Source organism: Salarias fasciatus, chromosome 10, assembly GCF_902148845.1.
Source record: "Salarias fasciatus chromosome 10, fSalaFa1.1, whole genome shotgun sequence".
Lineage (NCBI taxonomy): Eukaryota > Metazoa > Chordata > Actinopteri > Blenniiformes > Blenniidae > Salarias > Salarias fasciatus.
In genome coordinates, this window is record NC_043754.1 from 11,035,178 (window position 1) to 11,104,523 (window position 69,346).

Below are 69,346 nucleotides of genomic sequence, written 5' to 3' on the forward strand. Positions count from 1 at the left end.
ACAAGTACGACAAAGAGATAATATAATTCACAATTTCAATAATGTTGTGTGTTTAAATACTGTGCATGAAGTTAATTGGTGACCCTAAATTGCCCCTAGGTGTGAATGTGAGAGTGTGCGGTTTTCTAGGTGTTTGACCTTTGATGGATTGATGACATGTAATCTGCTTCTTTCTTTTCTGCCCTACCCCCCCTGCTGATCGAGGTTTTGGCTCCCTGCCCCCAGTTCGAACCGGGTGTTGTTTTTAGGTACTTCCAGAAGGGGGCAGTAATGTATGGCCCTCAGAAGCAACCATCGCGGTGAAGTAGTAGAAGAAGAGCTCTCGTGGCCCCGCCCTTTATTGCTTTTTTTCTTCTGGTTTGTTTATGACGCTCCACTGCCTCCGCTACTTTGACAGCTAAATCAAGTGTTGTCAAACAACAACAACTAACTAACAAACGCTGCGTTTACGTTTGACAGTGATATGACAGCACGAGGGCTTTAACAGAGGCAGCGCTAGCATTGGTTGCAGCTTGACTGGCGGTGTTACATTAGTTAGCCTCTCTGCTGGCTAGCATATTGTATCGTTATGGCGTGAGGTTGAACGCTAGCAGCTTGACGGCGAGCTTTTTTGATTTTACAGTCAATATCATACACGAAGAGGGGAGCATATGTGTTTAACAGCTTAACTCCTCGCAGGTTAGGCTTTTTCACAGCTGCCTGCCGACTGAGTTGGACTAGCTACTAAGCTAATTTGACGTTAGCATGGCGTCTGATACAAGTGACACCGAGGAATTTTATGATGCTCCGGAGGACGTGAATTTCACTCCATCGCCGAAAGTGTAAGAAAAATAGCATTTTGTTCTTATCATATCTGATGTGACACATTTTTACACATTCAGCATTTTACATCACCGTGTGCTCGTAGAGTTTAGCCAAGACAGCTAACGTTACTTTGCAAATTGAGCTTGTTTTCATAGATCAGCTGCTTCGAAAGGCAAGTTTAAAGACAAACATTGTCCAGTCAGAATAAGAATGTGTTACTGAGTGCGTTTTGTCACACCATATGTTTGGTTTCACGGTACAGAGAGAGAGTCCTAACTCAACACATGAGTCACATGATGTTATTCCAGGGATGTGGGGACGGTGGGATAAGGAACAGGTTTTCCTCTGAGAGCTGAGTTTGCACTTTGACAGTTTCTAATAGAAACACTGTTTGTTGTAACACTGGGAAAGGTCCTGGATGTGACTGGCAGTGAGTGATCAGACAGGAATAACGACAGCAGTTTGCACAGTGATGTAAGAAGCATGTCAGGGTTCATCAATAGACAAAAGAACCTCAGAAATATGTTGGACTTCAGGTTTGATATTGCAGATGTTATGCTGAGCCTACAATAAAAAAAAGCTGTTTATTACAGCTGTAATGTGTATAATGTTTACACTGTTTAACACAGTACACTACCTTTGACAACATTTGTTTTCATTTGCAAACATTTGCATGTGTTGCTCTTTAGAGACACATTAGAAGTGAAGTATGTTAACCACATAATGTTTCAATAAACACCTGTCAGTTTCTATCCATGCAGCTAACTCTAACCGCACACTTTTGAGTTGAAATAATTAGTTTTATTGGAATCAGTTTTCACTGCAGCCCATTATTGTCCACAGTAAGTCCTCCACTACACCTATTAAGGCAAGTTGGGTGTAATTTTCAGCAGGCATTTGTGTTAATATCAGAGCGGGGCTGTCGGGTCTCCCTGTAAATACTAATGTGTGTGAAGCAATGTCTTAGCCATGCCCATAAATGTAGCTGTTACAAATTCAGATATGCACATTTATAGATTGATGGGTTTCTTGATTCGTTGCTGTCACTTATGATAAGTAAACAGCCGTCAACATATCAGTGAGTTAGAAACCACATACAGAAGGTTTTGTAAGAGTAAATGCTTTGAAGTGTATGTTCTTGAATATGTTTTATGTAATTCCACTCATACAAACTCTTTGACACACTGAATAGAAATGCATAGAAATGGAGTTTTTTTGTTTTAGATTTGTTGTAGGTGTTACTCTAAATGTGAAGTTTAACTGTACCTCTCTGCTGTATTTTTATCATTCTCAGGTCACCTGCAAAGTTTGTCATTCCTTCACCTAAGGTATGTTTACCTAAAGCCGGGCATTGTTGAAACAAGGTAGCATGTGTTGTGCTGGGAGTCACTGTTGCATTGATTATCCCAACTTTGGTTAGAGAGTGACTAATGCTTTGAAATTAGTCAGAGGTACCTTATACACACAGTTCAGTTACATTTGATTGTGATCTTTTTGAACTTTAGAATCATTCAGCACTTGTTTTGAATGACTGTTTTGACAAAAAGATTATCTTTGATCCTTGGTATTTGTTAATTGGGACTGTGATCTACACCCTTTTAGCATTTTGCTTGTATTTAGTTAAAAATGTTCAGTATTGCTCTATAGAGAGCTTATTCTTCGGAGTTTACCTAGTAGATTGCTTTGAGGGTGCACCTTCCCTATTTTTGTGTACATGTTACTGTTTGCCTTGAGAGGATTCAGGAGTGAACTTTGCACACAGAGCAACATCAGTCACATGTTACATTGTCATAGTTTGCTGAAAGTATTGATTTCTACACGACAGAGGACTTGCATCATGAGTTACTTTAAAATTGACCCGAAAAGAGTCAAAATCTCAGGATTTATCTGTCATATAGAATTCATATTGAAAAATCAGCTGGAACTTATTTAAAGTGTTTTTTTTAAATTTCTTATTTCTATGGTTGATATATTGACATATTCTGCTGTATGCTGTGTATTTATGCCATGCAGGATATGTGCATATAATGTTGGTAAAGAGGTTTTTTGTTTTTTTCTGAACAGCTTTCACAGAAGTCTGTGCACACTGCTCAGGACGTGAGCTGTGCAGTGGCTTCATCCGACTCTCAGCAAGATGATTCGCTACAGGTGTGCTTCTCTCTGTTTTTCTGACAATTTATGGCCATTGAAGGAAATCTCATTTAGGATGATGGAGTTGCATCAGTTTTTGTCCAAGTACACCAAACATCTATTGATAAATGTCTTACTTTTTGGTCCACCATCCACTTTTTGCTTAATCACTGAGCTTCCTGTGAATGTCTGTCGTCAATTCACAGGAAGGATTGCACGAGCAGACATTATCTTTTAAAGCTGATCTGACCACACACTGACAGAATAGTTGCTGATTGTCTAATTTGCTGTAATTTCCTCTTCCTGATAGATCATTGATAGCATCATCGAGGAGAGTCAAAAAGGAAGTGCTGCTGAAGTCGGTGAGGTGGCTGAGCTCTTAGATCAGCTGCATGTCGGCGTTCGGGCAGACCCAAAGGAAAAGAATAATGCTGAGGGACTTCCTGCCCAGTCAGCAGAACCAGTCGCTGAACCTCAGCTTGTGCAGAGGTCAGAGGAACAGAACAGTGTAGCGACGGAAGGCGGCTACTCTATACCTCCTCCCGAGCCCGCTCCTCTCCCAGGACCATCAGTCGTTTTGCCAGAGCACGTCCAGCCTCCAGACATCACCAGCACCATCGGGCAGCGTCTGCCTGATGGAGCTGTTGGGGCTGCAGAGGGCGAACAGGTGGAGAGACCTGCAGACATCTTAGACCAGGTTCCTCTGGAAGACCGGCTGGCGGACCCGGACTCTTCCGGTCCCATGAAACCACCACGACAGTTCACCGTGGAGCCGGACATTGTAGCCAGCACAAAGAAGCCTCCTCCTTCACGACCGCCTCCGCCCAGTGGAGGTCCTCCACCCAGACCTCCTCCTCCAGCCTGGCAGACTTTACCTTCCAAGAAGTCCCAGGAGTGTCTGCGGCCCAGTGGACTGGAAGGTAGAGGAAACGGCGTGCGCTTATTGTGTTGCACTCATTTGTTTGACACTGCGGTCAAGTGAAAGGCTGCTTTTTCAATGTGGTTTATTTTTAATTCAGCAAGCTCAGAAGAGTGGTTCTTAATTTATCTGTTAGAAGCGTATTGCAGCATGAGTATCTGAATGATTCACCAGTTACTACTGTTTTACTGTAATGATGGTTGCTTGACCCATAGATATGCAGGTAGATGAAAAAGAACATTTGAGGTACAGCTTAGGTGCAAATACACCTACTGCTCTGATACAACAATGGAAGAATGTATTTATACAATGACTGTTTAAACAATGTTTAAAAGCTTCGACTGTGCTGGTTACACTGATTTCTCTCCTATTACTTCACTTTTCAGTTCACATCAGATGATAAAAATGGACTGTTTTGAAACCTTTGCATGCTGTTAAATGTTCAGCAGATTTTCATGTGAAGTTGTGTGTTTCCAGTGTCTGCAGTCGGCCCGGCCGCTGCAGATCCGCTGGAGCCCTCCGGCCTGGTGTCTCCCAGCAGCACGGTGAGGAGTCTAACCAAAGAGCTGCAGCATTCCCTGGACCTGGCCAGCGCCACCAGCGGGGACAAAGTGGTGACAGCACAGGTCAGTGAAGCGTGAGAGCTGCTGTCCCTGTAGCCTTCCTCATCCACAGGTTCTCAAGAATGGAATCACACTTGCGACAGAGAAGTCCTTACGAGCAGCACTTGTTGCCTCTTATGCCTCGTTTAGGAAAATGAGGATGAGCAGGCTTCGTCTGAGAGCGAAGGCCAGACGGCGGGCCCTCAGCGGCCACGTTCCAACTCCGGTAGAGAACTGACAGATGAAGTAAGCTGCTTTCTGGTGTTGCCTTTTCTGTTCAGAGTCAAAACCACAGCCTGCACCTGTGCACAGTAATATGAAGAAGACTTAATGACCGAAATCTGTGTTAAAAACAGGAAATCTTAGCGAGCGTGATGATCAAGAATTTAGACACCGGGGAGGAGATCCCTTTAATCCAGGCAGAGGAGAAACTTCCCACGGGGATCAACCCTCTGACTCTGCACATCATGAGGAGGACCAAGGAGTACATTACGTAAGTTTGAATTAAGCTGCACTGAAATCAGTCTTTTTTTTTTTTTTTCTTTTTTTTGTAAGAATCATTGAGAATTAAACTCCCACAACCAGGGACGAAGCTTCTTTATTATTTTTTCCTTGTCGAGCAGAAGCTGATGCGTTATTCATTTCCTTCCAGGAACGATGCAGCGCAGTCAGATGACGATGACAAGTCTCAGGCTCCACTGACAGACACAGATGGAGGAAAACTGAAACAGAGAACGTAAGGTTCAGGGAATTGTTGCATTTCTTTTTTCCTACCCGCCACATATTCCTAAAATACAGACTATTGGTTGTTCCTTTTTTTTTTTTCTACCAGAACCCAGTTCAAAAAATTCCTGGGCAAATCTGTGAAGAAGGCCAAGCATCTTGCAGAGGAGTACGGAGAGAAGGCAGTTAATAAAGTGAAAAGTGTGCGTGATGAAGGTAAAAAGAGTTAAGGAATTTCTGCAGACACAACTGTGTAAAAATACATGTTTTGTTTTCCAAAACATGTGAAAGCCTTCCACTTTCAAAGTCTCCATCTCCTTAAAATGTGCACAAGTGGAGAGCTGGATGATCGTATCTGGAGGATCATCATACTAAACATTGGCTTAAATCTTCTGACTGTGACATTTATTCATATTTAATTTACTTAAAAGTTGTTAAGTTGTTTCAACCGAAGCATTGATAGCCTCAACAATCCTTTCTATTTTGACTTTTTCCTCAGTTTTTCATACCGATCAGGACGATCCGTCTTCGAGTGACGATGAGGGCATGCCTTACACCCGACCCGCCAAGTTCAAGGCGGCGCACAGCTTCAAGGGTCCCTTTGACTTCGACCAGATTAAAGTAGTGCAGGACCTGAGTGGCGAGCACATGGTACGGTGTATTTTTATTTTACCTCTTAGTATTTTTGTGTTTGCTGTTGGTGCTTTGTGTTAAAGCCCCTCTGTGCGGCACTCAGGGGGCTGTTTGGACCATGAAGTTCTCCCACTGTGGGAGGCTGCTGGCGACCGCGGGGCAGGATAACGTGGTCCGCATCTGGGTCCTGAAGACCGCCTTCGATTACTTCAACAACATGCGCATAAAGTACAACACGGAAGGTAAATTCACCCGCAGCCGCCAATGTGCCTGTTTTCTATTTGATTTAATGCTGATTCTCAGCCTCATGCTGCAGTAACACGGTCTTCACTTTGACCTTTGCAGGTCGAGTTTCACCTTCTCCTTCTCAGGAAAGTTTATGCTCGTCTAAATCTGACACTGATTTCGGGGTGAGTGAGTTGATTTGTGAGTTTTGTATTGGAAATAGAAAGATGTGAAAGCTAGAGTATTGGCATTTACACAGTGAGGGGTTTTTAAAGCATCACAGTCATGGGATATATGTGTTTGCTAATATATTGTGCTGTTGGCAGTGGTAAAATGCAACAAATGTTAAGATCTTGAAACAGACTGGTGATGATAATCGTGTCATCCTGTAAAAAAAAGAAAAAACAACCAAGGAGCAGATTTCAGCGCCATGCAGAAGCCTCATGTTCGGCTCATGTGGCTTTTATATCTCCCCTTCTGTTGAATAACGTTTATAGCCTGTGGGGATGAAATTACTCCTTTTTCTGTGGTCATTAAATCTGCTTTACAACAGGTTGAACGAAACATAAAAAGCTTCAAGACTTTTCTGCTAATTGTTTTTTTTTTTTTTTCATTTTCTTTCCACTGATGTAAAAACAGATTGAAGTTGCTATTAAAAAAAAAAAAAGTTGCAGCGTGATACTGCTTGAAAACACCCTTTACAAAGATAACAGCGTGATAAAATATGGCTTTATTGTAAATATGTGTTGATGTTTCGTAATCTTCTCACCATTTGTCTTCCAGGCGAGTTGTATGCCAGAGGATCCAGACACCGAGGATCGAAACGCCCCTTTTCGTCAAGTCCCCTTCTGCAAGTACAAGGGTCATACAGCCGACCTCTTAGACCTGTCCTGGTCAAAGGTGATCGTCTCTCTTGTGTCTCTGTTTACGTTTTGTCCACTTCAGATTCTCTCATTGCCGATAACCTCCTTGTCCTCATTTCACTCCAGAACTTTTTCCTGCTGTCCTCCTCCATGGACAAAACAGTTCGATTATGGCACATATCCAGGAGAGAGTGTCTGTGCTGCTTTCAGCACATTGATTTTGTCACAGCCATCGCCTTCCACCCCAGAGTAAGTAAGAGTCACCTTCCCTTTCTCTTTTTTAGCGTCCGCCACGCAGCCGTTAATTCTGTATTTATAGTGACCATTCCTTCTCGTTCCACAGGACGACAGATACTTTTTAAGCGGCTCGCTGGATGGGAAGCTACGACTCTGGAACATCCCGGATAAAAAGGTGGCCCTGTGGAACGAGGTGGACGGCCAGACTCGCCTCATCACCGCTGCCAACTTCTGCCAGAACGGGAAATACGCCGTCATCGGCACCTACGACGGCCGCTGCATCTTCTACGACACCGAGGTTTGCGGCCGGACTGCTCCCCCCCCCCCCCCCCCCCCCCCTCATCCCTCCTCATTAAGATGATTGAAGTCATTGTTTTCCTCTCCACCTTTCACAGCGTCTAAAATACCACACTCAAATTCATGTGCGGTCGACCAGAGGCAGGAACAAAGTCGGCCGTAAAATTACCGGCATCGAACCTCTCCCCGGAGAGAACAAGGTGAAGCGTGCCTTCAAAAAGCAAACGTCTGTGTGTGTGTTTGATGTCGCTGTAATGAGGCGGCGGTATGCCAGTCAGACCTGTTAAACACTGAGCCCGTCCCCGCAGATCCTGGTCACCTCAAACGATTCCCGGATTCGCCTTTACGACCTGAGGGACTTGTCTCTGTCCATGAAGTACAAGGGCTACGTGAACAGCAGCAGCCAGATCAAGGCCAGCTTCAGGTGAGATCAGTTCCACTCAGTGTCAGTTTAATATTTCGCCATTGGCTGTTTGATGTTTTTTTAAATATATCTAAACAGCTTCTTTACTCTTATCTGTTTCTTTCTTCTTTTGGTCTTGTTCACACACCGCGCCACAGCCATGACTACTCCTTCATCGTCAGTGGATCAGAGGACAGATACGTGTACATCTGGAGCACGTACCACGACCTGAGCAAGTTCACGTCTGTGCGACGGGATCGCAATGACTTCTGGGAAGGGATTAAAGGTAACTAAGGCTGAATCCCATTTCACCCCTTGGCCCTTCCCCTCGTTTTGCGCGTTCACGTGTAGGGGCAGGAGTGTCCCAGTTGTCATTATGACGTAGGGGTAGGGACAAGAACGAGGGCCAATCACAACCTCCAAAAGGAGATTCTCGAGAGGCACACTTCAAACGGAGGGGTATGATCCAGTGGCGGCGGAAGGCGAGGGGCGCTTGTTCTGTAAGCCTAGACCGTGACTGGCTGGGTGGAGTTAATTCACTTCCGATTGGCGGGGGCGCCCGTTTCCACACCCGCGCATTCCAAACACAACAGATAGACGATTATTTTCAATAAACTGGTTTCTTCAACACTGCCCGCCTGGAATGCGCGGGTGGGAAACGAGCACCCCCACCAATGCGGAAGTGAACTAACCCCGCCCACCAGTCACGGTCCAGGCAAACAAAACAAGCGCCCCTCGCCATCGGCCGCCACTGGATGACAGATTTCTCAGAAGGCCTTCCAAGATGGCGGCGTCTGCAACGAAAGAAGTTCATAAATGTCAGTATTTTGTCAATTAATAAAGTTTCAAAATGTAAGAAAAACATTCTTCTTCGGCAAACAATTGTCGCATCTGCCTACGTCATCGGCAGCGGCGACTACTGATGACGTACGCGATTTTGGAAGGGGTGTTCCAATTCGGAAGGGTTTACTTTCGGCCCTACCCCTTAGCACTCCGTTTCAAAGGGGCAAGGCCAAGGGGGAGGGCTAGAAAGAGAAATGGGATTGGGCCTAAACATCACTTCGTTCCACTTGTCTCAGAACTCTGTACTAAAAACTGAGAGGCTTCAGTTTGAGGAAGGAGTCCAGTTGATCGTAACATCAATAACTGGAAACAACTCGTATTTACAGGAAACACTGTCAAGCTGTGTGTCTGCTGTCCATCCACTGATACGTCTTTAAAAAACCTTTACATCAAATCTGTCTGGAGCTGAAGGCGGGAGACATCAGAGCAGCAGTTCATCAGTGTGTGCAATTATAGGAATGTAAAGTCCACCCCTTCCTGCGGGTGTCTGCTTATTGAAGCAAGGCGCTACAGTGACCTTGAAGTATGTGGCACCCGGAGATTTATGCTCCTGCCGGGTTTCACCTTGGCAGAGAGACGGATGGACGGCAACAAGATGAAAAGACATCCAGAAACTCCCTCTAAGCCCGTCGTCTAAAAGCTTCTGTCACACCAACCCATGCATGTTCTGTACCAGTGTTTAATCACTTCCCGTCTCTCCAGCACACAATGCCGTGGTCACCTCAGCCGTGTTCGCTCCCCATCCAAGCCTCATCGTTCCACAAGAATGTGGAGCAGAGAAACCAGAAGCAGAGTGCAAGAGCCTGGACTCCACGGATTCTGAAACTATACCCTCAGGTACGTCCGTCTGGGTTCATTCATAAGCCGGCCGTGACGCGGACGTCGCCACTTCACTCATGTCAAACTGCTGCTGTGTGCAGGAGCCCTGAAGACGGATCACACCGAGGTTCTCCTCTCCGCGGACTTCACTGGAGCCATCAAGGTCTTCATCAATGTAAAAAAGTACTGAGCACTTCCCGAGGATCCAGGACATCATGTCAGAAGCCTTTTAAGATTTCCTTAACTACCTAATGGTTTGTGGGTGTTCTAAAACCTCAGCTGAGAGAAGCGGTGGAAGCTATGAACTGTACAGAAGTGACGGGCGGAGACGTCCGGTCACTCTTCTGTTATTTTTACCTTTCATACCAAGCTACTGTGAACGGTTTGGGTGGAGAGAACAAGAACAAGACCCGTGAATTTTCTGTGTGGAGTTTGAGCCGAGAGAAATCTGCTCGGATACGGTTTAAACCGATCGGCTGTTCCTCACCATGTGGACATCCTCCTGTTGGTTCCCTCTTTTCGAACAAGCGTAGTTTTCCATAGAGAAGCCAGACATGGTCCAACGCTGATCAGATTTCAGTGTGTCTGCATACAGACTGTCAACCTTTTTTTTTTTTCTTTCCTGGAATTCAAGTTATTTGTGCCAACAGAAGCCAGATTGCTTTTTTTTTTTGTAACGGGTAGTCAAGCTTTCCTTGAGAATAAAGCGTTTTTGCAGATAATAGTAAACCTACAGTTCAGGAAATGTGTATACGGTTACTAATTAGTAGCGCTGGGTATCTTAATTATTTTTTTTTTGTTGTTCTCAGAAACAGTACTGCTCTTAAATACTTTTGATACATGTCTTTGTTCAATGAAAGCACATTCATTATAATACTGTACATTTTCTGTGTAACATTGCATACTTACTGCTTTTGTAAACAAATTGATGCTCTATTACTTTCCTCAATTAAAAAAAAAAACAAAAACAGAAAAATCTACACAAAGTTCATATGTTGAAATCCAGTTTTCAGCTTTTAGGAAGCAATTTAACGAAACAGGGAAAAAAAAAAAGCTTGCTCCTAACATGCAAGTTCTTCACATGTGTGATTTATTTAGTGTCAGAACCTTGCAGCAACATTTGCGGTCATCATCTCAAAAACAACAAAAATATATATAACTAGTTACAGTGTTCGAACGTCTTCATACAAAAAAGAGTGCTGAATCTTGCGTGGATACCGGGGGTCGGGAGCCGGGGGGGGGGGGGGGGGGGGGGGGGGGGTACGGACATGTCGATCTGTTCAGAAGCTCTGCGGAGGTGCTTTGTGTAGTTCATTGTCACCAGCAGCACATTGCGGCCCCGGAGTCAGTGTTTGCTCTTCTTCGCCTTCCTGTGGGAGCGATGCGGCGATCGTGACCTGGATTTCTTCTGGACTGGAGACGGCGATCTGGAGCGTTTGGACCATTTGGGAGACCTTGTCCTGTTAAAGACAGAACACGTTGAAGAAAAAAAATAATCACAATGCAGGCGTCATGTTGTTGTCAGAGCACTTGCTTTAACGGGGAGATGCTGCGCGATTTCCGGGCTTGATCTCCACGTTCGCCGCTGCGTTTTCTGCCCCCTTCTTCATTTCTTCTGCTCCTGTCTTTGTTTTTTCTGTCGTCCTTTGATCGGTCTTTGGATTTTGATGCCGACCGCTTCGTCTTTTCTTCATCTTTTTGGAACTCCTGTAGCAGGCAGGGTGGGAGACGGATGAGGGTGCAGAAAGATGGAGCCTACTAAATCCTGAACACCTTCACTGCTGCACAACAGCCCCACCTTCTGAAGCAGCTTGTTTCTGTAGTGCTCCACCTGCTGCTGGATGCTCATCCCAGACTTCCTCGGCCTTTTCCCAGATTCCAGCTCATCCTGGATCTTCATGACCCTCACCTGAGGCACAGACACTGAGTTGGAGCTGCATATTTCTTATTACATGTAACTTCATAGAGAAAGAGTTACAAATAGAGTGTATTGTGATGTTCGGGGAGATTAGAAGCCGTCTTGTCAAATCAATCCTGTCGGAAGAAGATGTGCCACTTGCCTCCAGCTCTCTCAGCTTTTTCCTTTTGCTCTCAGACATCTGGAAACTTCTGAGCGAGCTCTGGAAAACGGCGCTGTCATAGTTTGATGAACTGCAAGACTCGGTGCTGCTGTCGCTGTCTGAGCCCTCGTCTCCGTCCTGCGAGTTCCCGCTGAACGAATGAGAGGCAATGAGCTGACATTCCTCTCCGTTATGTGAAGACGCGACGTTTCGAAACTCGTTTTCAAAACCTCACCTGACGTTCACCTCGTCCTCGCTCTCTGGCTCCGCCACATTGTCCCACTTAGAGTCAGTTTTGGCTGAGAGAGAGAGAGAGAGAGAAGGCAGAACGGTGAGGAGACAGCAAGCAGGTTGACCACAAGCACTTCCAAACAGATCTTACCTTGAGGAAACGTCCCGCTGTCTCCCGTCATCTCCCACTTGGACAAAGGCACTCTGGAGAGAGCAGCTCTGCTCTCATCTACTGAGGAAAGAGAAGCTCGTCAGGGTGACGACAAGGACGGATCGGGCAGGTGATCCCAGTCGCAGCGTGAGCTCAGTTTTGCTCGCTATTCATTGACGGTGATGGCTAGAATTCCCAGCATGCAACAGAAGCGCACAGTCAGCTTGTTGAGGCGGCGGGAGATCATCGTTCCTTACAGGAAGCTGTGAACTGCAGGTTAAAGGATGTGACCCACTCACATGGCAGTCCGTCGATATCGTCAGAGGCGGCCCCCAAAGGAACGCCGTCGATGTCGTCGACGGGCGCGCCGTCCAGGGGGTCCCAGCCCAGAGGACAGCCGTCAAGGTCGTCTGCTGTGCCGGCGTCGAAAGGTAAACCATCGAGAGGCGTGTTGTCCAGCGGAGCGCCGTCAAGATCACAGGGTGCTTCCTGCAGAGAGAGAGAGAGACGGGATCATTTATGCCAAAGCCATTATTCAATACATGCAGCTGTACGTTCATTGATGGAGTCACAGGGCAAAATGGAGGTTACTGCAGCAAGGACAGTTCGCCAGTTCATCAGTCAATAGAGACACAAACACACACACACACCGATTCACAATGCTGTTAAGGTCGTTTCTGTAATGAGATCCATGTCAGGCTCACCTTTGCCGTCTCTATTATCTCCTCTCCGGCTTTAGCGAAGCCCAGAAAGATATTCTGGAGGTGGATGAGATAAGGCTCGGGGTAGATGGCCCAGTCCTCCCAGGCTCGAAAACACATCATTACCTTTTGCTGTGGAGACAAGAGTTTAAAAAAAAAAAACATTGGAACTTTGTGTATTTTCGCTGAACGTCCACATGCGAGAGAAACAAACTGTCCGTCACCTTAAACTGCTCGGCCTGCAGCCGGGCTTGGATGTTTTTGTGCGCTGCGTTAAGGTCTCTGAATATTTGCGTGAGCTTGGTCTCAAAACTTAAAAAAAAAAAAAAAAGAGAGAGAAAAACATTTTAAAACTGTCAGAAGGAGAAGAAATATGACGAGCTGGGATAAAGCCTCTTACTATTTCCGATAATAAGATGCTCCGGCGACTTTGGCACAGGAGTTGTGCAGGATGTCCGACACCAGATACAATCGAGCAATCTGGAGGATGGAGCCAAAAAAAAAAAAAAAAAAGTAAACATGACAGACATATATGTTCAAGTGTTATTCTATAAAAGAGGGAAGCCTGCCTTCTTTTGAAGAGGCGTCTGGAGTAAGGAGAAGGAGTCGGTGATGTGGCCCACGACTTCCTCCGCGGCGTCGGCTCGGTCCAGACAGAACAGCATGGCGTTGGCGATCTCCTCTCGGCTCGGAGTGAGATCTTTGAGCAGCGTCTCCAGCCTCTGCTTGTGCCTGGACGGAGAGTCGAGAGCGGCGCTGGAATAAAGTCTCATCTGCGCGCGTTGTTTACATCTCGAGGACGGACTTACTCGGATCTGAGCTGGCCTTTCTTCACCTCCTCCTCGGCGGAGACGCCGTCCTCCCCCTCCGCCCCGTCGTCGGCTCTCTCCGAGTAGCTGTTCAGGCTGGGGGGCCTCCACACCGAGCCCCCTCGGAACATGCGGAAGTCCGACGTCCTCCACTCCGTCGGGGACTCTCCCTGGAAGAGAGGAGATGGACCGGACGCTCAGAGTTTCCCTTTTTCACGACGGTGTATCAGAGAAGGTTAAAATCCGCAGCCTGACAAACCTGGAGGATTGAGAACAGCTTCCAGCGATAGTACACATGGTGCTGGCTTTTGTTTTCAAAAAGGAACCTAGGATCATTAAAATTAAATAAATAAATACACATTCATCGCCAACGGTTACACAAAAACAAACTCCTGACCTGGAGCAGCTCACCCACCTGTAATCGGGATTGTTTTTCTCTTTGCTCATGATCATGGCTTCGAACACGGGACCTTCGCGCACCACAAACTCGATCATCCGGTGAATAAGGCATAGCAGATTCCTGAGGAGAAAGAAGCTCCTTTACTGATACACACTCAGCTCTGTAGTCCCTCTTTAAAGTGAACTAGCGGTCCATGAATACTGCTCCTTAATAGTGCGATGGTGGCCAACCTTGAGCATTTTAAAATGCTTTGTACAAGGATGCGTCGGTGTGTTAACTTTCAAGGTCCACTGTGTTCATCAAGAAATCTCTTGATTTACACTTATATTTCAGAAATGGAAGGCACTGCAGGAGTCAAAGTTTTACTGTCTTCACTGCTCTGGATGAGGCTTAGAAATAATTAAGAAAAAAAAAAGGGACCTTCTAAGTGTGGCAGCATGAAGCAAGACAGACTGTTTGGAGGTATTTTGGTGAAAGTGTGTGTGTGTGTGTGTGTGTATGTGTGTGTGTGTGTGTGTGTGTGTGTGTGTGTGTGTGTTTACCTTTCCGTTGGGATAACCACTTTCACTACAGCTTCGGACAGAGTCTGTCAAATTGAACAAAGTGAAACCATGATGGCATCAAAAGAGCCGCGACGCTGAACACATGATGAACTGCTGTAAAGGGCTGAGAGCTGAAACACTCGGTCCACTTCTTTTTTATCAGTATTTTGAATCTGTGCTTTTCCAAACTGTTAATTCAGGGAAAATTCCCCTACAGGCTCAGCCATTGGTTAAATAAAAGAATAAGTAGTTAGTAGAAATTGCAAATATTGTTGAACTACAACAATCCAGATCCTGGTGGAATCCAGAAGTGAGAGAGAAAACATTTCGATCAGACCTGCAGCACTCAAACAGAAACCTCTTAAAAAAAACAGGTCTGCAGGTTCTTCCCGATTTCACACAGCAGAGGAGACGCTACCTTGTCGAACTCGGTTTTGGACAGGCCCAGCGGCTTGGTGAAGTCGTTGCGGAAGCGATCTCTGGGCTGAGCGTTGAAAGGCAGGCCGGACGGCGGCGGCGGCGTGGTTCTCAGCCCCACCGGAGTGTACAGGGGCTGCGGGGGGATGCGAGCCGGTTTGCCCCAACCCAGCTTCATTTCAAACCCCATGATGACTTTACCTGTGAACAAAAGAAGCACACAGAGGGAAAGAGTCACAACTTTTGCTGCCGTTTACTTTTTTTTGTTATCAGTTTCATTATTAATACTGATGAAACGCACCGTCGAGTGCGGCCAGAGCTCTCTCCGCATCTTTCCGTGTCATGAAGGCCACAAAGGCTCTGTTGGAGGTCCTGCAGCGCTCCTCGTCCGTCCGCGGCCACATGATCTTCACGCTGGCCAAAGGCCCGTACCGGCAAAACTCTTTACAGAGCATCTCCTCATTCATCTGGAAAATAACAGGAACAAAAAATAAAATCAATGGCGGCGTGTTCATCTGGCCTGCGCCGAGCCGATCCACGTCGAAGCGCCGCCTCCTGTACCTTTGGGCTGATGCAGCTGATGTAGAGGTTGGTGGAGGTTGGCACTGTGGGGTCGTCGTAAAACACTGCGGAGGGAAAACAGCTCGGGTTTAGATTCGGGGCTTTGCTAAATGTTCAGGGAACAACCGGCAACGTCAAAGCTGGAGACTTGCGTGATCGTCCCGATAAGGATAAATCCAGGTCACCGAATCCTGCTCCTCCGCTGGGGTCATTCCTCTTCCGCTTGTGTCTTTCCTCACGCTCTTCTTGGATTCTGCATTTTCCAGCATACAGGATAATAACAATGTTATTCATGCATAGTGAAGTCTAAGTGGCGCAGCGGAGAGCTGATAATAACCTGCTGGGATCAGACTATAGAAACCTTCAGATGTGATATTGGGTACGCCTCAAAAAAAAAAAAAGACTCACAGCTTTAGTTCCTCCTTGAAGAGTTCGAGGTTACTCTTCTTCTTTTCTTCGGCTTTTCTTTTGAACGTCTGAAAATCAGAAAGGCCGTGGTTACCATGACAACAGACTGCCTATTCACACCGAGTCTGACCATTTTCAAAAGACAAAGCTAAACAGCAATATGTTGCTTTGATTCAAATGACTCTATGCAGTGTATGTTTTTGTAAATCATTCCTCTTTTAGTTTTGTGCGATCTGTCTCGATGCAGTAATCTCACTGAATCTGAAAACATTCACACGACTCCATGATCCTCAGTGGTGAGAGTCCAGACTTACAGCCTTTTTGCTCTCTGCAGAGGACACCGGCGAGGCATGCTGGGGCACCAGCTTGGTAGAAGGTCGGTACAGTTTGCTCTTCTTGAGCTCTGCTTCTTTCTCCTCTGCAAAAGCAACGGCAAAAACCCAAAACATCACCAACTGGACACATTATTCAACTGTTTCAGACTCATTTTGCTGTGTCTGCTGTTAGAAAATAAATAATATTGATGTCTACTTGTAAGACGAAGGCAGCAGCCATAATAGAGTTGGTGTTGTGGCCTGGGGCGGCCTTGGCGGTAGCTGGATGGGCTTCCTGAAGCGTGCGCAGACGCAACCGTACGCAGAGTTGTTATTGTAACTGAACGTGCTTACTAATCTTTCCAAGCATTTCATCAAATGTCAACATGACCAGAAATAAGGAAACAGACACACAGATGTTCTGGAGGTAACAACGCCCATGAACCAGTGTTTAATACACTTCTAATAATGACAGCTTTCAATTGGCAGCCAGTAAAGAATCAAAGAACTGGGGCAGACTGCTGACTCCAAGCGTCCAGACTAAATTATTTTCTAGAAACTGTGGAAAGAATTTAGGCCTGAAAAATGATAATGGTGAAATATTTCACTGCTGAGTCAGCCTGATCTTCTCCTGGGTTTCACACTACACTCCTGATAAGTTTAAGTTCCAGCTTTGTGCAGGAGTGAAGATGATGAATTACTTTTTTGCAGGAATGTCATTTTTTGTTTGTGTGGAAACACAGCAGTTAGTGGTCAATACTCTCATCTCATAGTATACAAAAATATATCTGCATCGTCAACATTGACGAATACAGTGTTTCTACATTTTAATGGAAGCATAACTCATGATCCAGTTTTTGTCCTAACAGGAGTATAAAAAGCAGGATTGGAATAACCGTTATTGCTCACCTTTAGTTGCATTCACGATGCCTCCACGGACAAAAGTTTTCACATTACTTTTTTCACTGGCCTCGAATGACGCCAGGAATTCCTCAAAAACTTCGGCGGCTTTCTCTTCTTCCTTGAATGTTGAACAAAAACAGATAAACATTTGAGTTCTTTGATGAGTTCACGGCTCATTAAGTCAAAATCTACAAACATTTACTAATATAAAAGCATTTTCCACAGCTTTGCAATGTAAAAAGAAAAAAAAAAACACACTTTCATACAAACACTCAACATCCAAACCTGCTCACCTTTTTCTTAAGATCTTCTTGTTCTTTCTTGGTGAGCGTCTTGACTGGAGGAGCTGCTTTTCCTTTTCTTTCTGCCATGCTCAAACTGCAAACACACATGAGTTTAGTTAGCAGATTCCTATTTCAGAGGCTGATATTTCAACTGCAGATTAACACTTTTCTTCACGGGAGTGAACAGCTGTGCCCTGTTCCTCTTCACTCGCGTATAATCAAATAATGGACACAGGCAATGAGGGAAACACCAAAAGAAATGTCTAAAACAGAAGTTTTGAATATCTGAACCACATATAATGAAGCCTTGTGGCACAAACTGCTGCAGAAGGGAGGCAGCATAAAAAAAAAACCTCTCAAGCTGGCTAGTAGCGACCAAGAATGTAAACACTGCTGCATAATATATATATTTTAATATCTAAAAATACCGCTAATCGGGTGCAAATAACTAGATCTAACTCGAATCCTGAACAAACTGTGTTTTAAATGACTGTGGACGAGATATCAATTCAATTTGCTAAAGCTAGCTAACATGAACGCTTAGCTTAGCCACCAGCTGCTGGACTCTCTAATGGTCTATGCTAACCCAGTATTCGGTTTTTCCACCGCTAACGCCGCACACAGCTGACATATATCTCTCTGCTATGACCCCCGCAGTGCTGGGACCCGTACGTCTCCACACGTCCAGCTGGGACCACCTATATCGTGTGCTAACGCGGTGGATTGGTGCAGTTGTCCTAGCCTAGCTAACAGTAACACGTCCCGTAACGCCACAAAGCGACGACCTGACCACACAGCAGACCCCGCACGCGAGCCAAAAACACACACACTTACACTGCGCTCTATATCATTGCTCTGGCATGTTGTTCAGGGGGTGGTGGGGGGGGGGTGCGCCGAGTGTTTTGTAGCCACGGCTTGCAGCGAGGATGATCCGCCTGCAGCTCCACGCAGAGGACGCCGTTCGGTGCCCGTGCGTCAAACCAGCGGCTCCGGATGTGTGCGTCGCGCGCGCGCGCACACACACACACACACACACACACACGCACAGCTTGTGTTTCTGTGGAGGAAGACCCCTCAGGGAGCGCCCCTCCCACCCAGGATGGGGGCTGATGTGGGGCCACCTGCTGCACAGCGGGAGGTCACTCACACGTGCACGACCGCTGTCATGTTAGGACCCGGTGCAGCTGCAGGGAGCGCGTTCATGTTCCATTCACTTGACAGTTCACAGCTATGTCTTCGGATTGTGGAAGGAAATCTGATCAACCAGGAAAGAAAAAAGAAAAGACTCAGGGAAAACATGCAAACTCCACACAGAAGGTCAGGAATCATATTCTCTCTGTCTATCTATCAAAACGGAAAAAATGACTAAAGCAAACCTACTTGTTTCATTTTGCAACTGCCTTCAAGTCAAAGTCCCTTAACTAAAAAAAAAAAAGTGTTATGTTTAAAATAATGCAGCATGAAACCTGATCTATTCTGTATCAGATTCATTAGCGAGGAAATAACAGTAGACCTGTTAAGACATGTACTGGTGGCTCAGACAACTCCTAAAGGTATTCACATGATAATTAATGGTGTGGTGAAATAAAGGAAAGAACAAGCTTAATCCACTTATTGCATTAGTCCCAAAATCAGTCCCAGAATTACTGCAATGAAGGAGTAAATAGTCAAACATAAGGCGTAAACAACAAGAGTCGAGCTTTTCAAAAATGGATTTAAATACTTGATTTGGATTTGATCATGTAAACTCTGGATTAGCCATAAAGGTGCAATGTTACTCTTTGGCTTCACTTCAGACTGAATTTGTTCAATACCAGCTCACTGGATGATCCAATCAGCCCAGCGCATGATGGAATGGGATCTTGCAAATAGGAATTACTAAGAAAATATATCATTTAAATGTTATTGGAAGTAACTGATGTTACTGGCACAGCTTAAGTAAGTTTTCAAGCAAAACACTGTAAATGTTAATTGTATTTTGGCTGTTTGTTTACTCGAGAACTGTGTTGGATGTCACTGAAAACTGCGCTTTTTGAAAATGGTTTCCAGCATGCAGTTCTTTGAAACAGGCTCCATCTCCTCACACATTTTTGGAAATGTGTAGCACGGTACAAGAATGCTGCAAGTCATAAGTCAACAATTCACTTATACCTGTGTAAACTGATGGACAACAATAACAACGGCATGTTTGAGCTTCTCACTTTAGATTTAACAATGCTTCTTCAACAAAATGTAAATGTATTCCACTTGAGATCAAACGGGGCTGGATGGACTCACAACTAAACTGAGACCTCTGATCTATTGAGTTGACTTTATGTACCTTTTTTTCTTTTTGCTTGTTTTTTTTATTTATTTATAAAGCCTCTGCCTTAAGGAGCACAGAGATCATCTGTGGTTCAGATGCTTTACAATATTCCTTTCTTGACTATCTGATCACAACAATGTCAATATATTCATATTTTGCAACATTAGGTTTAATGTTTCCAAACTGAAGACATCTTTTCCAAAGATAAAAGTAAAATGTAGATTCTACATTTTTTGTGCAATTTGTGTTGTTAGTGATGGAGAAACTAATACATCGTACATTAGTGAGCAAATCATTTATTCAATAATTCTACTAATAAATTATTATAATGTTTATCAAACAGCTGCTCTCTGTTTAGCATCAGAGTAAAAGTGATGTTTTATCACTTCTTTGCGTTGTAATAATCATGGAGTTGATCATAGATCAGTTGAACCGGATGTTAAAACTTGCTGACTTGCTCGTGGGAAAGGTTTTGGACCAAAGCGTCTGGGCCGACTGTAGGCATTTATGATCCAGCCAGAGGTCAAAGGACTGACCTCTGCACTATTTTAGCACATGAGTGCTGTGCCGAGAGGCCAGTGGACTGCTTTCATTAATGGGGAGCTTAATGCCCCAGTGTGGCCCACACACATCCCGGTTAAAAGAAACCGCTGTTTAACCTGCTTTTGTTTGTGTGATTGTATTTCTCTGAAAAAACTCAATAAACAAAGTTTGAAAAAAAAAAAGAACAGTGGGTGAATGTGAAGAATAATTCACTCTGCAGTTCATTGCCAGAAGTAAATTCTAATAAATCTGTGTTTTCAAAGAGTGGAAAGTTGAGGCCCCCTTAAGAAACACGCTTGGTCTCAGACTAGGAATGTTTGGTTAAATGTTGAACTTGGGGATGTTTTTCACATCAGATAGTGTCTCAAACTGTGATCTGCAATAAGAAGCACAAACCTTCCTGTGCTACAAGTTTTGCCAATATAATGATTTATATTCTCTGAAACTGTCACAACTGTTGAACCTACTATTAGTCATTTTGCTTCGAGCATTTTCAATTAGATTGGTTATGGCAACAAGGCACAGACAACCCAAAAGAAAATAAGAAATAAAAAAAAAAGATAGTAACATTAGGAGTTATTTATTTATTTATTTATTTTTATCACCGAATGGTTTATGAAAGTGAGGATTGCAGGATGCTGGAACAAATCCAATTGGAGATGACAGCAGTTTAACCCTCACCAGAGGGAAAACGTTAAGAAACAGACACACACTCACTCTCACGCTTAATTCAGAGTGACTGATTAACTTAAAACACATGTTTTTGGACCAGTCCAGAAGTCATTAAAAAAAGCCACAAAACAAAACCAAAAAACAAGCCCAGGTTCAAACATCTCACTGTGATTATGGAGCTCCAACCACCACAAACTACACGAAATTACATTTTAGAATGTTGATAAATGTGTTGCACAATTTTACTCTGATCAAAACATTGAATCTTTTTAAAATACACAACACTTAGCTAAAAAAAAAAAATGCAGATTTTTGTAAACACTAAATAATGGGTTAATTTGCTCAACTTGCCCAGGCTTATTTATAACTGCTCCATGTATTATTCAAAAGGTTGTGGCACCACCTGACACTCAACACTACAAATTATTCATCTGATGCTAAATCACAGTCATCAGTCAGATGCTCAGATTGCCCAGCCATCTTTACAGTAAATATAAGACACAAATACGGCTTTTAGCCCCTGGTGGGGGCATCAGGGGGAGGAGATGGGTATATTACCAGGTGAGAAAGAGGGGGTAAAAGCCTAAAATGGCCACCATACCCTGCTCATCATCACCATCATCATCATCATCATCACGCCCCCCCCTCTCCATCCATCCATCCTCCTCCTCCTCCTCCTCCTCCAGCAGCAGCAGAAGCCCAGCCCCTAGCGTCCGTCCCGGGAACGCACGCCTGCATGCGCATGGGCGGAGAGACTGCCGCTGTGCGCTGTTATTATTGTAAGAGTAATTTCTTTTTTTTACGAAAATGGCGTCCAGTCAGGGAGGTGTGGGAGCTGTCACCGCTCTACAAAGCCATCACTGCCCGAGCGGACCGCACTGGAGCCCGGGCATCAGCCAGTACCCGCAGCCCGGGCAGCCGCCGCAGCAGCAGCACCACACGGCCCGCAGCCTGGACCGGGCTCTGGAGGATGCCGTGTGCTCAGGGATCCTCAACCTGAGCGGCAGGAAGCTGCGGGAGTACCCGGGGATGAGCTACGACCTGACCGACACCACACAAGCAGGTGGGCTTGCCGCGGAACGCGCACGTGAAATCACGGTCCGTGCGGGTTGCGTTCGAACCCCCACCTCCCATCCATCCCCTCGCGTGCGTTAAATGCAGCGTGTCCGCATTGTGCGTGGATTTTTTTTTTTTTTTTTTTTTTTTTTTTGTCTGATTTTCGGGACACGGGGCGCGTCGGCGTGTAGGTGAGTGTTTCAAAGGGGAGCGACGAGGGCGCGTGCGGACGGGTCAGCGCATCCCGGGTGTGATCGCCGCTGCTCGCGCGGAGTTTACGAGGGGCTCGGCTGCTGTTGTGTGGTTTGTGTAGAGATCGACGCTTTGAGCAGCCCCCCCCCCTCCACACACCCCCCACCCCAGACACATGAATGAGACGGCAGGCGCACCCAGGCACGCGCTGTGCAGCGCTCTGCTCTGCACACCGACAGACCTGCAGCTCAAACTGGAGCACGACATGAATGAAACCTAGGTGGGGGGGCTACGATTAAAATCCACTCCCCCCCCCCCCCTCCTTAAAAAGCAATAAAAGATTTTAGGAGACCACGTGCTGCACGTGCTTTTCTCCCTTTAATTTTTATGGCACGATCAGACAAAAGATGCAGGATTCACGCAGCCTCACCCCCTTTGCATGGGTGTACATGGCCATGAAGCTTTGTAAGGATAAAACAGGAAGGAGCCACTGCTCTGCTTCTCCTTTCAAGTGCTGTTTAATGGCCGATGAGCTTGGATTACATCGAATTGAGTTATCCTCCTCTGGGTCACCTGATTATGTAGTCAGGTCAGTCTGCAGGTCAGTATTGGAGTCACGTTTCCTCAGGATGTGATGAGTGGGGGTCATACATACTAAGTTTTATTAGACATGGTGGTTTGGAGACGTGCACGCCCATTGGTTAGACATAAAGCCCAGCCTGAACAACTGATAAGAAGACTGCATTACAAGAGACTTATGTTGTGAAAGAACCGTGTCTTCCTGCTCTGTGGGCAGATTGAACAATCATCTGTTATATTGGTTTGTTATTAGTCATTCTGTCATTGCCATGGTCATTTAGAAGAAGCTGAACCCCACCATGACAGCCCCCTCCCCTGATGTGTACACATGCCATCTGGTGTTACTCTGTCATATGCAGCTCATGGCCAGTCACTGCTTTGCTGAGGAGCTGATGATACCCCAGGGTCCTTAAATTTACTGTTCAGACAGGGCTCTGCCTCTTTATATTCACACGGTTTTTACACTGGAAAAGAAAAAAAAGTCAAAATATCAATGCGTGCAGTTAGTTTGCAGCTTGACGTGTTATAAACCAGGATTCTTTCTGGTCCCTGGAGCCCGGCTATGGATTGATGACCGGTTTAGTGGACGTTCCCGGCAAAACTGACCTATAGATTTTTATGTTTGTCATGATCATAGAGCTTCACTCCCTCAACCGCCTGGTACTGTTTCTTTAATAAGCACACAAACAAAGAATGTTCAGAGTTTTATGATGTGTCTAGCTAAGCCTGTAGAAATCTCAGAATATCGTGCATAAGCTGCAGACAAAACAGGAAATTTGTGTGAACTATTTCTGGAGTGTTGGGCCATCTCGTGTCAGTACGCTCTAATAATAATCGCCCTTCTGCCTTAAAAAGAGAAAAAAAACAGAGAGACTGTCCAACAAAATTTGAGGTTTGATGGATAACGGGATTGTGCATTAATTGCTGCTATCTGGAGTGGATGTTACGTAACGGTGACAATGATCTAAGGAGATTTGTGGGTCTACATTTCTGCCACGCCTCTCGTCACTTGCTTTGACTGTGACTAATGCAGTCACTGTGAACGCTGCTGCGTTTTTTCTCCCTCTTTTTTTTTTAATCACATCATTTCTGGTGTCTGGAATGAAAGGTGTGCCAGGAGGAAGTGTCACTTTCTCATGTGCCACGAAGGATCAACACCTCACAGCATCAACATTTCACAACAGCGACTGGGATGTGAAGAGGTGGTGTGATGCTGCGCTCTACACACACACACACACACACACACACACACACACACACACACACACACACACACACACGCACGCCCGGGCTTTACATTCGGCTTGCATCGCCGGATCACATCACAGGCCTTTCAGACTGAAATAAAAGACAGGCTCGTTTCAGCGCGATTCCTCTCTGCTGAACTGGAATTAATGCTTCTCTCAAGCTTTGCTCCGACTGCAGCAGTAAATTCGAAAGTACACAGTCGCGTCGGCTGTGACTCAGTTGGTAAAGCAGGTCATCTTCTGCTCACCAAGTCAGTGCTTTGATATTTTTATATACATAAATATATAACTTCCTCCCGCAGCTTACAGCCACACGTTTGTTGAATCTTGAAGAAACAGCATCGTAAACCGAGTCTTATTTAGAGTGTGGTTGCAGCCCACTTTCTGGTTTCAGAAAGCAAAGACAGCTGGGGGGGGGGGGGAGGGTCAAATGAGTGTTGAGAAGCCTCCGTCTGACAACTGAGCAGCGGAGGGCGAGCGGCCCGCTCACACAGAGGTGTCTGTTTGCCGTGCACTGCTGGCAGTTTGTCTCCACACAGTTTGTTTTCCCATGAGAAAAGCGAGAGAGAGCTCCAAGATGCTGCCCTGACCTTCTGAGGGAGGCCAGGGGAGCGGCGCATTAACCTATAGGCTGGATGTCCAGGTTTTCGAATGCCAGCATCCCCCCCCACCGCCATCACCCTGCCCTCTCGGGGACGCACATGTCAGAGTGTGAGCTGCTCTCGAATACGTGACGTGCGGCGTTTGCTCGTGTGCGTTATTGTCAGACTTCTGAGTAAAGTGTGGACCAGCTGGTGTCCGGTTTGTGTGGCAGCTCAAGGGACGTTACTGAATATCTTAAAAGTGTTGTTTTGCCTCCTTGACAGCATATTTTATTTATGATATGCTCAGGAATATGGATTATACTAGAAAATGTGGGTTTCTATAAATTCCTTCTCAGGGTGTAGCTCACTTTTTTAACTGTGTGATCTATGGTTCAGCCACTGGCGACAAGGACACGAAAAATATGGATTTATGTTACGTTCTCTTAAGACTCTGTAAAGTGAGGTAATAAGTGTGTAATCAATGTGATTAATATGTGTTATTTTTCTCACCAAATGAAAAACGAGAGTGCGATTGTAATTTCACAACATAGAACGAGCCAGAAACATGTGCAGACTTCTGACGAGCGTTACGCAAAGTTACTGGAAACAGGTGGAAACATGTTGGCTCGGCTCTTTTGCTGATTTCGTTTTGAGTTCACGCTCGCAGTAAACCTCGCGCCGTTCGGTCACATTCCTGAAGAACTTCGACTCTTCAAGGACGGTCCTCCACAAGGACAGGAGTCTCTGGCTGGCATTCCCGGGTTTAATAATCAACCTCTCTCAACGCCGTTAGTACCACCGCTCATTAAAGTCCAACCAGAGGACAAACTGAGACGTTGCCAGAGGCTCCATGAGGTCTGGCAGTTTAACCCTTCACGTGAAACTCATTTAAATACATGGAAATGTTCAACTCTGATCCCTGAGAGTTATTTCAACACATTTTAAGAGTCCTCACAAATAATAGAGAATCAGCCATCGCAGTCTTTAACATGTCCATTTCCTCCTGTATGCCAGGCTGGTCTTACAGTTTGTGTCTATTTCTCAAAAGGAAATGCTAAATGGAGCTCTAGAATGTGATAGTTATCGTGTTCGTCCCTGTTCTCTGAGTTTGAGGGTGTGTAGATATGGTGGTATTTGAAACACCGGCTGGTTTCCTCACAACGAATTGAACTGAATGAACCGTGAATGAGGACAGGGCGTAACGATCAAACAAGAAGTACATTTCCAGTACATTGATTTTCATGTGGTAGCTGCAGTGCATTTTAGAGGAGCGTTCTGTGATCCATTTTTGATATTGATTTTGTCTATTGTTTCAGTGCTCGGTCATGAATCATTCACGTTGTAATGTTTGTTATATTACTCCATGTAATCTCCTCATCATCTGAATATGAACTTTAAAAAAGTTGTAACTTTTGTATTACAAAAGAAAACATGAACATATTGACATTTATTCTACAATTACGATAAATATATGAGGGGTTTTTGCACTGAGATCTCCAGATGTGTGTCCGGATATGTAGTTTATATGCATGAGTGCAGATGATGGAACTGGATTCATCTATAAACATCCCTCACCAGATAATGAGAAAATACAGCTGATCCAGTCCCACAGGCCTCTCTGAACACATACTAGTCTTTGTGGGGAAACCAGCAGGTCACCCACACTGACTGACAGCCCTTAGTGGTGGAGACAGGCTCCCCATATGGCTCAGTTATCCAGCCCCTCACCAGCAGCTCCATGAACGACCGTCGAACGGCTTATTTATCCAGCGAGCCTACAGTTGCACCCAGCAGTGCCAGAAGCCACACCCACAGCCTCCCGTCCAGACACTGTAGTCACATCTGCTGCAGGGTGCCGCTAATTAACCCCGATTAATCATGTTTTTGTCCTGTTTCTTCCCTGTTTTCACTGACCCGAGGCCTTGCTTGACACTTCCCTCTGAGGTATGTCGGTGCTGCGTGACGTCTTTGTTTCTGCAGTTTTTCCCTGAATGCTGAAATCTGTTGGTTTGATATCAGATTGAAGTCAGTAGCGCCCATTCTAGGGGAACAATCCTCCTTTTTCAGACGTCTTTGTATGGAGTTTGCTGTGTCACGGGAGAGTGTATCCAGACAGAGTGGCGGTGCGCCGTGGCGGCGCCGTGCTGGAGCGCTCGTCTGGCCGACTAGCCTTTTCCTGTGGGAGCCCTGCGCTACCGGCAGGTGGATTAAAGACCCACGGCGGGCTGCAGATGGTGCGTGGCCTCGACCGGAGTGGAGGGAGAATGGGGATGGAGACGGTCACACACACACACACAGGCTGCCTCCACCCACCCCCATCTCCCATCGGCCCTCATGATTTCCCTGCTAAACAAGAATCCCCTGTTGTGGGGCTGTGGGGAGGAATGGAGGGGTGGAGGTGGGTGGGGTGGGGTTGACTGTATACAGCTGGGTTACGGCATCACGGCCCAAGCCTCGGGGAGAAGGGAGAATTTACTCCTAATGGAAGGCGAGGGTGTACGCCGTGACCTCAGCTCTGGTCTTTCCCCATGTGGCAGTTTCTGTTTCCCTCACCCTCTTGACTCCTTTTGCCTTTGTGCTGCTGGCTGTCTCCTAGTCCCTTTCTCACTTCTGCTTACGGGCTGCGGCGTGCACAGAGCGAGAGGCCGCCGGATCTGTTGGTCATTTCAAGCTTGTCTTCAGGAATCAGAGTAATGACTTGTAATGCCACCGTGCGAGGTTAAACCCTCCCGCATAATAAAACAAGACTGGAATGAAGACACGCTGGTGTTTTTATGCTAATTCGACCACACCAAGCTCTGAGTGGGCCGGCGAGTGTTTGCTTTCAGTAAAGCCCATAAAGCTTAATTGTTTCATAAAGAGTGGTAGCCTCATGTAATTGCATATATTAAGAGCATAAAGGTGGAGGCAATATTTGCTTTCCCAGCAGTGGGGATAAGACACTTCAGCTACACCGGACAGTATAATTGAAAGCTTTTTGTTTATCTGGGCCTGTGCAGCTCCTCACATAGGTCTCTAATTATCTTGTCACTCAGAGATAATTCAGAAGACAAGCTTGTCCACACACACACACACACACACGCACACACAGATGTGCAGAGGCTGAATCAATATGCGTCTGAAGGTGAATTCTCTTCAAAGCGAGGCAGCCTTTACATGTCTCACTCTTCTGTGTTTACTTGTGCTTCCTCTTTAAGTAGGCGCTCTTTGTGTCAGGGTTTATTTAGCAGGAAACAGAGAAGAAGCTGTGGTAAGATGAAATGTTTGTTCGGGGTTTTTTTTTTTTTTTTTTTTGTACTTGGAAATGTCTGCCTGTTCAAGTGATTCAGCAACCTTGAGGAACAATGAGGCATTGCTCGGGCTTCGTGCACGATCGAAAGATGTGAAAAAAAGGTCTGCCTCGGGAATGAGTCTGATTATTTTGAGGGTTGTCTCAGGTTTGAATATGAGACAAATATGAGTGCTGTTTTTCCATGAGTGCGTCTGTCATTGAGCTAAACATCTACTCCTTCAGAAGTGCAATAGGAAACTAAGTTTATTGGGATTTCAGAAAGATGCAGTAGGATGAGTTGCACAAATTTCAAAATAAACTTTCGTGATGTGCAGCAAAAATCACTTCAGGATCTGTCATGGTCAGATGTAAACTACGGGAGAATTCTGAATGAGTCGCAGAATGCTGAGTAATGATTTTAACCAGCACTATCCGCTCCAGTGTACTCCTCCCCTCCATGTTCGTGGGCCGGAGAAGCAAAGTTGTAAATATTTCATCATCAGAAGCAGATGAGCGAGTGGGAGGCAGCGTCTCATATCCATTGACTGGAGGAGCCGAGATTGCATTCACATTCCTCAAGTAGCAGTAATTCTTCTGTGATTATTGCATCAGCAAAAACACTTAAAGTGCAAAGCAGAGAAATTGAATTATCTTGTCGGTTTTAACTGTGACCCACGGTAATTATTAGACACGGCTGAGAACTATTTCAATCTTGATGGTCAAACACACATGAATAATAATTTGGAAAATGAAATGCATTGTACATAAATGGGAAAACAAACAAATAAAGGGTGAATGCAATTATTAAATATAACTAGTCGTATAAGTTTGGATATATTTAATAATTGTACTATGTTTGAACATAAAACATGAATGAATGTTCACATCGCACGTTTGTTTTTTCAGCTTCCTTCCTTTAAAAACAAATACATTCACAACAATTTACCTTTTATGTCAATAAAAGCATTAGCCGACAACATTAGTGACAATGTCACTTGTATAAAGTAGGAAGTCTAGACTTTATTCAAATTCCCTCCCTGAATTTTCGTCCCTGTTGGAACCCAGTTTTCATAACAAATCGACACCAATAAAAGGCTTTATGAGACTATATATCCTCAGTGGATCTGCAAACCAAAAGGCATTTTGCACTCTTTTTAGATAGATTGTTTTATAAAATAAAGGAAAGATGTTGGTGAGTTTTTGTCAAATTATGCAAATTTAAAACCACTAGAGAACGATGTGGAATATAGTGAGATTTTACACCGCTGTAATCTTAGACGAATAGTCAATGAGTGACATGTTACCCCGGTATTGATCAGCCTCTCAAGCCGGTGAGCTCTCCCAACACATCTGATCGGTGGCCAGGCTTCCAAAGCGTTATAACCGCCTCGCCACCTGTGCGTTTGATGTGGATCTCATGAGCCTCACCGGCTTCGGCTCTTCTTTTCCCCTGCAGATCTGTCCAAGAACCGTCTGACAGAAATCCCCCCCGAGGTGTGTCTGTTCGCCCCCCTGGAGTCTCTCAACCTCTATCACAACTGCATCAAGTGCATCCCCGAAGCCATCATCAACCTGCAGATGCTGACGTATCTCGACATCAGGTGAGCCGGTGCAGATTTGATATGCTTTCATTGATCCACCAGTGCCCCGCCTCGCCTCGCCTCAGTGTTGTGTCTCTCCCGAGGTGCGTGTTCCTCTTTCACGGCCCAGACGAGGCAGAAACGCTCACACAAAAGGAGAGACGTTTCCTCTTTTTGCTGAAATCCATTCCCCAGTGTTCCATTTTGAAATGTAGGCCAACATTTTGTTGTCTCTCCGCAGCCGAAACCTCCTGTCAGTCTTGCCAAAATACCTGTTCGGCCTCCCCCTCAAAGTTCTGCTCGTGAGCAACAACAAGCTGGTGTCCGTCCCCGAAGAGATCGGCAAGGCCAAAGATCTGATGGAGCTGGTGAGCCGAGTGCATCCGTCAGCGCATGCAGCGCTGGAGATTGTCTTTAAGAGCCCCATTTCCTTTACTCTGCCTCTCCTTCCAGGATGTGAGCTGCAATGAAATCCAGGTGCTGCCAGCGCAGGTTGGGAGGCTTCACGCCTTACGGGAACTCAACATCAGGAAGAACTGTCTTCACATGCTGCCTGAGGGTCAGTCCAGCACTTCTGCCCTTCTCTGGATTTTCATTTTTCTCCACTTTGCTCTTTATAAATGCCCTCAAGCAGATTTTTTTGTAGGGATTTTGCAGAGGATGCTTTTTTTTTTTTTTTGTTACACTCACATCCCTGTTGTAGGTCTTTTACATGAAAGATAACATTGAAGTGCAGTTACAGTTACTAATGCTACTTTTATGCAGCTTCAGCATAAACAGCATGAGACTGAGTGGCTGAGGTTTCATGGTGTGACATGGTGGACTTGGATTTCATGAGAAAACGTGCAGTACACTTCCCATAATCGGTGCAAAACACATTTTTCTTTGCATACTAGTTCTCTCCTCTGTCCTCGCAGAACTGGCTGACCTGCCTCTCATCCGACTTGACTTCTCCTGCAATAAGATCACAGAGATCCCTCCAGCCTACAGGAAACTCAGGCAGCTGCAGCACATCATCCTAGACAACAATCCTATGCAGTCTCCACCCGCACAGGTAACGGCATCCCGCCTTATACATCCTGGTATTTAGCCGCCTTTGTGTATTTCCTCAGTATTGCTGTCCCCTGGTGTCTAAAGATTTTGGTACAGTTGCACCATCTAGTGGAAAAAAAATAAACTCGTCTCTGCAGTGAGAAACAATCACCAAGACTGTACGGATGATTATTGCACTTTTCTGTGTTTTCAGATTTGTCTGAAGGGTAAAGTGCACATATTCAAGTATCTGAACATTCAGGCCTGTAGAATGGACAAGAAGCCCGACACACTGGACCTCCCCTCGTTAGGAAAACGCTGCCTTCCTCAGCCTCTAACAGACAGGTGAGAGCACATTTACACACTTTAACGTGCTTTTACTCATAAATAACAAAGAGTAAATGTACTTCTGCTCAGCTGCTGAATGTACTTCAACCTCTTTTTGTCACACAGTGGACAAATATTGTGATCTTTCTCCACGTTTTTCCAGCATAGAAGATTTTTATCCCAGTAAGAACCACGGGCCTGACTCTGGAATCGGTAGTGACAATGGCGACAAGAGGCTGTCGACAACAGAGGTCAGCAGACACTTTGGCAAATGTTTCTTACCCTACTGTTTGTTAGTATGCAATATTATAGGCGGTGCTCGACTGCAGCGATTCCTCCTAGATTCCTTTGTGGGTGATCGAGCTTTTAGCACAGCTGGGCTTCAAGCCGTCGCACTCACATTGTAGACGGTAGTTGTTAAGAAAAAAGAAAAAACCTGGCTGAGGATGAAAGGAGAAGCCGGGCAGACTTGACAAAACAATGCCTGAATGGGTTTGGCAGCGATGGGGAGCAGGTGTGAGGACAGGAGGGTCGTCAGGGGTGAGCGGCTGAGGTGGCAGACGAGGAATAATTGATTCAGAAATGCAGAGAGTCGAGTGGAAATCTGCCACCTTGAGATGCATGAGCAGGGAAATTCATGCAGTTCATGCTAAAGGGACTATAATGTACTCAATTTCTTCCGTTTTTTTTGACAGCAGGCTCTTCCTCTTCCCTCATTTTCCTGCTCTGGGTTCCCAGTGGATTCTCTCTTTCTTCCTGTTTATTTTCCCTTCTTCTTCTTCTTCTTCTTCTTCTCTTGCCTGGCCGATCCATCCTTATGATCGCTCCCTCTCCAACATGCACGAGTGAACCCTCTCAGCCAAACACAGAGAGAATCAGGTTCATTTCTCTGAGCTCCTCTCACTCCGTGTTCTCTCCCGCAGCCGTCAGACGACGACACCGTCAGCCTGCACTCTCAGATTTCAGAGACAGCCCGTGCTGATGCCCTCTCACTCCTCTCCAAAATGGACTCTTGCAAAGGTTACCGAAAATAAGTATCACATATTCGCCTTTGAAAGCAATAACAGAGACACGGGGTTGTTGAATGAAGTGCCTAAAATGTGACAGTTTATTTGATGCACGCGGATGCTTCCTCCTCCCTCTATCAGATCAGGATCTCTATGACTTTATAGAGCCCAACCCCGATGAGGATCCTGCTCTGTCAGAGTGTGATGGGCAGCAAAGCAGCCACGTGTCTTGTATAAAGGTACACATCTGTCTGTCTGTCTGTCTGTCGACCTTTGTTGGAATTTATTACAAAGCATTCATAGTTGAAGATTCACTGAACAGAAGGTGTCTGTTTCTTTGTCGGTGACAGATTTGTGCTTGCATGTCTTTCAGGAACTTGAGAAAGTTCTTAATATGTCTCACCAAAGCAAAGATAAGGACAGTTGGAAAGAAGAGTCGGGGTGAGTTTTATCTTTAATCGGCTCGCCTTTCATCTTCCGACGCCTCAGTTGGCAACTTTCTCTATTCGTCATAGTTGCTGCAAACTGTTTTGTAAGCAAGGATGGCGAGACTAATGTCAAGACGGGTGCACAACATTCTGGGCTCAGCTCACTGATATGTGGTTAAAAACTTCTTTTTTTTAAAAAAAAAGTAAAGAGATATTCCCATTTAGTCCTCGATCAAATCTGGATGTAATTACCTAAAGGAGATCACAGCTGTACAGTCATCAAACAGTTCAGCTCTACATGTTGTGAAAGCTTTTCCACAGAAAACAAACATAAATACCAAACAGACACCTCACTTTCATGTGTCTCATTTCGTAGGAAATAATGAGTGAGCGATAAACCGGCTGTGAAGGTGTGATTTTTTTTTGTTTGTTCTGACAGGGTAAAAGCCATGGAAGACGCTCATGAAACTCTCAAGAAACATTATACTAAACTACACAAGAAATACATGGATCTTTCTACAAGAAACACACCTGAAAATACAAGATCATAACAGATTACATCACAAATGGATTGAGCAAATGCTCCATTCAAACCTAAATGCATAAAGAAACTAGTGCTGTCAGTTTTAATCGCATTGATCGCAATTTAATCGCATTGATCACAATTAATCGTGATTAATTCATGGAGAACTGTCAACAATTAACTTTTTTAAAGTTGAGATTAATCGCAATGAAGAATCTAATCCTCATAAATCAGTCCCAATGTCAGGAAAAAGACTATTATCCTTTAGTTCTTTTCTTTGACCCAATTGGCAGACCTCAGTGGATTAATCACGATTAAAACTGACAGCACTAAAAGAAACAAAAAAAAACTGTACCAAAAGTAATATCAGACGCCCAGGATCGATACATTATTGCATCTGGCAGACTTGATGACCACTTGATTACATTTATGATCATTAATTATGCAATTAAATCTTGGACCCTTTATATATAAAAGCCATCTTAGGCCTGCTTCCAATATTTATGTGGCTGTATTACAAGAACCCATAGCGCTTATTCCATTTGCTCAGACAGACACGATTTATTTAAAATATCTAAAGTTCACACTGAATTTGGCAATATGATAAAATAAACAAAATTAAAAACAGAAATAAAATAAAAACACTGTTTCCAATGAATTCCAAAGACAAAAGAGTCCGGAGTAGTTTTTCTATTTTTCTTTTTTTTTTTAATATATTTTATATTTTGTTTTTTATTTTCAGCTCAGTTTAAATATTTTGAAATCAATTTTACTGTGGAATATTGTGAACCATTTCAACATAATCTCTCAAAATTATATGATCAAGCCAAAAAGAACAGAGACAAATGGATTCACTTGTTGGTTTCATTAGCAGGGAGAATAAATCCTGAACGACCTTCACAAATTCTTATTCCTGTTCCAATGTATTCCTGTTTTTGTCAATAAAGCATTCTAAAATAAATTAGATTCTCTGATATCTTATTTGATTTGGAATTTTTTTTAAAAATCCTAGAATCAGAAGGTTTTTCTGCAGAGACCAAGATGTCAGTGGGGTTATGGGGATTGATTGATTGATTGATTGATTGATTGATTGATTGATTGATTGATTGATTGGGGTTACCGTGTTTCCATTGATCTTATTGATCATGGAAGATCTGTTCCACATGGTTTTGGTTGTTCACCCGGCGATCTGACTGGACAGTGATGGAAAATGAGCGTTTCATCCTCTCTCATTAGAAGCTCTGATCTACTCGGTTCTTCTTTACACTCCAGCAGTTACAGGAAGAATTTAACTGACACAGACTTCTTCAAATTCTTACAGGTTTTACATAGAGCCTGTTTGGGTGTAAAAAAATCTCGGATTATCAATGGAAACTGAATGTTAGTTCGTCTTCTTTGTGTATTCATCATGGACTTTTACAATTCCAAGTGTTACGCTGGCTCCATTTGTCCAAGTTGAGACAGTCCAGAACGTTTCCTTCTGTAAACCCCTCCTGCGAGAGATGTAAACAGCAACCGGCTTCATCAGCGCATGTTTTTGGACCTGTCCTTGTACTGAAACTTCTTGGAATTAACTTTTCGAAACTTTGTCCAAAATATTTTAAAAAACTCTTCGACCAGATCCAGTTCTTGTCTTGTTTTCAGCGAGGCTGCTGGTTACGGCGGTTATTTCTGCTGAACTGGACACAAATGGCAAAGTTTTAATCTAATTTTAAAGCCTTTTATAGCCTTCTTTAGTATAACAAATGTATAAATACTGAGTGTTAATTATATACTCTGTTTCATGTTTTCTTTTTTTGTTGTTCATGTTTTGTTTCTTACTACAAAATTATTCTGACACATTCAATATGTTAGATTTTTTGGAAAAATGTTAATAAAAAATGTTGATAAAGTGATTAAAAAAAACCTTCTGTTTTTAAAGCCTTTGCTCCAAACCGTCAGTCTGATCCAGTTCTGATTCATATTGCAGTTCATCCACATCAAACACACATCTGAATATGCTTCGGTTATGAAAGGTGTCTCGACAGCTGAGACATTATTACGTTTTTGCTTCCAACAAATAACTTTGGTGACCTTCAACCTTTTTGCAGTTCCGATAAGGAGCAGCTAGTTGAGGAAGAGGACGATGAGCTGAAAGAGGTGCTGGACCTGAGGAAGATTGCAGTGCAGCTTTTGCAGCAGGAGCAGCAGAACAGGTGTGTGAATCTCCGTTTTCTCGCGTTAATGGAACAAGGTGGTGAGTCTTAGTTTGCTCTTCTGCCTTTATCTCCCTGCAGTCTTTATTTCCTTTCATCCAGGCCGACATGTTTTGTTTTTTTTCAGAACTTCACACATTGATTCAGTTCCTTCCAGCTTTGGTTCACACACTCTCTGTAAGCTCATCTCTTTGTTTCCTGCTCTCTCCCTGGCCTCTGCTTGCTTGATGCACGGCTTATAGACGGCGCTCCCTCATTTGCAGAGCAGAGAGTCTCATTCACCGACGGAGAGTGACCGGCCGCGCTCACAGGTACTCTCATCTTCATTCCAGTGGCGGATGGACAACTTCTGTCACAATTAGCGCAAAGGTTAAGACTTGTGTCCCAGCAGGCTGTTCGCACTGTGCGCAGGTCCACTGCTGCAGCACAGCAGAGACGTTTCAGGCGTATTGTCTATCTCGTCGTGGCTGACTTTGCAGCTTTGCTCCAAAACTTTTACAACCTAATCTCAGCACCGAGGAACAGCCTGAGTTTCTAAAGCAGCCACAAGGGCGCAGCGTACTTCGTTTCATCAGTGCGACTGTGCTGCTTTGCTCAGGTGTGGAAAGTGTTGTGCATCTCCAGCAGCTGCAAGAACAACGTCGAAATGAGTGAAATATGTTTATGAAAGTGCAATATGGTCAAAGTTTTAAAATACTACTTTCAAATCTGCTTCTACCTGAGTCCTGTGCTGCTGAAGGCGTTGTTACCGCGCTGATTGAACTCTGAATGCATCCTGAATCCTTGTCTTCACCTGTCATGGCTGCATCTTCATCTCTGTCTGTCTGCAGGTTCCTGAGTCACTCCGGATGCTCCAGCAGCAAACCCAGGCTCCCGCCGCAGACTGCACGCAGGTGTGGCTGCATTTTCACTCTACTGAAGAAAGAACTGAGCAGAGCTGCTGTACAGGCTGTAGCTAAAAGCTGAATAACCTGCACCATCAGTCTTAAAATGAACTGTCAAGACATGTTTCTATACAATGTATATATATATATTTCTGAGGGGGAGTAAGGATGAAAAACAGGAAGTAGATGTTATCTTTTTCATGATGATAGAATAAACATTCATTCAGTTTATTGAGTGTTCACTGAAATACTTGAAATAGCAAAGCAACAATGTTATTGAAAGCTGCTTAAAAGCTATTTTTAAACTGTTGTGACTTTTTGAAATCAGTAGAAATAAAAGTGCCCTTATATGCGTAAAGAAAAAGAAAAACAAAACATTAAACTGACAGAAAACTGCCCTTGTTTCATTGTTTTTTTGACATCAAGAATGATCAATCTTTTACCACATTTCAGAAAATTGTTGTGATTAACAAAAAAAGATACCGAACTGACTGATTAGATGAACTGGGCATGAAAATCAAAGCGGCGCACGATCACGTGGACTTGGAAAATCCTCACAGTGGTGTCAGCCATTCCACGTGAAAGAATAAACATAAAACGAGCTCCAATCATTGTTTTTATTATTTCAGCGCCTCTTTGGATGAAGGCAGCAGCGGAGCCTCGGTGTTGAGTGGGCAGGTACAAGCTCTTCCTTTGGTTTGGCACCAGTGTGTCATATGCTTGAGGGTTTGAGACGAGCTTGAACTGCGTGTGTCCTGCAGCCTTCGTCCTCCTGCTCCTTTGACGGCGGACTGAAGACAGACCAGTCTGATTCGGAGCCGAAGTGGCCTGAAATCCCCCCCGTCCTCAATCAGAACGAAGACCGCAAACGGAACAAGTACCTGCGAAAGGACTATTTGAAGGTAAAAGCATATCGGCAATTTCAACCACAAGTCTTCTGAGGCCTTTTTTTTTTTTTTTCCCAGAGTCACACTTAAATCAGATAAAAATCTAATTTCCAGGCAAACTAGGTGTAGCCAGCTAGTTTCGATGTGACAGTCGCCTCATTGGCTGTAAAAACGATAATCATCAAACGATGACGTTGATTTACCTGTTCCTCTGTTCACAGTACAAGTGTCAAAGCGCCCGTAAAAACTCCGGCGGGAATGACGACTGCGAGGTGAGTGTGACCAAAAAAAACGTTCGCTGACTCACTCGAAACCGAGCGTCCTCCCGGCAGACGCTTTCTCACACCTTAATGAACCTTTTTGTCTGCAGGACGGTCTGCGTAACACAGACTTCAGCACCTCTTTGACAGTGTTTGGACTCAAGCCCAGATCAGGTGAATAAGTGCATTCTGTTCCCTCTTCAGATCGAGCTTCCTCCGTTCCTCTGTAATGCAATAATGTTGTTGGAGATTCTTCCAGATCGAACCGCTCAGTTGTTCTAATTCCAAAAATAAGACGCGGCTCGCCTTGATTATTTAATCCAGTGCTGGCAATGCTTGTTCAAGCCAAGGCACAGTTCTAAAGGATGAATATCTCCTTTGTTATTCAAAGTTTTTTCTTCTTCGGTGGAGTTTCTGACATCATTTTCTGGTGAAGTGTTGATCGGTCTTCTGCCAGATATTTTTCTTTGGCTTCACAAAGTACAAAAACAACTCATGGAAATATTCTCTCCCTTTCAATGTGTAAAACTACAGATTATTCATATAAGCTACTATTTTTTTTTATTAGCAATGACCTCTGGTGCAAAATACAGTGAAATGTCCAAAAACTCCTGTTTTTTGTTCTTTATGTCTTCGTGTGGAATTTCTCTACTGTAAAGTAACCAGTGATGCCCATTAGAGAGAAAAATGTGCATTCTTAAAATTAATTGACGTGAAAAAAAAGTCAGTAAAATGACATCTATCCATTAAGATTAATGCTATGAATATATAGACTTTAAAGGTGCTGTCGGCAGGATTTTGCTAGTCAATGCTAATTTTTTCAGTGTTTTCTTTGGATTAAATGTTAGAGTATCCATTGATAATCCTTTAGGAGTGCAGCATAATTGCACTACCGCGAGGGCGCAGCGTTTCCATCTGTCTCTGTTCTGAGCTGAAAAGGAATCTCGACATCTCCAGGTATCTTTGACCAATCAGAAGAGCCCCTGAGGCTCTAACCGTGATTGGTCGAGGGGCGTGCGTCGCACGTTCTTGTGGGAGGGGCTTAACTTGCATAAGGGCGTGATGTCAGAGAAAACAGGACAGGATTGGCTGTGCTGGGTTTCAAATCGCCATCTTAGATGGGTCAAATCGCCATCTTGCTTAGGTTTGGCGGAGATGCCAAATCCTGCCGACAACACCTTTAAGATATTCAGAGATGGTTTTATCTACTTCCCCAGCGCATTTCTCAGACTAAAGTATTCTTCTCATGGTTGTTCTCTTCAAGCCTTAATATGAGAAGCTATTTTATTAAGATAAAAAAAAAAAGAAGCTTACTCCCTCTCTAAACATTGATGTTTCCATAAAACGTGAATCCAAAACAACATGATCACTAGGTTTTTTTTCATGTATTCCAATTTTATGGCCGTTTCAGGGAAAGATACAAGAGGTCATTTCAAAGTTGTGAAATCTGCTGTAATTCCTTGTTTGCTCCTTATAATTCCTGTGTGAAAACACGCCAGGCGTTTCTTTTATCTCTGTGAAATGGAGCAGAGATCAGGTGGACCGTCAGTAGATAGCAGTTCTTGAAAACTTTTACTTTGGTTTTTATTTTGAATCTGAATATTTTCTTCTTTGTAGCCTTCACCAGAGGAAACCGGCAGGAGTACAGCTCGACAGACCCCAGTTTCACCATGCGGAGGAAGATGGAGCACTTACGGGAGGAAATGGAGCAGATCGGACTCCTACGGCAGGTAAGGAAACACACTCACGGCTTTGTTTGTACATTTTGCGGCCCGCATGAGTCACTGAGCCTCTCTGAGGCCAAAGCCTATCAGATCCTCCCTTTATTCCAGTGTTTACTCCTTCCTGAGTGACCCCACTTAACAAAACAGAACTGAGGCAACAAACACCCGGGTTTCTAAGAAGTTGAGTCACACTGCGCTGCAGCTGCTTTTGACAGGAACGCCGACCCACCCTGAACGCTCCGCTGGCCCTTGAGTCTTGAGTCTTGATTGACATCCATATCCATTTATCATGTACACCTCTTAGCTTTTCACAAGTACAGCAAGCAAGAACATGAACTGCGCTTCTTTGTCAAACCGACTGCCTGCCAGAGCTTCGCATCCATCCACAATATCACTGAATTTAGAAAACAGATCATCGCGGCTCCTTTTCAAAATTGACAACTTGTGTTCTTTGATTGCTTGACTTGCATATTTTTCATGCAGTTGCGATGACTGAGTGATAAAATCGTAAAGAGCATGTCGGCGCAACCCCGGCATATCAGCAAAATAGACGAGATCAAAGTAAAACCACAAATATTACGAGAGTAAATTACTCATGTTTGTTTAAAGGGAGAAGTGACATTTTGGCATCGGGACTAACAACTGTTCTCTGGAATTTCAAATCACTTTTCTTTTTCCTCTCTGACAGATTTTTGACTTTGTGTACTTTGTGTTCTTGTAATACCTCAAATTACAAGATCAGATTCTTCAGGCACATTTTTTACTAATGTGTCACTGCGTGCACCGATAGACGTGTTCTGCTGTTTTTTTATTAAAATCGCAGTTTTCTTCATCAACGCGAGGGGCCTTGACAGAGCCATTTATCACTTCTGAAACATGTTCAGGAGGGCTTCCTTAGGTCAGTGTTCTCCCCAAACATGAACAGCCTCCCAAATATGAAGCCTTTTGCCCCCGAGTGGCCTGTGGCAGTACTACTACTACTAATAATAATAAATTGTGGTTTAATTTTAATATTATTTTATTAAATTCTAACCATATTGGCCACATGCAGTTGGCGTTGTGGCGTTGTCCTTCTAGCACCACCACATGCCCATCCAGATCGGCTCCTTTAATTCCAATTCAGTATTTCTTACACTAAAATAGACAATTCTGAAGAGATTCAAGAGTCATTTGGTCTTCCTGAGGAGGAGAAGAGGTTGTTGCTCTCGCAACTTAAAAAAAAAAAAAAAAGTGAAATGTTTTATACAATATTTTCAAACTGTTTTCTCTCGTGTGTGTGTGTGTGTGTGTGTGTGTGTGTGTGCTCAGATGATATCAGAATTCATGCCTGGACAAACCCACCAGTCACACCAGGATTAGTGTCATTCACCACATATGTGACAAGCGATGCCCACACCCTTAAACACCTCCCGGATACAAAAAAAAAAAAAAAAAAACCTGATTCACTGGAAGTTCAGTTCAATTCAAGGCACTTTTACTGAGTGACAAACACAACAATTATAAGTGAGCGAGCATAAGGAGGGAAAGAATGGACTGCTGCCAGATCGCCAGCGCCTTCTGTGCTTTGTGTTTCTGAGCTGCCTTCTCGTGTTTTCAGACGTTTGCCTCGTTTGTGACAAGAGCTGAACTTTATGATAAACTTTCACACCTGTAGCCGTGATCTTTGACAGCTGCAGCTTTCGCCTTCTGTCCATATGTTGAATCCTCTGTTTGTTGTGAATGGTGCATGTGGGACCGCTGAAGCTGTGGAAAAAGCGCCATTTAAAGTGAACTCTACTGAGTTTTCACAAAAAGCAACGAAAGAGAGGTCAAGCAGAAGTGGAGTCAGTGACGAAGCAAGAAGCCTGCGGTCTAAGATCCAGATTTGCACAACTCAGAACAGGAGTCCACACCAGGAAGTGCTGACAGTGATTTCTTAGAATTTCGACCTTACACACTCATGATGTGTCACGGCATTTCAGCGTTATCTGTTGGTCTGTTGGCAATATGCCTGGGCAGACACAAAAGATTTGACTCACAGCTGAGATAGTGTTTCCCCGTGGTTGATGACTTATTCTGAGGGTTTCATATCTTCAGCAAAAATGGCGCCTCGTTAGCTGCTCCGGATCATCATCGTGACTTGATCAAGGGTCAGATCACAGCTTTCCTTAAAAAAAAAAAAACAAAAAAAAAAGATCAAACTTGTGCCACTAGCCAGAAAGTGGTTTAATTTTCATCAATATCAGTTTTATCATCTGATTCAGGCCGTCAGACTTGGCTGAAAAGACGCCATCTGCCTGTTTTTTAACCAGTCTGCTCAGTGAGAGGCAGAAATCCCCGTGACAGTGAACACAGCACATCCTCAGGCCTGTTTGACTTTTAATTGTAACACAAAAGGCAAAGTCACACTCCTTCATTTCTAAGGATTCATGCAACAACATGCTTCCTGGAAGCTTCAGTTTTAATTTACTTTATATAAATGCATAGAAACAGCTTGTTTATCCCAGACAGCAGTTAGACGCCACTCTTCGATTTAACTGATTACGCCCATGTGTCATTTTCTGGCACAATTGTGTGTCTGTGCACCGCGCTGGTGCTTGAAGCTGTTTTCACAGGTAAAACCAGACAAGGGTAAAGTCATGAAAGTTTCTGTTGGAGAGCAGTGATCTGATCAGACGCTGTTGATGTGTTCGCAGAACATCGAGTCCAGGCTCAAGGTGTTGCTTCCAGATGATGTCGGAGCTGCCCTGATGGACGGAGTCGTTCTCTGCCATTTAGCAAACCACATTTGTCCCCGGTCCGTTGCCAGCATCCATGTACCTTCACCTGCAGTGGTACGCACACAAAGAACCTTTTATTTTCCGTTCAGATATCAAATATCGCAGATCAGGGAATGTATATCATAACTGTTATGTGAGAAGCTACATAACCTCACATCTTCTTGTGTTTTTCTGTTTGCGCTGACTTGATTCTCTTTGTGTTCTGGCTTCCAGCCAAAGCTAAGCATGGCCAAATGCCGTCGGAATGTGGAGAACTTCTTGGATGCCTGCAAGAAGCTGGGGGTCCCACAGGTAATGTGTGTTAGCGATGATGCATTGTTGATTAAAGTGTCACCTGTATGTTTTCAAAGCACAGGTGAAGCACAGGTAAGTTGTTGATGTCCTGCACGAACCTACAGCTTTCACTGACAGCATTATTCACACCACTGCTAGAGATGAACAAAAACAAAAAAGATTTATTATCCTTGTATTTGTCAAAAGCAGCGTAACAGGTTTTCCAATGCTGGTGAATTACCACACTTGAGGGCGCCTGATGAAAGATGCTCTCTCTGCTTCGGCTCAGGACAAGCTCTGTCTGCCTCACCACATCCTGGAGGAGCGCGGTCTGGTCAAGGTGGGCGTGACGGTTCAGGCTCTGCTGGATCTGCCCGCCATGAAACCCACCCAGCTGTCAGCGGTTTGACACAAGCCTTATCAGCTTGCGTCCGGCCCGCAGTCGTCCCAACATGGCTTTCTTCCATGCCCGAACCTGCACCTCCTGGCCAGGGACCAAAGAGCCCCTCTCGGGGCGAGGACCCGGCGGCCTGCGCGTCTCCGAGGAGCTTCAGCCTGACCGAGTCAGGAGGCGACAAGCCCGCGTCTCCTTATATGAAGTCAGCCGCTGCCCGTCTCCTGCCCATCACATTTTTTGCCTGTGTCCTGTTCCTTGGTCTTTGCTGAGGAGGGGTTGGGGTTCACCCACCCTGTGTGTGTGTGTGTGTGTGGACTTGCAGTGTGTTTCCAGAGCTGCACGGTTAAGACTCCCCGAAGAGACAGACACTACAGAACGCCCGTGAGAAGACCTGTACGTTCCTGTACGACATTTACACGCTGGAGTCGGACACACTGAGCGGTGAAGAGACGACGGACACGTAACTCACTCTTTCACTGAAGAGGACGAAGCTGCTTCGCAGCCACAAACTCCTGGGAGATTTTGTGGGGTTGTTACGCTTGAGATTTCTTTCTCACTGTTTTCATCAGGACCCTTATTTATCTTCGTTTGAGCCTCCATATCCGAATCATGCGTGGTGTGTATTTATTTGACGCATTCAGCCTTTTGAGCGATCGCATATACCCTGTTATTTAAGGTCAATGAGAGCCGGAGTTGGATTTGGTGTTTCCTTTAGAGGATCTAACGCCGCCTGTGTTCCAGGTTCCTTAAACTGTTGTACAAATCATGTGCTGAAGTTCTCTCTGAGTAAAATCCAGGAGAAAGTAACATTTGATCACTGTGAGAACATGTACCAGGCAAAAGCATAACATCCAGTTTTTGTAGCATTTTCTTAGTGAACATGCATTTTTGAAAAAAAAAACCAATATTCTGGCTTTGAACTTTTCTAAAAGTTTTATACTTACGTCCAGTGATTGACATTTTTCACTTACCCTCTAAGGTTTGTTGTCCACACATTTTATTGCTTTATTGCAGATAAAATGTGTTTGTCCTGTTTGGTTTTCTGGGCTTCTGGGTCAGCAGACGACTGCTCAGACGCTGCCACCTCTGCAAATTTTCCTCTATATGCTGTGACCTCCTCCTGCTGAGGCTGTGAGTGGTTTTCCGACTACATTTCATCCATTTCAGGGAAATTAAATTATTGATTTGTTTCTTTTCTTGTTTTACTCCTCCATATGTTGTTGTTGCGTTGTGAGTCTTAACCCTGTCAACCTGTCCAGGTGAATTTTCTTTGTGCTGGTTCATTTATGTAAACGATTCTCCCGCCAAAAATATAACAGGAAGTTGGTTAAGTTCGAGACATGTTTTGCAAAAAAGCAGAGAAAGTTACATGAGGCGGAAAAGCGGACATGCCACCCACAGTCACTGTTTCTTTCCCATCTGTTCCAGGAATCGCTTGACTTTCTCCCGAGGTTTTAACGTTTTCTTGGCCAAAACTAAGAGATTGCATCAACGACCTCAGCTGTAACTACTATTAACCTTAAATTGAACCAAAAACGCAGTCCTATTCTGAACCTCAAACCTGTAATTATATCGATTCCCTCGTCACAACCTGAGTTTCTGACATGATCATTGCTGATTTAAGTTGATGCCCCCACCCGGTATAGAAGAACAAGCACACACACTTCAAACTGTACAAATAGCCAGTTTCATTATAGTCATTGTGATTACTTAACAAGCTGCGTCAAAGCATTTCTTTTGTCAGTTCAACCTGAGGAGGATTTTAGCAGTCTTTTCACAGTCCATGCTGTCATTTACCGATGTTGTCTCAGCGTGCCGCGCACCGAGATCCGGCGCAAACGCAGATCCATTGTGAGTGATGATAAATGTCGCTCCGTCGGATTAATAGATGGATCCTCCCTGATAATTGAATACACAACTGTCAAAAGAGCTTTATGGGGAAAGTTGTGGAAAGCTGACCGAAAGCTCATGTCGAGGCACGAGTCTCACGTGTTGTTCGGGTAAGTTTTATGGGCGGCAAACGTTCCAGTCAGGCCTTTAGTACATGAACAATCGCAATTGACTGTGAAAATTGAGAAAAATTACATGAAGCTTTATTGTTTGGCATTTAGACCAATCTATGACTTAACAGTCATCTGTGCTAATGCTGCCAATAAATGTCAACTTCAGTACTGCCATAAATTAAACCTAAAATAACAGACATTTTTTTTCTTTGCGACACATGAACAGATCAGAAACAGCGTCAGATAATACACATTTAATTCACTGATGTGAAGAGAACTGCTGACTTGTGAAATAGAGTCAGTCTCATAATCCTTTGACTTGATGTGAAAATGTGGTGATGTGTAAATGATGCTGCAAACATTTACTGAGGATGCTGGTCTCTAATAACATTTCAGATTTTTGAAAGCGAACAAATATAGGAAGCAGCAGTTGAGCACCTAAAGACGTAACATGTTGTGCCTTGAAGGATGTTTTTCCCCCTCTAATTATTTGTGTTTGTTTTTCGTCCTGTGAATCATAGCTGCAGCCGTACACACTCATGAACAGGATGCTACTCGTAAGACGTCTCACTGCTGATGAGCTACTGTTCTTCAATCTCAGACCATGATAAAGTAGAGTTCATGAAAGTACAACAGTCAAAACAAACAAAAACAAAAAAAATAACCCTGAGGCTTGATTTGCCGCTGTGGGCCGCCGCCTCTGATGTGGTGCTGTTTGCTTGTTAGCTGAAAGTGCAGGCGCCGCCCGACTGTTACCTGGTACATTGATAATGCTATTTAAAGGCTTGGCTTCCTGTGAAAAGGAGTGTTTCCTGACTTTGTGCCATTAGATTCCAAAGAAGAGATCCCACAGCGATGCAGACTGATACAGAGCTTCCTCTTGAACCAGACCCGGGATGTCAGATATGCACAGATCACAACAGAGTCTCAGGTTCTCTGATGCAGAAATCCCCGGTGAACTTGACTGTGCTGTAGGTCACTGAACAACATCTCCTGCCTGATATCTGTGGTTTTATCTGTTATTTATTAATGTGTTTATTTATTCAAATGCTTCTTCTATTTGCTGGTAACGTTCAACCGTATCTCCATCACACAGAACAGTGAATGTATTCTGCTATTTCATGGCCGTGTGGACTGTCTTTATTCCACAACACTGTTCTACTATCGTGTGTGTGTGTGTGTGTGTGTGTGTGTGTGTGTGTGTGTGTGTGTGTGTGTGTGTGTGTGTGTGTGTGTGTGTGTGTGTGTGTGTGTAACACTCTGCTCTTTGTCTGGAAATGAAACACTGGGGAGGCTTCATTTCTTATGATAACCCTGGAATTGCTCCTTTGGTGTTTTCAGAGTGTGGGAGGCTGAGATGAGGATGAGGGCCACACTGTGAGCCTGTTCTCAACTATCATAATAAAATCTGTCCAGAAGTTGTATTTGTTGGGGGGGGAGGCGTCCCTCTGACCCCCAGAGTTTCCGTGGTGCTCTGGCACCACACTTCCAAAAGCATTTTTCTGTGTTGAAGCTTTAAAAACAAGTTTCAAATGTGTTTTTAACAGCAAAAATAGAAAAAAAAAACACACCCTACAACTTCATGAATGAATCTGAAGACTTTAAGGATTTAGAATTAAGCCTGAAGAGAAAGCATTGTAGCTTCGGTATCCTGACGTATGGTAAGTGAGTGCTGTTTGACTTGTTGAAATCCTCTCTTCAGAAGTAAACAGCTTATGTCAAGCAAGCAAAATGTCAATGAATATAAGTAGCTGGTGTTATTTTCACAAACAGTGAACTATTGGCTTGACTATTATATCCCATCCACAAGTCGGCGCCATGATAAATAATCTGTGTTCTTCTCTTGAGCTCTCCGTGGTCATAATGTTCTGGCTGATCTAAGTCGACCTTCCATGTTCCGTCAGATTCTTTGTACTCCCTTGCTTTGCGACCCATCTGCAGTCCTGAAGGATTCATGAGTTCAAACTTGATCTGATTTTTGATGTTTCACTCAACAACTTTGAATAATTTACAAAACTGTTAATTGTTTTTGATGAATGAGGTTTGTTCAGATGAACAAAGTCAAAATGTTTTCAAAACCATGTTTGTGAAATTTCCTGCTAGAGTTTTTGGTAAGTCCGTGTTTTTAACAGTTCTCCGAATGTCCTGTTTAGACTACGTGTTCACGAGGCCCACATGGAGACTTTACCAGACTTGAATCAATGTTATTTCTCACTGGTCGGATCCTCTGTTGTCTGTTCATGCTGTAAGTGTGTCAAAAACCATGTTGATGCCTTACTCTCTCTTTTTTTTTTTTTTATCTAAAATGTCATTATAATTGAACTTTTATTTATGGGAAAATAACCTTGTGCCAAATCATTACGTTAACAGTCTATTCTGTGTTTGAGTAAAATACAGTCAGGTTTACATGTCTATTTATTGATAAATTGATTTAATGTTAATTTTCTTTAAGTGAAGACTTTTAGGTTTGATTTTAGTGCATGTAAATCCAAATCAGGTGAAGCTTTTAGGAATCACACTCATCTCTCTTCTGAATTGTTTGATCCAACTAAAGCTGGATTAAGGACACACTCACATCCCCCCCTAAGGTCCATTTAGAGTCACCGATCAGCCTCAGACATGTTTTTATGGACTGAGGACAGTGTGTATATAAAGGTTCATAAACCCAGATTCAAACCAGGAATCCTTGAGTGTGAAGCGAGAGTGATAATCACTACTGCGTAAAATTATTAATTTAATCTTGAATTTCGTATTGAGGGTTGACAGATGATGGAGATTGTGTCAATGTTGAAACTCTGACAAGCGCAGGCCGGTCCTGGTCCTGGCCTGCGTGTTTTTACTCCTTCCCTCCTTCCCCGTGCTGGCTCACATCCATCCATCACTTAAAGACCGGTTTTATTTATTTGACCCTAAAACAAAGTTCCTGCTGTAGTCGCTCTGATGTTGATTGCTGTAATCTTTTAGGACATTGCTTCAACGGTTTTTGACCCCAAACCAAATATAGAACTATGCATCTTTGGAATATAAACATTTTTGTCATTTCCAGACACAGTAAGTATAAAATGTGACCAACCGATTGTGAAATAACGAAGCTCCAGCAAATCTTGCTCAAGTATTTCTACACTCAGCCGCAGGAGTTTATTCTGCTTTGGATGCTAATGAGTAAAAGATGTTTTCAGGCAGGCTTGGGTTACAGTAAACCATTTCTTTTTACAGCTGGTAGCAATAACATTGTGACGTGTTTATTGGTTTCCTGTTTGTGCCGTCAGCTGAGGGGGTCCTACCTACAAGTTCGACGTGTTTAACGTGACTAATAAATAGCTCTCCTGAGGGCCGCATGTTGCGGTCTGGCAGCAGATCTGTATGTCTTTAATGAGGAGGGTAATGTAAAGGATCCGTCTGTGGAGTGACGTTTCAGTTTGTTTCTTTCAAACCGCGGTGCTGATCAACCCCACTGCACTACGCATCAGTGCCTGCTACCATTGGTTTATGTGCTCCACTTCAGTTTGCTTATTGTAGTTTTACATCTCTTGAGTTCATGAAAAAAAAAAAAAAACAGTGAAACAGTGAGTCATGTTTGAAAACTACACTGCCGAGAAAATTCCCAGTTGGTGTATAAAGGATTTTTGTATTTCAAAGCTGGTGTAATGCATGTAAGACGACACACTGAGTGACGCTCAGCCTCTGTACATATCATCTGTATAAATTCCAGGGTTTTCTTAAGAAACAAACATGGTGAGTATAAAATAAAGTGAAATTCTTTGCAGTACAGGCTGCCTTGTTGTCGTGTTAATATCAAGAGGAATTTCCTCTTCTTCTTCTTCTTCTTCTTCGTTTTTTTTTTTTTTTTTTTGCTGCTTGCAGTAGCTTTGGTATTTTACATTTAGATAAGTGGCAGCCTCAAGCAACTCTGACTGTTAGGAATATATATTTTCTGGACCACACCATCCAAATGTGTCACAGAATATTATTTTACTAATAAAATGTGAGACATGTAAGTATTTGTTCCCATTTCCAGCTCATTACCAAAAGATTTATCGGTGTGTGATTTAGAAATGCTGCTTTAAAAGATTGTTATTATCATAAGTTATCCTATTTTGAAAGATGCAGACTTTGCTTGAAGCAATCACTGAAAAGATTCTTGGTGACACTTGGACTGTGAGATGAGGAGCTTTTCCTTTCAAAGACTGACTGTTTATGTTTAAATTTTCACTATCTTTAGGAAGAACACAAGGAGGAAAGATATAAGCTTAAGATTCCACCATTATACTCCATATTGTCTTGTTTGAGCGTATTTCTCTGCTTTGAAGATCACTAAGCTTCACACTCTGCATTTTATTAATTATTTTGTACAGTCTGCATGTTTGATACCGGACAGATTAAAAAAAAGTTTAGAAATCATATATCAACATTAAAATGATAAAAAAAAATTGCCCAATTTCCTACATTTTTTTCTCAAAGCCTTCACATGCTGGAGGTTTTCTCCTCAGATAGCCTGGTCAGTATTTAGATGGTGCTTTTTTAGTTGTCAAAATTCAAAACACAGAGAAATAATTCAGTTGTAAATTTGCCTCACTGAACAAGCAGATTCTACATTCAGTGTAAGTCTGGCCAGTATTCTCCTCTGGTCATTTGATTGAACACACTCTCCCTCCCATGGTACGCTTCGATCATATGATTATTTCCACCAGGGCAACACCCTCTCAGCCGATTAGTCATCAGTTCCCATCTCTATTATTCCCTGAACTGTTTTCCTAGAAGCAGTCCAAATGATTTAGTTTTGCTCTGTCTCAACCTGCTGAGGGAGGAAAAGCTACTCTTCGGCATCTCTTATCTGTCAGTCATGTGTTTCACTTAGCACTTTTTGACTTATTCCAGTTTTCCTTTCTAAGTGATTACTCATCATTTTATGAATACTTGAGAAGAATTGGAAGATAATTTGTGCTTTTTTTTTCTTTGTTGTTTTTGGAAGTGCTGATCACATTGTCCTGCACATGGCGACTGGACCCTGGCTGGCTGGCTCAGCTGCACTCATGCTGCTCCTGGTTGTGCACTGCAGAGGACTGACAGGTTTGTCTGCAGAGGTTTAATGAGAAGTAAATACAATTGAGAACAATGTTTTTGCATGCAGAAACTTGTTTTTTTTATCTGAATGTTTGCTGGAAATATATGAACAAAAGAAAATGTGTTTCATTTAAACTCTGATTATGTTGCTTTTCAGTCATTCGATCAGATGTTGCATCTTTATTTTTTTTAAAGCTTCAGGCACAACCTTTGAAGATTTCCTTTTCATTTTCAGTGAGTCCTCCAGAGGATCTTCAAGTCCTGGATCCTGGTCATCTGGGACACATGGTGATTACTTGGAGCCCCCCAGTAAACATGGACAGCATGACAGAGTGCACAGTGCAGTATCAGCTGGAGTACTTCAACACATACAGGAACAGCTGGTCTGTAAGTGCTTACCATTTTATTGAAACCTTGCAGGGATCCAGTAAAGCTGCATGATTTATGTGCAAAATCTTTTACTCAGATTACAACATAGCTGATAGATATGTGACAATGATTACTGTGTATTGAGGAAATGATTACTGGTGTGAGGATGGTGATGAGTAATCAGCATCACACAGGAGGAAATGTTGTGTTGTTGTGCATTTCGCTGGTTGGGAAAGTCGTGTCAGGATCCTCCACATGGCAACATGTTGACTCAACAAGACTTTTCAGACAGATGACAAAGAATGCAGTCACCCCTCCATCCTGCAGGTTTTAGAGTTGCCACATTAAGAAGGTCAAACTGATGACGTCTGGCCTTTTCTACTTCAACTTCCTGTTCATTTATCAGAGTCCAACTTTGTCTCAGATAGATTTGCATAAAGACTTGCATATTTTGGGAATTTGATTGTTTGACAAACACGTCACTTTCTGCTTTATCCAATTCTGTGTCTTGGCTTTTTAAAAAGAGCATTTAGTTGACTAACGGGCTGGTTTCTCTGGTCTCTCTATCGGCAGGCCATCAGGACAAAACTGACGACGTACAGCGCCCAGTTTGACCTGATGAAGGATGTTAGAGTGAGGGTGTACACCTTGCTCGGGGGACCATGCACCAACAATACGATGATCATGAGCGCCAACTACACCGAGGTGATCCAGAAACCCTCCGACACAGGTCCGTCCTCCTGGTCTCGCATACCACACTGACTCAAGCAGAAATAAATCAAAGCTGAATGTGTGTTTAATGATGTGTAAAATTAATCACTGACATCCAGGCATTATGGATACCGAAATCCGGGATTTCAAATGTGTATTTCAAAACATGGAGTACATGGAGTGTAAGTGGACAAGGAGCCCAAACACACCAGCCAAGTCACAGCTAAATCTATTTTTCTGGTACGTTGAATGCACACGTGCACCGTTTCCCCAAACAATTTATGTAGGTGTCTTAATGATTTACAACATTTCGGACAGTCTCGAAACAAATTTAGAGGAGAGAGTCATCCATCTCAGGGGTTTGCAAGAGTTGAACCTATATTTTTTCTCTCCTTCAAACAGTTATTAGTTGAAGTGCAGACAAAGGTGTGAAGCTTTACTGTGAATTCAGGGGACAAAAGGTTTGAACGGGTTGAAAAGTTGCTCTACTTGTCAGTGATTGTGGGAACGCTGCACTCAAACAGGTCATAAAAAACACTGGGTTATTAATATTTTATATGCATCATGCAGAGAGGAGCAATCATCGCAGCTGAAAACATTTGATACAGTGACTGAAACTTGTGAGACGGTTGAAGTGGTCATTAAAAGGCTGTCAAATTTGATTTAAACAAATCCTGTTCTGAATATGTGGCGGCTGTTTCCTTCTGCTTGTTCTTCTGTTTCTCAGGCACGAAGAACTTGATCAAGCGGAGGAATGCCCAAAGTACATCTTTTCAAGAGGAATCAGGAGAGGCTGCAACTTCACGGAGAAACCTCTCCCTGATTTCACCGACATCAACTTTTGTGTGAATGGGTCGTCCCCTCAGGGACCCCTGAAACAAACCTTCATCTCTCTTCAAATCCAAAACTATGGTACAAACACTGACATTAACCAGTTATAAGGCAAAAATAACTCTTTTAGATTTTACTCCTTTCAGTAGCTTCTCAACATTATCTGCCAAGTTTTTTTTCTCTCCCTATTATTTCCTTTGAACTTGACATAATCTGTAATACAAGTTTAATTTTGAATATTTACAGTGAAACCCGCTGCTGTGGAAAAGATGTATCTTCAAACAGGCCCGGACCTGCAGCTGGAGCTCCACTGGGAACCTCCTGCTGGGAGCATTCCAGAACATTGTCTGGAGTGGGAGGTGAAGTGCAGCCGAGGAGATCCTGTGGCCAAACTATTACCGGTATGTTTGTTTTCTCTGACGCGTCCCATTAGTTCAGTTCAACCCAGACATCACGTCAGGCTGACAGGAGGGAGATTTGTTTGCCAGGATGAGAAAAGACGCACGGCTGATGAAAGCATTGCAGAGCAGCACTGAAATCAGGCACAGGCTTGGTGACCTCCAGGACCAGGAGTGTCCATCTTTGAATTCAGACAGCAAAATGTAAACATTTTTTTTTTTTTTTTTTCCTCCACAGAATCCTTTTACTCTGACAAGTCTATCCCTGCCCTCCGCTGGCAGAGACAAGAGAAGGTGCTACAAGGTTCGGTCAAAATTGCACAAGTATTGCGCCGACAAAAGCTTCTGGAGTGACTGGAGCCAGAAGATATGCCACACAAGTAATGACGCCTCACTTCTATCACAAATGTCAAACCTCATGCTACTGGTGTGGCCCTTTCTGTCTCGCATAACATGAAAAACCTGCCAGGAAAAGGTCAGGAAGAAGACAGCCAAACTTCCTCACGCTTCTGTTTCATTTAAAAAGTATCAACCACACAGTGTTCAGGCTTTTAGACCGATGGAGATCAAACCAAAACCACTGAATGCCTCTCATTAGAGGAAATATTTTTTATTATGGTCCTTTTTCTGGTAATAAGTATGTACTGATGAACCTTCTTTAATTTTAGGGGTTCATGAGTGTGATCAGTAAATCTTCAATGTCTCTCTGTCATCAGATGAAAAATTCCAAATTTGATCATGATATCAATTTCATCCCGTCATTCCCCATAATAAATTGCATTAATTCTATTTTTTTAAATTTCTTATAAATCTTTTAAATTATTTGTTTCCCCCCAATAATGTAACACAAGCCTCACTAATTTCAGCATTGTATTTTCTTATTTATGTTCCTGAATATATTTTTAATTGATTCATACATTTTTACTGTTTTGACTTGCCAAAACACACCAGACTGATCATTTCTTTTAATCCTCTGATTTTCTCTCTTGTGTCTGTAGGACGGTGCAGGCAACGCCAGAGGGACTTCAGAAAATTCGTCTTCTGTTGAGGCTTGAACTTTAAAGAGAAGACCTTCATCTCACGGCCTCTTCATATTGCTTTGATAGAAATTGTTAACATATGTTTGTGGTTACAGTTGTATGATCTAAATAATTACACTGTTTTTTCTGTAAAATCCTGTCTTTACTGCTCCACTGGTGCCTCGTCTCAAATATTGCATGTATGTTTGGCCGCCAGATACACGCCATCCCTAGAAATGTATATTTCGGGTAAACATTACACGCAGTTCAGCATCATGTATAAGAAAAAGAGAAAAAAGGTACTTGCTATTTCCTATATCCCACTGGTTTACAACTCTACATTTAAGGCACTGGCTTGTACAAGAATGTAGTTTTTTCAACACTCTAAAGTCAAAGTTCTTCAGTTTTGGCAAATATTTTTTAATAATGTTGATGTACTCATGTTCTTTAGGAAATGAAATGTATAAACTGAACGTCTCACTTGTTACACTAGAGATAGAAACCTTTGTGTCTTTTTCTGTGTTTCTCGGTTTGAGTTTTAACTCAGTAAAAGTACAAGACAATGTTGGCATAGCACTGTTATTGAAAAAAAAAAATCTCAATTGCATGAATCAAATGTTCTCTTATCTTCATCGTTGCTTTTGTACATGTTTTTGTATTAAATGAGCCAATGTTTTGAGTCTTTTGTTGCTTTTGTCCACGAGACATTGGAGGAATTCATTGTTTTACAAACTGACTTTGAAAAATCTTAAATCTTTCATGTTTTGTGACAAACTGATGCTTAATCAATATTCAGAGGCGAAAATATATCCTGTCTACAAAGACTCTGTATTTTGAACAAATTTTCAATTCAATCAAATACGTTTTTTATTAGTTTGTTTTAATGCAAAAATGTATAAGGGAAGCTCCAATTAGATCGTAAATCACTGAAAAATTGCAGGCCGTGTTTTGTTTGTGCTTTTTAACGTTGCATTTTGATTGTTTTGGCCGGGTTTCACCTGTTTGACACCCTTGCTGTGATTTGTCCTGCAAGATTAAGAGAGGCAGTGAGCCGAAACACTCTTAACAACAACAGACTGAAGCCCTGTCAAACTCTTCCAACAGATACAGCATGTACCAGACTGAAGAGCAACAGGACATTGCAGTAACTTCCTACTGCCACCTAGAGCTCAAACACGATACTCAATTCTTACATGCTGGTTCTTTAACTCGTGAGTGGAAGGATGGGTTGTTATTAATAGAGCAGTGGAAGAGTTTGATTAAAAAATTGTGGCTTTCAGCCAAGGAAGTTTTATTTTTATTTTATTTTCAGTAGAAATATTACAAATTCTTAGGGAGACTACAAGGTTCTGTTTGCAATATTAGTCATTTAAATGAGTGGAAAGTCAATGTTTTCATTCATATTTCATCCTGCTTTATCTACTGCAGGGTTGCAGGGTGCTGGAACCAATCCAACCCCACAGCGGGTGAAGGTTGAGCAGATCACAGAACAATCAGACAGAAAGGCAGCCACACACACCCACACACAGACACACACACACACACACACACACACACACACACAGACCTCATAAATCGATGTGGGAGCAAACTGGAGTAAATCTATGCATGCACAAGCAGAATATTTCTATTCCACAAAGAAAGGATCAGCCTGAACAGACTGGACCCACACATTTCTCATTACGATTCAAGAATGCAAACCACCACCTCACCAAGTAGCCAATGTGCTTACAATCAAAGTATCATCAGCACATGATCATCTTATTAGTTATTTTTTTCATTTACATTTGTGACGGTGGGTGTGACTGACTTGTTGCACTTCCTGGTCACGAGGGACTGTTGCCATGGTGAACTTAAACAGTGACGGTGAGGCTGTGGACATGCAGGAAGCTGCTGAAGAGGCTGCTGGTGACTTGAATGGAAAAGTGTCCAATGAAGATGAACACGTGGAATGCAATTTAGATAAACCTAAATGGGTTGTTAAATTAACTCCCAAGGCTCCGGATGAAAAGATAGAAAAGTTCAGAAAATCAGAGGTAAAGTATGCATTTTCAAAGTTCACTGATGTATGAGATGAAGCCAATTTAGTGCATGATTCTTTAATGGGTGTTTTATATGATGATAAGCTTGACCAACAACAAACATGGTTTAAAGCGAAAATGTTGATTTATGATGATTTCACTAATGATTTGTAACAACGGTTGACAAAAGCAGCAACATCTGCCAAAATACCAGTCCTTCAAGCTTCTGACTGTAAAGGTGCATTGGACCCAGAAAGGGAACAGCAGCAACTGACATCCAAAGCTCTCAACCCTACTGCAAAGGAGTTTGAGCCTCAAACAGGACACTCAATACCAACAAAGAAAGAATTAGACGCAATTCCCAAGGAAACAAACAAACCCTTCTCAATTCAAACAAACCAAGAGACTCATGTGAACCCAGGCAACCAACAAGAGCTTAATATGAGTGAAGTGGAACATCCTCTCAAAGTTCCTCATGTTCAGCCGTCATTGGATGTAATGCAGCCCACACAACCACAACCCCAAGAGGAATCATTTGGAGGCATCTGCCAAATTATGAAAAGGCAGAATGAGATCACAGCAGCTCTGGTTCAACAGCAGCGCTCACTTTCTCTACCACCTAGAGATATTCCAGTGTTCTGAGGAAATCCTCTTGAATACAGGGCTTTCATTTGTGCTTTTGAGCATTGAAGACTGGACCTACTCTCTGTTTTTGCGCAGTTGTTGCAACGTGATGGGAGATCTTGAATACATGAGAGAGCTGGATACACCAACCCAGTTATTTCGAAATTACCGTTCAAACTGAGAGAAAGATGGAGGACCGCTACATCTGATGTGATAGAAAGATGCAAACGCAGGGCACAGTTCACTGATCTTGTCACTTTCGATGAACGTGAGGTCAAGATCTTATCGGACTCAGTTTTTGGTGATATTCTGGACTCTTCATTTGTGAAAATGGGCTTGAAGAGTGTGACCGAGCCACAACAAGGAGACATCAAAAGAAATACTGTTGCTGCAGTAAGCCTTGCTAATGCTCATGCACCACAGTAAGCGTATTGGACGGCACAACAGTACTTTCAGTATGTTTACCATGTTTCCTCTGGATTTAATGACTCCATCCAGTCTGAATGACGGAGTTATAGAAGATATGGAGAAAAACATCCAGCGGATTCTGTTATCAGACACACTGAATGACTCTGCAGCTCCTTCAGTTATAAGTTGATCATGGTCTTTGCTGTGCTTGTGGTTGTTGGAGGAGAGAAGATGTAGTAAAAGATCACACTTTAAACACTCTTCACTTAAGTCTGCAAATACAATTCTAATGTGTTTCCATTTCATACTAATTAGCCAATACATATAATTGACCTAACTAATCAAAGAATAATAAAATGTACAATTTCTGTTGCAGCTGCATGCTCTCTTAGATGTTGAGAATGAAACCATCTGGCTCGGGGCTCACCGCTGCTCTCGACTTTGATCAAACATTCATGGACGGCAGCAAGGTCATCTGTGCAGCTGACGGCTTCCCACAGCACGCCGTCATGTTCCCGCTGTTCCTGCATCTGTGGTTCGCTGTGTCCGTCGACTTCAGTAAACAGGTCGAATGGTACTGAGCTCCAAAAGACAAACAACATTTAATGAGAGAAACAGTATCCTTGGTTAGAGACGAGGCTGCCTATTGTGTGGAGTTTGCATGTTCTAGCTGTGCGAGCTGGGACTTTAGAGTTGCCTGTAGTTTAGTGTGTGTGTGTGTGTGTGTGTGTGTCTCTGTTTGTCCTGTAATGGACTGGTGATCTGTCCATGGTGTACTATGCCCCACGTGCCCCCGGCCCATAGCTGGATTAATGAATCATCGTGTCACTGAGGACCAGGCGGTGTCTGGCTGCTCTACACCTTCCAGTTCTACATGAAAAATCAAAAGCTGACTTTTGATTTGAGTCTTTATACTAATCTGATGCTTTGGTTACATAATTTTTCCCTCCAATTCATGACACTCACAAACCCTGTGTGTGTATTTAATTTGACCCGGGGGGCTCCGGAGCAGCAGACCAAAGATAGCGGAACATTGGGAGGGTAACTTTTTTTGGGTTAATGTGTAATTTTGGCGGAGCTAGTCCTCACAGAGGACTGGAAGGAGGGTAATGTATAGCCCAGGTGTTACTTTCGAGTCCTTTTCTCTGCCTCACTGCTCAGCGGACAGTCATCTGCAAACGACTGCTGGGGATCGATCACACTTCAGGTTCACTTTCATGATAATTTTATTGGCTTTGAATTTGATGTAATTAAAATAATAACACTTTTTCTTCCCCTCTCAGGTTGCCAGGATGTGACGCTTCGCGTTGATCTCTGTCCCCCGAGCTCAGTAACTGGAATCTGTCCCTGCAGAGTGAAAGCGTGCAGGGCCTGACTGGTTACTGCACCTGGGGGTCAGGCTGCTCTCCGGACCAGATCGCCTCCTTCACAGCAGATTCAATGCAGTCCGCAAAAATGACAAGTTAACAACCAAGCTCTTGGTTTGGTTTTAGTTCTTCTGCTGTTTATGTGTCCTGCAGTCGTGGGAAAGGCGATAGTCACGTCTGAAGAATTCCAAGATGAGAGCATGAAGAAACAGCTGCAGAGGAGCAAAAGCAACCCAGCAATGCAAAGACAAGGCACGTATTAAAATCTCTGAAACACCCGTGCAGTTTATTCACAATGATTACATCCATCTGGATTTTTATTGAATTTTCAGCTTTTTTTTCATCCATTTGCATCGACAGAGTGATAAGTCCTAATCGGCATTATTCAGAAACAAATATCAAGCTGACCTATTGCACAGCAAGTAAATATGACTATTTGAAGAACATGAAAAAGTCGACTTAAGAATAAAATTCTTTGAAGGTCAGAAGGTTTGGAATGAACTTAATCTGTTATTAAACAGAAAAAATAGACACTGGACTCAAACACAAAATAGAATTAATTTTATTTGGTATTTTTGATGACGTTCCTGTCTCAAAAACGTATATCACTAATCCTATTTGTCAAAATTCTATTTACATGCCATATAGTTTGCAAAACAAAAACCTAAACTAACTGTCTTACTTAAAATCTGACCTGGACTCAGTTAAATCCTGCACAATCTCTAAAGCTGTGAAAACAAGAGCCTTTTGTGTAGAAATTGATTTGAAGAATGTTTTATTTGAATGTAAGTTAATGTTTTCCTGCCTTTATGTTTCCACATTCCCTCTTCACCTCCAGCTCATCCGTTACTGGGCATGTTGTACTTTCATTTATGTAAATAAAGTTTTCTCCTCACAGCATCAGTTGTTATCAGTCTGACCACCAGATGGGGGAATGTGACAGTGTTCTCACAGGGAGGGTGTGGTTCACCACACAGCTCCCAGAAACAAGGAAGTAAACAGAGTGGCCACATGGGAATTTAACAACTGGCCCTTACAGATATCACCAAAACATGAACAATGTCCTTCATTAGGCATTTTATTTTTGGTGCACATACTACTGCAGAGGCATGTAATGCATGATGGGAAGTAACTGTGTTGGTGCAGGTGCCAAGCATGAAGTCACACTCGCATGTTGACTTTTGACCTTTAAGACGCACCATCAGTGCATATTTTAAACCTCCAGCCGAATAAAAGGGCAGAAAACTTCCTGCGGGAAACGAACGAGCACATTATGTGGATAACCTGGAAAATGTGGGCAAAAGCCTGTCCTTAATGATTTAAAATATTCTCCTACCGCAGGATGTATTTTTTATGACCGTCGAGCTGAAAATGTCAGGACTCTTCACTGTTTTCCACTCACAGCGAAAACAGGAGCCTTTTTGTGTCCACGGAACGCCGAAGTAACACGATCACACCCGTGCCACGTGCGCCCGCCACATAACCGCCTCACCTTTAACTCGCAGGCCCCGTTTCAAAGATTCCTGCGAGCTATAATAAGAACGAGCTGGCTTCTCCAACGGTTCACAGCAGCGGATTCACACGGCGCGCCGTCGTAGTTTCCTCGTCCTCTCGGATCTGTTGACTCGGTTGTAAAAACTGCTCACAGCTGGAGGGTTTTCACGCCGCTGCAGCTGTGGAGAATGTTTGTCCCTTTTTTGGGGAGATTCTTTAACCAGCAGCTGCTGTTTGAACTCTGCGGGGTAATGAAAGTGCGAGAAGGGACGCGATCGAGTGTGAAAACGACTTATGCGTCTCGCAAAACACAAGAGGACTTTTTCCCCAACATTGATTTCATGAGCACATTTTTATAAATTGCACAAATTAGCTGGATTGTAGTTTCCAGTTTAGCAGCTATTATCTTTTAGCTGCAGAACTGTAATTTTCAAATACCAAATGGAATTTAAGACTGATCAAAACCAAGCAAGCCATCCATTACCGGTAAATAATAGAGCGATGCGTTACGGAAACGTCATTCAAATTGCATGACATGAGGCAGTTTACTCTGAAAAACTGCAACTTTTAACTCCAAAACATTTCCTGTGGTTACCAGTCTCATTTTTTTTTTTTTTTTGTGCTGCTAGTGTTTCAACCATTGCATATACCAACTATAGCTGCAAGCTAACAACCTGGTGGTGCCTCTTTAAATAGCGTCCCCTGAGGAATGTGAGCTCTGGATAATGAAAGTGGTTTGCATTTTTCCTGCCATTGCTGTTCACTCTGAAAACAGGGGGCACCACTGACGCTCTCCTCTCCTAAAACTCAGTCAAAGGTCAGTTTGGACATTGAAAAACAACGTTTTACACTCCTCTGTTGCTCCCAAAACTACAGTCATTTATTCTGCAATCTCCTTCATGTAGAAATTATTTGTACACATTTACATTTTGTCATTGGAAATGATAATGTGAGTTTCTAAACAAACCACAAACAGTTGATTGTATCTATCAAAGCTGAATTATTAACACTCATTTCAAAAATGTTTCAGGTAGGACAAAAAAAAAAAAGAAGATTTCAATATTTATAAAGTGAAAAATAGGCCATAAATACATAGACAACAAGCTTATCTTCATAAAAAGCTACAAAAACATTAAGAAAATAAAAAGAAATGTGGTGATAAGTCAGTCCTGTTAAATATTCAGCTGCTGTACATCTGGGTCTGTGGAGGATCTACTGTCCCGGTTCTCTCTAACAATAGACATCCAGGTCACCGAGCAGTGGAAACGTCCAGCAGCATCGGCAGAGGCTCGAGCCTGTCCAGAATCCTCTCTGTGTGCTTCGGCTTTATCACCTCGACCCCATTACCGGCCGGCCTGAGATCCACGGGCTGCCTGGCAGTGAGGTGGGAGTGGAACGGTGGAAGGTGGGGGGGGGGTGTCTCTATTCATACAGCCCTGGCCTAAATTAGGCCTTAACAACCTGCCTAAAAATAACAGAGAGAGCAAACTGAGGGATGGGGTCTGTGCTCACACTGGCCGTGTGCAGAGTAAAGAAAAGTCTCTGTGGATGTGTAAATGTTTGTGTGTGCATGTGTGTGTGTGTGTGTGTTTTGCTTCCTTGCAGCATGCTTTGCAGGACGTCTCAGTACATGGCATCCTCGTATGTGTCCGTCCGCAGGCAGAAGAGGATCCCCCCGCCCAGCATGAAGATGGTGGCCCCCCAGCCGAGCCCGTAGCCCCAGTTGAACTCGTGATAGGTCTGCAGAACCGTTCCGTCGATGAACTTGATCGGGTAGAGGACCAGAGCGCAGGCCTGCAGGACCACTGCAACCAGAGACTCCAGCATGAGACGCCACATAATGAACACTGACATGACTTCACAACTTCATGTTTATTTAGATTTAGATTACCATCCTTTGGTACTTTCACTTTATCACTGTGCAGGGATCAAGTGGGTGCAATTGTTCCCACCCTTCGGTTAAAACAATTAGGGAAACTACCCCCATCCCACCCTGTAAATTGCCCCCTGCACCACCCACAGGATAAACACAATCAATCAAGCTTAAAAACCTCTACAACAACAATATTCTATCTTACTGTAATCATAACACATTGTTATCATCTGACATTGTAAATACTCTATTTAGCATTTTCAACTCTCCTCTTCGCAATAACCAGCTGTTCCAGTGATCTGATGCTTTCGCTGTGTCCTCTATCCTCCTGTCGAAGTGTAACAGATGTAAAAATGATCCTTTAACATATGGCTCTTTTCTTTCTCGTCCTGTTATTGTGAGAACTCCTCACTCTCTTATTTCTTGAGACTTATTTAAACTTTCTGAGCACACTTTGCTGCTTTACTTATTTCGCACCGTAACTCCAAGACGTTCAGTCCATTAAAGTTCAATACTGAGAACCAGAAACATGTGACATTAACAGCCTCGGCTCACATCAGAGAGATGGCAGTAAAGGCAGAAAGTATGCGGCCGCTTCTGAGAACAGACTGAAGGACAAGAAGCACTTCTGACAGAGTGGCTGAAAGCAGCTCGAATCCATCTTCTGCAGGTGAGTGTCTGCTGCTTCAGATGACATTAATGCATAAAGAGCCTCTACAGATTCACACTGACAGCTTTAAATAGCTTTTTATAGTTCAGACCATCCTTTATTGATCTGTCTCCTGTTTGGATTTAATGAAACTACTTCATTTTTTATGGAATTTATAGATATTTTGGTAGGAAACATAAAATGTGTTTACTCTTAACTTTTGTAATTGTTAAGTTGCTGCAATATATCATTTCAGACAACTTTGTTTAGAGTTGCAGAGATGCCAAAGATGTGTTTTTGCAGACTTCTATTTCTTCTCTTGTCTGACATTTCCATGAAAAACAAAATGCTTCCAAAGAAAAACAGTTCTTTTAGAACAAACCTCCTGGCGGGTTTCTTGCTGTTTCTTTGTTTTATTTCCCTTTCAGACTTATAGGAAATGAGCGGAGAGAGCCGGGAATGTCTGATGTAATGATCGGACCAGCTGGGAATATTTGCTGCTCGGGACAAACATCCATGTAACTTGAACTCGCACCACTTGGTTATCGATTTGCTTTTAAAAGTGGGAACTTCTTAATGCGGCCTGTTTCTAATTGAAGATAAATTGGTTTGAAAAGCACATTTTCGCACCCTGAAGTAAAAAAACTTCTGTATTTTGTGAAAGGATTTCGGAATCCCACTCTTGACTTTCACAGAAAGACTTCAATAATTTCTCAGGATTCTCAATGTATCAGATCAAAGATGTCGCGCGGTCTAGTGTCGCGCCGCCGGCTCCAGTTCCTTTTCATACATGTAAGGTGACTCCTGAGGAAAGGACTGTGTGCAGCTGTGGCTCCACCTTTCCTTCCTACAGGACGAGGCGGTGGGCGTGCGGGAGGAATGGAGGAGGCCCGAGACCGCGGCGGCGGCGGCGGCGTTGATGGAGCCCAGACTGAGCTGGCCGTCCCGCTGAGGTCATATTTCTGGACAGAAAATAAATACCGCGCCGTCACGGCTCTGCCAAGGGGCATTCAACAGTGCAGCCCCTTCTGCTGCTGCTGCTCCGCTGTGGACTGTGCGTCTGTGTGTGTGCGGAGACTTTATTCTTGCGAGGCTCTTAAAGCAATTACACACAGGAAAGGATAACACGGCATTCCCACGCTTTTCTCTGAGTGGCTAACAGTCAGCGCCACATCCATTAGACGGACTACAGTGGTCCTTTGTGGCTTCGACTGAACGAGACAGGAATCCTTTATAATTGCTTTTTATGAATGTTTTCACAGTTATACATACGGCCATTGTAAAAGACGGTCTGTGATCTTAGATGGATTTTTAAATCAGTGTAATTATGTCTTTCATTCACCATAAATGTGCAACAATGGAGGCACCACAGGAAAACCCTAACCCTGGATATTGTAAATGTTCTGTTTTTTTACACTCTAAAGCTGCTGGGTTCAACATAGCAACTCGACTGAATTAAATGATGGGTTTTTATAACGACACTCTCGTAAAGTTCCTGTCCGTGCCACTGGAATATTCTGTGAATAATATGTGGGCCTGAGCTTTGTTTTGGGTTGGTGAAGCGTGTTATAAACGAAAGAAGACGGTTAGCCGAAGCTGACCAATATCGTGACGTCCATCGAAAGCTCATAAAATCAAGTTATTTTTCTTGTGTGAAGCAAAGAAATCTGAAAGTTTGTGGTGTGGGAAAAGTTATGTCATCTGGAGAGAACAAACTAGCTGTCTCATGGCGTGCATGACTCAGAAACCATCAGTTTGGTCTGCAGGCACATGGTGATACCAGAGATGTTCAAGAGGACGTCTGTTTCTTGTATAATAACTACGTACATCTGGGCAGGAGTTAAAACAGATTAGATTAAATGTATTTATTGTCAATGTGCATAAAATTTAATGGATTTCTGTTGGTAATCGTCAACAGTAGCAGTGTGATGGTTGTAAATAGTCGCCATAGTAAGTGGTTAGTGTTTTATCACTGCTGTAAAAGAGAAGATGCTGCGAGTCAGTCACTGCACCGCCTCCTGTGCATTATGTTACAATGTGACGTGACCTTTCATGCTAATTATATATTTCATAGCTGGATGGTCCCTCATCAGTGTCAGAGCTTGTTTTCACCCTCAGGACCTTGTCAGGCACAAGCACCAGTCAAACTGTGAGGCCGTGCTGGGCGGGGGAGGCTGCGGTGGCTTTTTTTTTTTCCCCTCCTCTGCTGACTTTGTTGGTAAGTCTGCAAAATTCTGCGGGTGCTTTTCCTTGGCTGGTGAGTCGGCAGCTCTCCAGCCGCACGACCGCAGAAGAAAATGAGCTCAAGCAGCAAAACCTCCGCGCCTCTCCTTCTAATGTGCACACTGGAGAACAGAAAGAATTCCTATATGGAAACCGCTGTGGTCATGATGACTGCATATGTCCCCTCTTTGTCTTTCCAAACGTGCACAATAACCGTGATGTTCTGGAACATTCCTGCTCGGCAGAGCAGTGCAGTACCTTCAGGAGGTTCTGCAGGAGGGGAGACGTACCTGCAGTGAAGAGGAACACCGCCACGGTCCGGTAGTGTTGCCTCTGCGTCCCCCTGCAGAGGGAAATGAGGGCCACCAGAAAGGCCACCAGAGTCGCCACTGCGCCGACCCCCAGCAGCACCAGGGTGGCAATCTGCCAGTCTGCAGAATGGGAGGACACGCGCAGGTTAGAGGGGAGCATCCCACTCAAGCGTAACAAAAGCTTGATTCAGGGGAGAGCGCTGCTGAATTGAACCGCTGTGTTGACAAACACAAAACAAGGGCTAATCCTCCGGAGCGCGGCGAACGAAGCAGAACGGACGCAGGTCTGCACGAGAGAGCGGCTCCATCAGGAAAACCACAAACAAAAACCTGATGAGTAACTCGGTGGTCACAATTATCCCTTTATTTTGCTGTGAATTCAGTTGGCAGTGTGCGTGTTCATCTTTACGTTTTTCTTCTGTAGATAGAAAACCACTGGTGGCGAGTTGCACTGCTGTAAAGCACATACCGTACCCATCCTCTCCAGGAAGGACATTTTATGTGGGCAATGTAAAAGCAATTTTTAAAGGCAACATTTTGCAAAAGTTTCGATTGAGTGATTATCATGCAATTGTGCATCCTTATGCAAATTTTAAACTCTAAAAATATATTTCAAGAGCATCGTCTGGGCTAAACTCTTAAGTTTGCACATTTCATTGAGTGACCTGTGAGCAGTCCCAGCAGAGAGAATAAGCTTTCTCACAACCACACACACTCAACAGGAAATTCAGAATTTAGCCAAATAACCTCAAAATACAGGTGGAAGAAAAGCTGCAGCCAAACCCACACGTGCACAGGGAGAACATGCAAATTCCAAATATAAAGGGCCCAAGCCTGGACTCGCTGTGGTAAAGGTGTGCTAACCACAGCTCCACTGAGTGTCCCAATAGTTAAATAAACTGGAGCACAGCTCTGATTTCTCTCTGCAGTGAGTTTTATGATGAGGGCCACATGTGTTTCTGTTGTCTTCTCTGGGGTTTTGGGACATGAAAGAAGAGTTCCTGCCAGACTTTCCACCATGTTTCCTTAACATCACACTCATTGTTTATTCCAAAAGAAACTGTACTTACTGCTGGAAAGAAACTCATCCCTTCCTGAGGACTTTGGCCTTAAAAGACCTCCACAACAAAACCTTATTCAGGTAGAGTCTGAAACCAGTAATGTATTCAGCACAAAATACTGTATTCCTCCATTTGTGGCTGCATTGTGTGTTTGCTCTTTGATGTCCCTCTTTGCCGGCGTTCGAGAGGAGCCGAAACACAAAAGGCTCGACTCAAACGGAGAATTTGCATTTGGTGAAGTTAACAAGCTCGGAGAACAGTTTCCGCTGGGTGTGTCTCCTTTTTCCCCTCGGAGCTCCTGATCCATGGTATGGAGGAAAGAAACAATTCCCCAGTGACATCTGAACTCAATTTAGTCCAACTTCCAGGAAATACTTGTCTCCATCATCTTCATTCTTTATGCTCCTTTGAGTCTGACTCCAGCAGAAACACTATACATGCACATGTACTATAACCACTGTTCATCTGGTTTGGTAGTTTTTTTTCCGACCTAACTGTGAGTTAGTAGTAGTAAATGAAATGCAAGAATCTTTTGATAGGCATGAAAAATATGTGCATACATCAGTCGGTTTTCCCTTTTGGTGAACTGCACCTTTGACCTCAGCGCACCCCTCCTCTGTTGTTTCAGTGAGCGCCGCAGACACTCGGAGCAACAAACCCGCCTCCCATTCACCCCAACACATTCCTCCATATCAGAGCGGTCAGTCACACCGAGGGGCTGCGAGCCCCTCTCTGTGCAAACTCTGTCAGGGGACGGCAGTAAAACGGCACCAAACCTCCAGAATAATCCATTAGGAAAATGCCTCAGAAATCAGCTGAATGGTCATGAATTCTAATTGATTTTTTTTTTTTTACTTTTAGCCTTTTTTATTATAGTTTTAAAGATCAGCAGGTACAAACTGTTGGCTAATAATAAGCCACGGCCACATGCTCCCAAATCTGGCCCATCTAATGCGGCTTTGCCCCCCTGCTGGGTCGATGCAGGGGGTCGGGGGCATAAAAACTCCTTTCATGGCTTCCCTGCGTGACAAAAGCCAACCTGGTGGCTGCGAGCCTGGTGGGGTCGATGATGGGGAAGATGCTGAATGTGTCACTTCCAGCCCACTCAGAGGCTTCTGGTGGCTGGAGATGAGTTAACCCTCTGAACGCCGGCGGGGGATCACTCCCTTGTTGCTGCACCAGTGCTCATTCACAACTAAACACAAAAACAATGACAGGAAAAAAAAAAAAAAAAAAAAAAAGCAACCAGGCATGGACAGATTAACTTGACTCATAAATCTGGGCTGAACATTTGCAGTGTGATTGTAGCAGTCACCACGTCACCTCAATGGAATGAAGAGAGGAAATTTATCACCAGCAGAAGGAATCCTGAGAGCCTGACCAACTAAAACAAACCCAGCCCGGAGGGATGATGGAGCAGCCAGTGGTCTGTGCATTTCAACCCTATTCTCTGTGTTTATATGAAACCTGAAAGCATGCAACACACCAAAACACATCACTCACACCACCAAGTGTACTTTAACAAACGCTGGAAGTGCACTGCTGCCTGCATCCTCCACAAACAAACAACAACAACAACAAAGTTGGAGAGAAGCAGGAGGTGTGAGGACAAACAAAGCGCCGCTTCCTACCAGATGTGAGGGTGGAGAAGCAGCTCCACTCAGCCTCCTCCTCGGCCGGGTGGCGCGCCTCGGCCTGGGAGCAGGACTCCCACAGGGACAGGGAGAAGTGCTCGGCGGTGACCCAGGCCGGGCTCAGCAGAGCCACCACGTCCAGACACAGCGCCAGGAAGACGCACAGCAGCGCGATCAGCTTGAAGGGCCGGAACACGTACACCTCGTTCACAGACATCTTCTTCTCACTACAGGACACGGGGAGCAGGGGAGGAGGAAGAGGAGGAGGAGGAAGAGGAGGAGGAGGAGGAGGAGGAGGAGGAGGAAGCTCCGGCACAGTCAAGAGAGCGAGCTGGAGCTCTACTGTGCGCGTCTTCTCCTGCCACCATGCCCCCCTGCTCTCTCTCTCTCTCTCTCTCTCTCTCTCTCTCTCTCTGTGTGTATGTCCAGCTGGAAAAGTTTAACGTGAGCCAATCCGCTTACAGCAGCTTTTCAAAATAACCGTTCTTGTGCTCCACCGCATTCTATTCCGTTCTATTCTATTCTATTGTAAAATATTTAAATATTTTTTTCAACCATTTCAGCCAGAAATTGAAATATCATCAAGATGGAGTGTTATGATTTGATTTGTTTGAAGGAAAAGTTCAAATATTATCACAATGGCCCAAAAGAGCGCTTTACAATTATAATCTTCAAACAGCAGGTGCCTCATCAGATTCCCCCCCAAGACTTTTCTACAAGTAATTACTCAGGTCTCAGTTTCAGTAAGTACCAGTGATTTCATTTCATTCTCTAGAGGTTTCAGAAGAATTAAAAAAAAAAAAAAAGTTGAGCGTCATTGGTGGGCAGTGTATTCAAGAAAACTAGAAAATACAGTGACTGTTCATCCTGCATGCTCCTGCTTGTTCATCAGAAACCCTCACTCATTAAAGGTTCTGGTGATTTCTCTGAACTCTAATTACCTTGATAACCAGGGTTGAAAACGGAACAGACCTAGTTTTAGAATAAAATTTAATAAGATGAAGTGAAATGACGCCATCTTCCGGGGAACTTCGGTTACACAACGAGTTTTAGATATTTCTTTTAAATGTCACATTCCTTGTATGTTCTTCCACGATGTTAGAATTCAGCAAAAATTTATAAAGAAAGGAAATGTCACCAATTATGTATAAATACCTGTTTTTTTGGAGTAGGAGGGATAAAACTCACTCATGCACAAGGAGAATGTCCAAACTCACACATAATGACTTGCTGTAGTTGTAATTCGTCTTTCTTCTGCATTCCTACATTTATGAGGACTTTATAATTTTGACTGTGTTGCAGTGATTCACTTCCTTCAAACTGACTTCATACTGATAAATCATGTAATATCTTGATGATTGGCCAACGACAATCAATTGCTTAGGGTTTGGAATTTTCTTTTCTTTTTTCTTTTTGCTTCTTTGAAATGAAATGTATGAATGAAATATACATAGAAATCAGTTTCAATCATGTGCAGCATGTGAAGATTTAAGATTGTGACTTATCCAGCTGTGTGTAAACGTCCTGCTCTCTTGGGTGATGGATGCACAAATCATTTATCCTTAATGACATACAATTACAATGTTTAAATATAGACTGTTGACATTAACTTGTTCTGTTTCAAATGACGGTTGCCACCTGCGTTCTATTATCATAAGTAAATGTGCACTTCCGCCTGTGCAGCCAGTAGGTGGCAGTGTCAGACCTCATGTGATGGACTGGGACAAACTACATGCTGTTTTGTCTTACATCAATAATGTTTCAGGTATTCATGACAAAACTAGCACTGATTCCTGTTGTATATATTTTGTCAAAATCAAAATGAGCAGTAATATATGTACCTATTGAACACACACACACACACACACAGTTGAAAGTGTGACACTTTGTGTGACCTGTTTTCTCTTGATACGGCCGGTTTCCAGGCTCAACTATATTTGTGTTCATTTAGAGGAAAAAACGCTTTCATAATCCATGTCTCAAAGTAAGATAATTTCAACTTTGCTCATAAATACCTGCAAATTAAAACAACACACCTCACCAGTTAAATTCATGCAGATTTTAAAACAATGTAGTTCCACCTCTCATTTAAACCTGTATTCTTTCATGTTTGCAAAATTTCAAACATTTTTTAATGACCTTCTGAAAACTAAAAGTCATGTCGGTTTATTATAAAATCTATGAGAAACACAACCATCATCAATCCATTGATCACACTGTTGTTTTAAATTATTTGCATTCTCAGACAAACCTTCTCATACAAGACAATGTGCACAGATTGGGTCTCATTACCATCAATGTTAGGTCAGACTCAAATAATCACAATGTATCTGTCAAATCTGACTGTATGCAACGCAAACATACCCTGCTACTGCAAAACCCAGCAGCTTTAGAGCACAAGAGGGATTTTTCCTGGGGAAGTACCTCCTGACCGACGGAGCACTCTGTTTGCAATCAGAGGAAACAGACTGATTCACATAAAACCATAACGTTATATCACTTCGGGATATTTAGAACAAGCAGATATTCTGCTTCTCTCCAAATAAAATCTTTGACTTTAAAGTACAAACAAAGGCTAATTTGCCAACTTGGAATTACACCTCCGCCGCCTCGTCGCCCAGTTTGGTTTAATTCTACCCCGATCATTTAGTGCCTGGATTAGGGGTTTTCAGTGTATCTGACATAATGAGAGTTTCAGACTAATGCCACCCTTCTCAGTCCTAATGGTGCTGCCAAGCTGCCAGCAGGGCATCGGAGCAGGGGGTGCTGGGGATCCAGTATTAGGCGTATCCGTGGACAGAGCGTTGCTCGTTTTCTTTAAAAGCCCCTCCTCCCCGACAGAACAGGCAGAATGCTCTGTCATCCTCCTCCAAAAGCCCCTCATTAGAAAAATCTGCCGAGCAGACAAAGCTACTTGAGACAGCGCAGTGGCTACTCCCCACATGGTGATTTGAAAGCGACCGGAGAAAATCCAGGTCATGTGTTTCTTTTCTGGAACCTCTAAACATAATTGTAACTCGTCAACCGAGCCACCCACCTGCAGAAGCCCTTGTTTCAGCCTCGGGCTGTTCAGGGGCTGTTTTCAGACTTTCCTGTGCCTCTATACGGCTGCTCAATGCAGATCTAAATATCTATGACATGAGGTGAATGAAGGAGGAGGAAAAGAGAGGCAGCAGTGGATGAAATAGCTCCCATCTGTGATTCAGCATCATGATGCTGAAAGCTGAAGAAAGCTAAAGAAATAGCTTTTGTGTGTGTCACATGATGCAACCCCTGTGTTGC

At 43.5% G+C, this 69,346-nt stretch overlaps 5 protein-coding genes across 8 annotated transcripts; 3 read left to right on the top strand and 2 right to left on the bottom strand.

Moving 5' to 3' along the window:
• Positions 1–403: 403 nt before the first annotated feature.
• Positions 404–10,117, top strand: wdr44 (WD repeat domain 44). Its single transcript, XM_030100740.1, has 20 exons — positions 404–821; positions 2,099–2,132; positions 2,869–2,952; positions 3,245–3,854; positions 4,331–4,479; positions 4,606–4,701; positions 4,812–4,948; positions 5,108–5,191; positions 5,288–5,394; positions 5,678–5,829; positions 5,915–6,053; positions 6,157–6,221; positions 6,820–6,936; positions 7,026–7,148; positions 7,243–7,434; positions 7,532–7,633; positions 7,742–7,857; positions 7,995–8,122; positions 9,382–9,516; positions 9,600–10,117. Exons 1-20 carry the CDS (start codon positions 745–747, stop codon positions 9,686–9,688), a joined length of 2,736 nt encoding a protein of 911 aa, XP_029956600.1. The 5' UTR covers positions 404–744; the 3' UTR covers positions 9,689–10,117.
• Positions 10,118–10,177: 60 nt separating this feature from the next.
• On the bottom strand, positions 10,178–18,248 carry LOC115395276 (U2 snRNP-associated SURP motif-containing protein). Of its 2 annotated transcripts, XM_030100743.1 has the most exons (24): positions 18,114–18,248; positions 17,289–17,373; positions 17,002–17,113; positions 16,093–16,196; positions 15,779–15,846; positions 15,556–15,623; positions 15,371–15,435; positions 15,111–15,276; positions 14,811–15,010; positions 14,393–14,436; positions 13,866–13,970; positions 13,710–13,776; positions 13,451–13,620; positions 13,211–13,373; positions 13,042–13,121; positions 12,866–12,953; positions 12,645–12,773; positions 12,240–12,429; positions 11,941–12,021; positions 11,794–11,857; positions 11,559–11,709; positions 11,297–11,407; positions 11,033–11,205; positions 10,178–10,958 (listed from the first exon to the last, which is right to left on the bottom strand). In XM_030100743.1, exons 2-24 carry the CDS (start codon positions 17,364–17,366, stop codon positions 10,844–10,846), a joined length of 2,592 nt encoding a protein of 863 aa, XP_029956603.1. In that variant the 5' UTR covers positions 17,367–17,373; positions 18,114–18,248; the 3' UTR covers positions 10,178–10,843. The 2 variants fall into 2 exon arrangements, with proteins under 2 accessions (XP_029956603.1, XP_029956601.1); XM_030100741.1 differs by lacking the exon at positions 18,114–18,248 and having other exon boundaries at positions 15,523–15,623; positions 17,289–17,366.
• A 3,305-nt stretch (positions 18,249–21,553) lies between these two features.
• lrch2 (leucine-rich repeats and calponin homology (CH) domain containing 2) lies at positions 21,554–47,612 on the top strand. 3 transcript variants are annotated; one of them, XM_030100892.1, is made up of 21 exons: positions 21,554–21,862; positions 29,185–29,329; positions 29,550–29,676; positions 29,762–29,867; positions 30,226–30,362; positions 30,555–30,685; positions 30,831–30,918; positions 31,591–31,687; positions 31,816–31,913; positions 32,048–32,115; positions 34,716–34,820; positions 35,063–35,131; positions 35,651–35,713; positions 36,334–36,382; positions 36,466–36,606; positions 36,813–36,863; positions 36,962–37,025; positions 38,469–38,581; positions 41,251–41,388; positions 41,548–41,625; positions 41,897–47,612. In XM_030100892.1, exons 1-21 carry the CDS (start codon positions 21,607–21,609, stop codon positions 42,014–42,016), a joined length of 2,244 nt encoding a protein of 747 aa, XP_029956752.1. In that variant the 5' UTR covers positions 21,554–21,606; the 3' UTR covers positions 42,017–47,612. The 3 variants fall into 3 exon arrangements, with proteins under 3 accessions (XP_029956752.1, XP_029956753.1, XP_029956754.1); XM_030100893.1 differs by having other exon boundaries at positions 31,840–31,913; XM_030100894.1 differs by lacking the exon at positions 35,063–35,131.
• Positions 47,613–48,790: 1,178 nt separating this feature from the next.
• il13ra2 (interleukin 13 receptor, alpha 2) lies at positions 48,791–53,072 on the top strand. Its single transcript, XM_030100895.1, has 9 exons — positions 48,791–48,843; positions 48,980–49,077; positions 49,307–49,458; positions 50,014–50,170; positions 50,271–50,391; positions 50,879–51,063; positions 51,229–51,383; positions 51,619–51,760; positions 52,379–53,072. Exons 2-9 carry the CDS (start codon positions 49,002–49,004, stop codon positions 52,426–52,428), a joined length of 1,038 nt encoding a protein of 345 aa, XP_029956755.1. The 5' UTR covers positions 48,791–48,843; positions 48,980–49,001; the 3' UTR covers positions 52,429–53,072.
• A 6,378-nt stretch (positions 53,073–59,450) lies between these two features.
• Positions 59,451–66,431, bottom strand: LOC115396076 (transmembrane protein 47-like). The gene is made up of 3 exons (XM_030101840.1): positions 66,062–66,431; positions 63,349–63,489; positions 59,451–60,118 (listed from the first exon to the last, which is right to left on the bottom strand). The coding sequence occupies exons 1-3, from the start codon at positions 66,279–66,281 to the stop codon at positions 59,937–59,939; spliced, it is 543 nt and encodes a 180-aa protein (XP_029957700.1). The 5' UTR covers positions 66,282–66,431; the 3' UTR covers positions 59,451–59,936.
• Positions 66,432–69,346: the final 2,915 nt, after the last annotated feature.

Bases quoted from the DNA above. Each gene is read 5' to 3' on its own strand.
- wdr44 (XM_030100740.1), top strand. From the start codon at position 745: ATGGCGTCTGATACAAGTGACACCGAGGAATTTTATGATGCTCCGGAG. The intron at 4,702-4,811 runs GTAAGCTGCTTT...TGTTAAAAACAG, and splicing joins GTAGAGAACTGACAGATGAA to GAAATCTTAGCGAGCGTGAT. The intron at 5,395-5,677 runs GTAAAAAGAGTT...CTTTTTCCTCAG, and splicing joins GAAAAGTGTGCGTGATGAAG to TTTTTCATACCGATCAGGAC.
- LOC115395276 (XM_030100741.1), bottom strand. From the start codon at position 17,366: ATGGCAGAAAGAAAAGGAAAAGCAGCTCCTCCAGTCAAGACGCTCACC. The intron at 14,437-14,810 runs GTAGCGTCTCCT...TCAATTTGACAG, and splicing joins CCAAAACCGAGTTCGACAAG to ACTCTGTCCGAAGCTGTAGT. The intron at 11,710-11,793 runs GTGAGGTTTTGA...TCATTCGTTCAG, and splicing joins GAGGACGAGGTGAACGTCAG to CGGGAACTCGCAGGACGGAG.
- lrch2 (XM_030100892.1), top strand. From the start codon at position 21,607: ATGGCGTCCAGTCAGGGAGGTGTGGGAGCTGTCACCGCTCTACAAAGC. The intron at 36,383-36,465 runs GTACAAGCTCTT...TGTGTCCTGCAG, and splicing joins CCTCGGTGTTGAGTGGGCAG to CCTTCGTCCTCCTGCTCCTT. The intron at 36,607-36,812 runs GTAAAAGCATAT...CTCTGTTCACAG, and splicing joins TGCGAAAGGACTATTTGAAG to TACAAGTGTCAAAGCGCCCG.
- il13ra2 (XM_030100895.1), top strand. From the start codon at position 49,002: ATGGCGACTGGACCCTGGCTGGCTGGCTCAGCTGCACTCATGCTGCTC. The intron at 49,078-49,306 runs GTTTGTCTGCAG...TTTCATTTTCAG, and splicing joins GCACTGCAGAGGACTGACAG to TGAGTCCTCCAGAGGATCTT. The intron at 51,064-51,228 runs GTACAAACACTG...GAATATTTACAG, and splicing joins TCTTCAAATCCAAAACTATG to TGAAACCCGCTGCTGTGGAA.
- LOC115396076 (XM_030101840.1), bottom strand. From the start codon at position 66,281: ATGTCTGTGAACGAGGTGTACGTGTTCCGGCCCTTCAAGCTGATCGCG. The intron at 63,490-66,061 runs GTAGGAAGCGGC...CCCATTCTGCAG, and splicing joins CTTCTCCACCCTCACATCTG to ACTGGCAGATTGCCACCCTG. The intron at 60,119-63,348 runs GTACGTCTCCCC...CTCTGGTTGCAG, and splicing joins GGTGTTCCTCTTCACTGCAG to TGGTCCTGCAGGCCTGCGCT.